This window comes from Mixophyes fleayi, chromosome 3, assembly GCF_038048845.1.
Source record: "Mixophyes fleayi isolate aMixFle1 chromosome 3, aMixFle1.hap1, whole genome shotgun sequence".
NCBI classification, from domain to species: domain Eukaryota; kingdom Metazoa; phylum Chordata; class Amphibia; order Anura; family Limnodynastidae; genus Mixophyes; species Mixophyes fleayi.
Window position 1 is genome coordinate 220,194,044 of NC_134404.1, and position 72,089 is coordinate 220,266,132.

A 72,089-nucleotide genomic window follows, 5' to 3' on the forward strand; every position below is an offset into this window, starting at 1 on the left:
TTTAATTCTGCTTGAAGGGTTATACCGAAGGGCAAAATGTTTTGCCGCAAGCTGGACAGGGCAACCACTGGCTTCTCCCGGCCTCAATGTCATATTCCTCTGTCCCATGAGATTAGGGAATACTTGCAGGTGCGGAAACTGTTTCTCCAGGATTTCAACAGTATCCGTGTCTGGCTCGATCTCCCGAATTCCAGTCGGGAGTTACAGGTATTCACGGATTCCGCGGGCTCAGTTGGATTCAGGGCAAACTTCGCAGGTGACTGGTGCATATCGCGCTGGCTCACTGATTGGGTCCGTTCCGGTTGGATGGCTAATTTGGCTCTCAATGCTTCCCTGTCCTGTTTATGTATGGCAGATTGTGAGGCCGGAATAAGGAGCCTGGCAGAATGTTCGTTAGCTCCTGCTACGCTGTGTAGATATCAGGATGCCTGGAGGGAGTGGTTCATTTTTCCGAATGTGGTTTCCACTGGTAGTAGGGATAGGTACAATCGTATGCAGGGCTTTGTGTGGGCTGGCTATACCGCCGGTAAGTCAGAGTCAGCGATGTGCGCCACCCTGGCAGGCATATCATTTTTCTCTAAAATGTTTGGTTTAGTTGATGTGACAGAGAGTTTATAATTATTAGGGCGCTGCAGGGCTGGGCATTGAGACGTGCAGGTGGTCGCTAGCTTTTCTGCACTGGGGCCAAAGGATGCATTACCATGACTGGTGCATAATGATGGGTCCTCTTCACGCGGTACCAGTTTAGACGCCTTGGGTTTGAATAGCACGCAATTTGGCACACATTCGTTTAAAATAGGTGCATCCACGTCTGTAGCTGTAGATAGGAAGTCAGGCCCATATATTCAGGAGATAGGCAGATGGAAGTCCACTGCATATCAGCGATACGTGAGACCCTCTCTTCTCTCTTGCACTTTTCTTATCCTCCTCTTCAGGGGTTGACACAGGACTCTGTTGCTTGCTGCTCTTGGGTGCAGGGGCGCGAAGGGATTTCTCCGGATTTTCCCTCTAAAGTGGATCTGATTGGCTATTGGTCCACAAGGTTTTGACGGTTTTTACCTTCGCCTGTGTCGCCTGTCCTTTTCTTCTTCTTGTCATTCTTCTTCTCTTTCTCTTTTTGTATCCTCCTTAACTCCACCAATTTTCCTTCTTCTCCTTGGATTGAGTCTTGCTTGTCTTAATGTGCAGTGGCTTCTATAGATAATGGCCTATGGGATTGGTATGTTGTTGTGTGGTGCCATAACAGTGTTGTTTTTGATGCATTATAGTGGATGTATCTCGCTGAAGCTCTCGGTCCTGGGTCACTCGTTTGTGCATTGGGCTGCTTTGCAAGTAGCGGTATCTTGGTTAGGCTTGAGGGGAATGAGGTGGCCGAGTTTTAAACTTTCCACAAAAATAGCGGAGAGTTTGGTTCCCCATATTTTGGTTATACATCTGGGTGGAAATGATTTCAGCAATGCCAAATCTATTGAGTTGTACCTAGCATGGGTGCATGGTTCCTGGCATGAATTGTTCCTGTGCTGGTCCGACATAGTTCCCCGGCTAGTGTGCAGATTTATCGCAGATGGAAGAATGGCGGACCGTGGCCGTAAAAAGGTGAATGTTGTCATGGCCAAGTATCTATGGTCAATTGGTGGTCTACGAATTGAGCATGCAGGAATTAGGTTTCTGAACCCGGGCCTCTACAGGCCTGATGAGGTGCACCTTAGAGATGAGGGGTTAGGTATCTTTATAGCAGAGATTTATAGGGCGCTAGGCAAATTGGATAAGGGATAGTATGGTGGCAGGCCTAGTTTCCGGTGGGAACCTGGCATGGCAGCAGAACACTGTACATGGTAAACAAAGTGGGTGAAGCACACATTCATGGTAGTCAGTCATTTGGAACCCATGCCCTTCGAAGAGTCAGCTTAGGTTTGTACAGCACAGCTCATCTGGGCTGACTTGCGGAGCGTTACGATTAGCCCAGAGGGGTGCCGATTCCAGGGATGTCCCATTAAGTTTAAGAAACAGTGTGTGCTTATGGATGGACAAAGTCGAGTACAGTGTTCTCCTGTCACCATATCAGTTACAGTTTAATTTAAATAAATAAGAGTTATTTGCCAACAAATCGGTGTGGTTTCTTTATTATATTACTTAGGAGTTAAGGTTAAGACTAAGGTCTATTATTTACAATATCAACCCTGAGCATTTTACTAGAACTGAGGGATGGATTAAGGAGTTGGGTACCAAATGATGAATGTGATGGCACCGACTACAACAAGCGCGACGCAAAAAATCAGATTTCTACAATGACTATAAAAACCAAATGCAGACTTAGCATAAAACTGACAATAGAGATCACCGACCTGCTTTTCTTACATACCGAACCCTGGCAAAGACGGCACTTTGTATGCAAGTCAGTTTGCATAGCGACTTCAACTTTACTCTATTTAAAGTGGAAAAGCGAGTCCTGTTCCCAGGCACAGATACATTCCTGTTGCCTGTTGTCAGGAAGAGAGAGAAAGGTAACTGGCCCAGGAAGCTTATATGCCGTTTTAGTTAACAAAAAACAGTGACGATTTCACAATGTACACAAAGATAAACTAAGTCACTTCTTCATTGGTCCAGGGGTTTGGTCAGTCCAGTATAATGCAAATCATAGGTCAGTTCAAAGGACTCCTACGATAAATTGGAGGTCAGATCACTCCAACAGCTGAGCACAAGTGCCTAAGGGAACCGACCTAATCTAGTTTAAACCAACCTATTTGCATTCCAAACACAATATAATTTTGAGTATTAATCCATTATCTTCCATAACTAGTGATCGCAGGAAGCGATTGCTTCACTGATGGTAGCGGATTCCTGATGGTAATGTGTGGATCAAAATTACACTAAACATGATACATTTCCTATATCCTGAGCCTTAGATACCTTTAATATAATATCATTTATGTATAAATACTTTCTCATACATTTTACTAATAAATAAATGTGGATTGGAACCTTAATAAATGTGTACTTTTTACAAGTGTAAGTGCGAATGTAAATGTGTGTGTTATTAATCCGTGCAATTGCGTCACTACATGTGGCATACCAATCGAATGGAAAACAATTTTTAATCAATTTAGTTTATTTCATCCAATTATTTGACTCCCACAACCCGGAGATATGTTGGTCCGCAGGGAGTTACGGCCATGGTATGGTACGAGTGCTGTGGTTCAGCCTCGCAGGTCAGGTCATTGCCCCCTCCCAAGATTCATGACTTATGGTCCTCCTGATTGAAGGACCCCTTGGAAGGCTTTGAGCGGGCACCATTGTCGAGTCTAGGAGGGGTGCATCCGCCTCGTTAGCCCAAATTAACTCCAGGTCAATCGTAAAGGAGTTTACTCCTGGGACCAGTGGGCAAGGGCATTACCTTCCACTGTTTGGTTTCGCGTTTTGCCTGCTGACTGCTATGCTCTCGCCACCAACGTTAGGTCAGGATTAAAAATAAAAATAAAAATAAATATACAAGTTTATTTTTTTCCACTTACAAAGTTGTCGTGTGGTTATTTCTGATTAAAGTATTAAGTTGATTGTTGTCGATGTTTAAGTCCATGGTTAAAGACATATGCTATATATAGTTTATGGTTAATGATGGACTGAGGAAGCAAAAAAAGTAAACTGAACATAAGACTTATTTATAAATATTTTGTAGAATAAGGCAAAGGAGTGTTAAATTAAGAAATATTTACTAAAGACTGGTCAAAGCACTATGTGCAACCTTATAACATTGTATTATATTTTTATAAATGATTTGGATCTCTAGTGGAAAAAACACGTTATCTGTGTGTATATAGTATATAGCTAAAACATCTTTCATCAAAGGAATGAATGTGGGGAATTGAATGCCACCTTGTGGTGGTTTCAGAGTCTGACATTGGCTCCAAACTGATTAAAACCACTGCTAGAAGCAATAAAGGATGTGCATTGAGTTTCATGAATTGCTTTTATCAAAGAGTGGGGGTAGAGCATAAAAGCATATACCTATCTACTAGAAATATAATGATCCCTTGTTATGTATTATTTTTTTTCCTTATTAATTTAAAGCTATAGTGAATCTGTCGGTAAATATAAATATAAAATATAGTGTCCATCATTACAAAAAAAAAATAAAGTATGAATTTATAAAACTAATGCTTAACATCAGAAACAGTTTTTGTGTTACTCATTGTGATATGTGCACATTACAACACAGGCATCATATAAAGTACGATAAAACATGAGAAGGTAATCCTAACAAACTTTTACTGTAATCTAGGAATGTATGCATTCATACCTACATGTACCTATTGTACTGATGAAAACAGGTGTCTTCAGTATAACAAGGTGAGCTTAAGGGCAGTGTCAGTCTGGCATGTTCCAATGGAACATTCCGTTGTCACAGCAGCACTTCCGCTGTTAAAGTGTTCCCCATATTGTTACACTGATTGCCTCTATCCTTGCTTTGCTGTGGTTTCTTGGTCAACAAAATTGTGGCTCCAGCCTAACACTACCCTAAAACCAGTGGTACTATAATGAGTGGCTCTTTCTATAAAACACCACTTCCGAATGCTCAACAAGAAGAATCATTTTTTTATTTGTTTAACGGTGTTTACAAAAATATTTCTGAATAAAAAAATGCTTTTATTTTCCATATAAAATAAAATGTATTTATTTGTGTAAATTATACATTGTCATTCATTATTTGCAATCTTTTTCCTAAGATCAGGTTTGCTTTATTTGTATACATGGTTGCATTTATGATCTTAACTGGCTAGCAGCCATCCATAGCTGATCTGACTTATAACTCTAGGGGCTAGATTTACTAAGCTGCGGGTTTGAAAAAGTGGGGATATTGCCTATAGCAACCAATCAGATTCTAGCTTTCATTTATTTAGTGCTTTCTACAAAATGACAGCTAGAATCTGATTGGTTGCTATAGGCAACATTCCCACTTTTTCAAACCCGCAGCTTAGTAAATCTAGCCCTAGGTATTATCCTTCATAATGTTGTTTGGTTTCCTATTAGTAATATTGTAACAAGTTTTACAAGATTTGATGTTTTCTAGGTCCCTGGGCCCAATTGTTCCCTGTGACTTTATATTATCATTATATACATAATGTTTTGTGTGGTAGGTTTTGGGGATAACCTGAGCGGATGGGAGTATGCTTAGTCTAGCAACATCCTGATATCTCAGATTCTCCTCACTCGCTCCTCCCCGCCTCGGCAGGCCTGTCGACCTTTCCTTTAAATACCAGCACACCAGTTCTTCTCGCTGTTTTGTATAAGGTTTTTAGTCTGTACATGTTTACATTTGTTATATTTTGCTCTTTCTGGGATCCCTCTCTGCACTCCAGATGTCAGCACTTTCCCCAGCCCTTGGGTCATAATAAATGGTTATATATCTCTGATACAAGTCAAAGACACATCCCTCTTTCCTTTTTCTTTCTGTGTCCAGTTTGCCCCTGTTTGTCCATCTCCTGCCAAAGCCATGGGTGGGGGTTGCTTTCGATTTAGGATCCACGCCCCCATGTTACTCACTTTGCTGCTTCCTTCCCAAGACGGCAAATACGCTAACCCCATTTCTGGGTTACGTCAGGTTTTTTTTCTGTTTTGCTATCCCTTTCTCTTGCCCCTTCCCCTCATGTACCCCAATAGCAGACACTATCTCCACAACAGAAACCATGCACTTATCTTTTTCTCAACCCTATAACAGATTTTTCCAATGTCTTTTTTTTTAGGTCCCTCGGATCCATTCATCTCCCTTCCTATGGTTAAGCTACTATCCCTAAATGTAAGGGGTCTTAATTCCCCAAATAAAAGGCGATTAGCACTCAATACATTCCATAAATACAAAGCTGATGTAATGGTATTACAGGAAATCCATTTTTGTTCAAGTGCTCATCCTCACCTTTAGAGGCCTACATTACCCTATCTGTTGCACAGCCAATAGCCCACTTAAACGTAATGTCTGGTATGACATCTGGCGGGCGTTGACACCTGGAGAGAAAGACTTTACCTAACATTCACAGGTACATAATACTTATTCTAGAATCGACCTCATACTTACTGATAAATTGCCCCTTCAACACTCTAAAGCCATTTAGATACTCCAAATTACGTGGTCACACCATGCTGCATTACTATGGTCTTGCCCCCCTAGACCTTAGAGACTACCGGCCTACCTCCTCACTTCTTTTGAAGGTATGACAGCCCTTTAAGAATCACGAGACAACTACCTTGCCACCAACTCTATAGAGGATACATCAGTCTTCACACCAATGTGTGCCCTTAAGGCAGTCCTCAGGGGTGCTGCAATCCAAACGGGTGCTAGGCTTAAGAGTGCTAATGTTTTCATGCGGAGAGACTTAGAATCTAAAATTGTGGCGCTAGAGACCAGAAATAAAACCAATCCCTCTATTTTGCTAAAAAATTAATTGACTCCGCTTAGGCATCAACTTCAGCAGCTCCTCATGGCCCGCTCCCAGGCTGCCCTCTCACACCTTTGACATAAGTTCTACACAACAGGAAATAAAGCGGGGCGCAAGCTTTCGCGGAAACTTCGAGGCCAACAAGCTAGAAACTGTATACGACACCTCCCTGGCCCCTGGGCACTAAAATTGTCAAATCCTCGAGATATTGCCAATTTGTTTGCAAAATATTATGCTAGCCTTTATAATCTCAAAGATGATTCTAATACCCCACAGCCCTCCTCAACCCACAAACAGGACTTCTTCCAACATCTTCATCTTTCCTCCCTAGATATAGACACACTTCAGACTTTAAATAGCCCTTGGACCTCTAGCGAGGTGACCAATGTTTTCCTAAAACTCTTCCGAAAGGTAAAGCCCCTGGCACAGACAGCTATAATAACGACTTTTACACCACTTTTCAGAAAGATCTTGTCCCCATACTAGTCTCCTTATTCAATAGAGGCACAGACTGTGGTGGGTTTTCTGAAGAGATGCTAGAGGCTCGGATTGTAACTATCCCAAAACAGGGGAAAGATGCGGGGACTGCCTCAACTATAGGCCAATTGCTCTTCTTAATACTGATCTAAAGATCTACACCAAATTGGTCACCAATAGGATCAGCCCCATTTTTCCATCCCTCATACAGCCTGATCAGGTTGGGTTTGTGTTGGGACGCCAAGAGTCAGACAACACGAGCTGAGTGCTAAACCTTGTAGCCTATACCTCGAGGAACTATGCCGAGCTGTTAATGCTTTCTCTGGACGCGGAGAAAGCATTTGACACATTACACTGGGACTATATGAATCTGTTCTTAATTATGTTCGGTTTTCAGGGGACCATCCTACAGGCGATCATGGCATTATACTGTGGTCCATCTGCCAAGGTCTTTAGTAACGGGTTTCTTTGACTCATTTCCCATTACTAAAGGGACAAGACTGGGGTGCTCTCTGTCGCCCCTCATTTATGTTAAGAAAATTGAGCCCCTGGCTAAACACTTGTGTAGATCAAATTTGTGCAAAGGCTTTGATCTCGGGGGGACCTGCCACAGCCTGTGCCTATTTTCGGATGATGTTTTACTATTCATCTCAGAGCCAGAGTTCTCGCTGGATCCGTTACATCTTATATTAAATAAACAGACCCGAGCTTCAAATTATTAACAAAATATTACAAAGACTGAAGCATAACCAATCCATGTACCCTCAGATTCCGTGGCCCGCTTGAAATCTAGATTCAAGTATGCATGGAAGGAAAAAACAATTTCATACTTAAGAATCCATGTCCTCGCTAATCTCTCAGAGATATTTGAAGTTAATTATCCTTCATTACTAAACCATATCCAAAAGCTTTCTATTTCATGGTTGACATTTGAGGCTTCTTGGCTGGGCCGAGTAGCTGCCTTTAAAATTATGCTTCTCCCCATAGTTATGTATTTATCATCATCACAATGGTGATGATGATGATGATGATGATCACCATTTATTTATATAGCGCCACTGATTCCACAGCGCTGTACACAGAACTCATTCATATCAGTCCCTGCCCCATTGGAGCTTACAGTCTAAATTCCCTAACATACACACACAGACAGACAGACTAGGGTCTATTTTGATAACAGCCAATTAACCTACTAGTATGTTTTTGGAGTGTGGGAGGAAACCGAAGCACCCGGAAGAAACCCACGCAAACACGGGGAGAACATACAAATTTAACACAGATAAAGCCATGGTCGGAAATTCACTCATGACCCCAGCGCTGTGAGGCAGAAGTGCTAACCACTTAGCCACCGTATTTATTCAGAACTATTCCAATTCTTCCAAAGAAATTCATGTCTCCATTCCATTCACTGATGCTTCGCTATATCTGGAAAGGGCAGCCACCTAGGTTGTCTTATGACTTTCTCTCTGGACCTCCCAAAAACACTGGGTGGACTTGGAACAGGCTCTATATACTGTGTGCCCAGTTGCAAACTTGATTTGGCTTCCCAAACACCTGAGACCTCACTCTCCTGACTCCCTAATGTGTAAGGTGGAGGTTTGGAAAATTTGGGATAGAACCATAGGGTCTTATACAGACCTCACCCTTCTGACTGATAACATCTCCCTCCACACAGTGTCTATGCTATTCCTGGATTTTGACATCTCTGGCTGGGTTCAAGCAGGAATCTCCTCCCTTGCCCATCTGTTTGGCCCTGTGGACCTCTGCTCTTTTGCACAGTTGCAGGACACATATGGGGGTAAATGTATCAATATGCGGGTTCTTCAACACCCGCGTGTTCAGCCTCTTCCGCGATTAAATTTCAAGCGGCGCTGCATTGTAAAGGGAAGTTAACCCTTTACAATGCAGCGCCGCTTGAAATTTAATCGCGGAAGAGGCTGAACACGCGGGTGTTGAAGAACCTGCATATTGATACATTTACCCCATGCTCTTCCTTTTAAAGACTTTTATAAATACCTGCGGCATTGGATCGGGGACCTTCATCGTCAAAACAGGCCACTTCGCCCCTTTTCTACACTAAACTGACTAACAGGGTAACAACAAGGGTGGAATCACCTTATGGTACCAATACCTTTCTTCCATCTCCCCCATCCATAAACACACCTCTCAATGTAAGTGGAAAACAGACCTCAACATTTCCTTCTCCCCAGCTCAGTGGGAAATCATATATGGCAATTTGTGTACGGTGTCTAAGTACACCAACCATGTAGCGATGTACTGTGTACACTTGAATGAAACGTATGACCTGTGTTTTTTGTACTTTATACAAATAAAGCTACTTTTTCTATCAAAAAACCATGTAGAGATGTTGTATAACTTGTTGTATCGTACTTAACTAACTCTGGCCCGCCTCCAGAAGATTTGGTCTAATCACTCAAATCTGTGTTGATGCAATTGTGGAGCTGTGGGTGGACCTTATTCATGTTTTCTGGTTGTGCCCCGTTGATCAGCCTCTTTGGCAAGAGGTCTTTGACCATGCTCGCAATGTTACCTCTATATCCTTAATGCCATCAACACTTGTAGCTCTTCTTCATTTATATGCTGAACAACTGGCAAAACACCACGGTATGTATGGGGCCATATCATGCTAGCCACTAGGGCAGCAATTACACAACTCCGGAAACAGCCTTCTCCCCCTCCCTTCCATAAGGTCATTGCGAAGATTCACTTTAGTTTTCGCATGGAAACATTAGACGTTATATACTCCATGTCACCATCCTCTCCAATTGTCAAGTGGATGTCATGGCACAAATTCACAACCGATGACGAGGGCTCTAAATTAATCCATCTTCTAGAAAGTGTACCCCTCTAACTCCTGATCCACCCAATCTACCTCAAGCCCCCTACCTAGATTTTCAATATTGTGAATATTTCATCCCCTTTGGAGACAATGCTGTTATATTTACACATTTGCTGTGTGGTTTGATATTCAATATTATGTCTGCACCCCACTATGTACCCACCTTCCCTATACTTTTAAAACCTTAATAAAAACTATTAATGTTAATAACAAACCTCTCCCTGTCTATCACACACACCCTTTTTTCTCTCGCCAATGGTCTTTGTTCAATAGCGTTCTAATACCAAGCTACGTCTGACACTTGAATGCGTAAGAACACAGGGACATGAAGTTATTAAGTGTTTTTTAATATATTGAAAATCAATTCACAATGCTTAAGATATGAAAACCATTAACAAAGATATTATACAATAGCTTCTTAAAAAGAAAAAAGGAAAAAAAAAAAAAAGAATTGAATAACAGAAAAATGGTACACTCATGAATGATAAGGTTTAGACTCCCAAAAGTGAACAAATCGTTTAGCTTTACAGGACATTTTAAGTCAGCTTCAGGTGCCCACAACCCCAGTTCTCCTGTGATGATAGCACCAAAAAGCTGGTGTAAATGCAAATTAGTTTTAATGATCTTGTTTTCAAAACATTTCTAGTCAGGAATTGTTCACACTGGCCTAACTTCTTACCAGAGTCCTAAAAGCTATCTCCACACAACAGGTCATACGCTTCCCTTCATTTACATATCAGACATGAATCCTCTAACTATGGTATTTGAGAAAGTTTGACCTTTTCCTGTGCAGTTATTTCCATTCATTGAAACTTAGCTCAGCTGTTGTCACCCAGTTGAGATGTCCTCAGAGATCACATAACCAGAAAGAATAAGGGGATATTTATTAGATATTATTGATGGGTATTTGTTATAAGCATAAAGAGATTCCAAGAACTTTTAGCTTTTTTGACCTGTGCCATAAAATAGTATTGGACAGTCATCTGCAGCTAAGAACAAACAGATGGATCTCTATACATCATGAGTAGAACACAAGACTTTAGAGACAACACGATAACAGAGTAATTTAGTTTCCCAATCTTATGGTTTAACCTATAGTAGGACACAGAGTTCCTGTGAGCCAAACCAAATTGTGAATTAAATCTCAAACATCTATTTGCAGGTTTAAGTGACTGTAAGTAGCTTGCATGTGACAATTAGCCATTGTAACAAAAACTTAATTTTGGTTGAATTTCATCTTTAGAAAAGTACCTGGTGATCTCCATATTGAAAAATTACTTTTCGTGTCTTGGCAGAGTAAAAGCAGTTTAGAATACCTTCTGGTTACTAAACAGAATACAAGAGTTTTAAATCTTATATTCTAACAGTGTAAACACAATCATTCCCATTATCAGCCTGTCACGGTATAGGAATTTGGATCCTAGGTTTGCCTAGATTAATACTACTCCAGTGAGGAGCGGAGTCTAGCGGGGAAACTGGTTTCACCAGAGGCCACCGCAAGGTGCTTTGGACTTAGCTGCATCTATCCCGCAGGTCCCGGCCCTCACTGAGAGGGCCAGGGGAAGCCCTAGAGGGGAATATACAAGAGAGGTCAGCGATAGCAGATAACAGGTTACTGCAGGAATGATGAAGAGTCAGCTCAGCGGACAACAGATTACCACTGGGATAGTGGTAGAGTTCATGGATGATAAAAGAGGGTACTGCAGGATACAATCCAAAGAAGAGAAAACACCCAGCAGGAGCAATGGAGCCACATCTAGTACCTTGCAGGTAAATTGAAGAATAGGCATCGCCAGGAGGAGGTGCCTTTTGAATTTGGAGCCAAAATGAGTCAGCCAATAGGAAGCAAGCAGAGATGAATAGAATGGATCTGCGCAGAAACGAAGATGGCGGCGGCAGGGACGGAGCGAGTGGTCAGCGGGGACCAGGTAAGTGCGCCGGGATTCGAGTAGGCAGCCCGACTGCCCAGCGTGTAACGGCCCTTTTTTTGAACCATATCTGTTCTCATTTACCGACCCATTCCTCAAACCAACTGGAGTGCCTTGTTTGCAATAGACTTACCTTTTACCTCACCTAACTCCTTATCGGTTCCTCTTCAATCCATGTCTTTATTGTAGGATGGTTATTCTGCTGAAGCTCAGGTATCACTTGCAAAATTATAATGAAAAACTTTTGATACATTCATAAAATGTATATTTTAATCCGCTTGTCTGCCTGCATCCGTTTAAGATTACTACTTTGTCCTATTTGATTTGTACGGTTATGAGAATATTAGATTGTTAGATTAGTTAAATGTTGGGCTAGTCGCTCCTATTTGAAACATTGTTACAGATTAACAACAAGGAGAAGTAGGCTAATCTAAAATACACCTGTGTTTATGTTAGCGGTGTAATACACAGATTGGCTACAGGTATGTTTTGAAGAATGATTGCAATAAGTGGTCTGACTCTAGATAAGGGCACATAATATGGTGGGCTATAATGGAAAGGTACAGCTTATCACACACCTGGATGGACCATTGTTTTATGCAGCAAGTATTACTATGAGAAGCACGTACTAATTTTAAAATGAAAAATAGTGTTTCAGAATACCTTTCCATTGCCTTCAATGCACTATTAATAGGATTCAAATTTTCATAAAAGGTCAAATTAGAAACTGTTTATTTAGAAATGCGGCTTTGAATTCATATTGGGATACATCGCACATCATGTTATGCAACAACATCTGTGATCATTTCCAAAGACACCCATTATTCTTTATCAATAATATTTTTTTAAGAAAGTGTGTGTGTGTATATATATATGAATTTCAAAATATTTAAGAACTAAGATTTACATATTGAACCTAATCACAATATATCTACTAAATGATCCTTATGATGGAACAGGTTTACAATGAGGTTTTGCTGTGGGTGTGACCTGGTTTTACAGCTGCAACACGCACAAGTCTGGACTGGACCTGTGGAGAAAAACCATACAAGTCTATGTAAGATGACTGATTGAATTATTAAATAATTGTCAAGAATCATAGAATAATAATAGAGTATTTCTTAACCAATTGTGTATTTGGAAGTTAGGTGTTCCTGCATCACAGACAGCGAACTCAGGTTAAAGTAGAGACAATTAAGATATCTACTTTTGTAGCTCAATTAATCAGAGGTCATTTAAAAAAAAACAAAAGAAATCTAAAAAAACAACACATGTCAAAACCACTTCTTCATATCTCTTTTTTAACTTTCCAAATAGAGAGAGAATTGCACCTACTACTGATATTTGTTTTTGGTACTGTTTTATAGAACTTAATTTAGATCAGATATTCCAAAAACACAGCTGGAATGGAATATGAAGGAAATTAACAAGTGACACGTGGGAATCATTTTGTTGGCATTTGAGAGTGGAGACACAAAAACACAAGATAATAGTAAGTGTATCCTGGGGAAGATATGAAGTTTTAGCCATAATGTTTCCATTCTAGTGAGAATAGTTGCACATTAATAGCCAATCTAAGACTTCTTACCTGATCAAAGCTTGTATTTAACTTTTCCAGTGTCATGTTGTACTCTCTAATTCGCTTATTATGTTCAGTCAGAACAGTGGCTTCCCTGGTTAGACTCTCTGCAAGTACAGAAGTAAATATCAATGCTTTTCATACAATTAGGTTTATGCTGACTGTAGTTACAAGTATTGTACACCTTTGTAAAAACCCCTGTGAATTAGGCCCACCTTCCCTCATGTATTCATTGGGTGCTGTGTTACCATATGGCAGAGTCTCACTGCCAGCACTAATAACCAGTAGAGAGTGGTCAGTGTTGGCTGCGAGAACTGGGCTCAGGATACAAACTCCTACAAACAGTGAATGAGAACCCTCAATGAAAAGCCTTCAGCTTCTAACCCAGGCAGGAGCCATGTTTACTAGAGGACTCATCCTAGTAGTTTAAGAAGGGAGCATGTCCCACAGCAGAGAGCAGCTGTATTATAGTCACTGTGTGAGTTCAGAAGGGACCCAAACCCAAACAATGGGTATATGGGGAGAGGATACACATTTATTTTTTTTGTAAATGTGGTGGTCCACAAATATAATCTAACACAGAAACATGATTGCAGGAAAAATTATATTAAAGACAAATTATCTGAACAGAAAGCTCTGGGTGTTAGACAACACTTGATAAGCCACCAAGTCAAACACCCTGTTGTAACCTAATAAGTCAAACTATGGAGAACATTACCAGTTATATTTATTTAAAATATGTAACCAGGAAGAGATAAATTGGGTGTCAGCTCTCATTTACAAGCATGTCCTGGAAGCATGAAATCCAATTTTAAATGTGGCACCATCCATGAAAGATGGTTTCCATTGGCACAGAGAATGGATAGAAATCTTGACATAATATGTACACACCAATTGCTTTCAGGCATGTATCACTAAGGTGTGCCCACTTACTGTTTTTATCATGATGCCCATGCCACTCGCCTCATTATAGGCCCAACCTTGGAGATATGGTACTCATCCGGTTGGTAGACCCTGGATTTGCCATCTCTGTGGGTGGCATCGCCCCCTGGGCTTAAATACACCTGCGCTGCAGTAATGTCCCCCCTTATTCTCCATTGCTGGGCAGCATTACCCAGTGCAGACAGCAGTGCAGAGTACACTCGTAGGGACTCGCTCTCCATTTCATATCAGCCGCCCAGACGGCAGTGACGTCACCGGGAAGTAACCATCTCGCTGCCGCCATAGACAGCACAGTAAATACCATCAGTCTTCCAGCACTAGCACACACATGACTGTGCACAGGGAGAGGAGGATGGAGAGGACTCGGGCACCTACTGATGACCAGATGCTGATTGATGAGCTGCAGGTGGAGAGAAAAATTGTGATGATACCAGGATGTTAGGGTAGGAACCCAGAAGAAAGTCCTGGTATCAAGGGGTTCAGGATCACACAGGCAAAGAAAAGGTGTGGATACAACGGTATCTTTATTACAGCTAACTGCAAACAATAGCTTATATATATATCAAACCATAATTCAAACAACACCCAGTGTTCACCAAACTTCAACCATCACCCAGTAACACCCCAGTGTTCAATAACCCCAAATTGTTTATAACGAAAATAGGTTTTCTTTACCAGTCCAAGTTATAGGGGAAGGATGATGTCCGTGATTAATAGAATAAGCCAGGCAGAGCAGACAAGTCTGCAAGTCCAGGAAAAGCTTGTAATCCAATAGCCACAATACTTCCAGGTAAATTCCTCCTCAGCACACGGGCAGCAGTCAAAACTCCAACGCCAGTAGCTTCTAGAAGCAAAAATCCCACACCCAGAAATCTCTCCTGCAGGCCTTCTTAAAGGGACAACATTTCCCATGTGTGGAATCCCTCCCTGCAGGGTTATCCACAGGTCACAGATACTGGGATTGGCTGGCAGGTATTAGGGGGGTGGAGATGGGAGTGGAGAGCTGTCCTTCCCTCATGGCTTTCCCTCCTGCTGTTTTGGAGACTAGGAGTCTGAAACAGATCCAGGGGAAACAATAGCTGCTCCAACCAGTTGCTGATTGACTTATTCCTGGTTAAGTAAGAGAGCCTCCCTGTTTTAACCCCTTCCAGTCATTTGTGATGTCAGAGGGGCTCCAGCTAATCTCAGCTTCCTGTCTGTAAGAGGGGGGGGATGCCTTAGTCAGGAAACAGTACATCCACCATGTTGTAATCCGATATAATGTTCAGATGAATACATGTAACCCACCTGGCTTTATTTAAGAATACTATGGTCAACTTAAGTCCATCTCATAGGTTTTTATACACACTTAGATTATGTAACAAATGAGGTTAATAAATTAATGCAACCCAATGTTCACCTAAGCACAAGCAACTTTCATTCTAAGTGTTTAAAATGACAGATGGGGAAAATGATGGCTGTCAGACCCATCGCGTCACAAAAATGAAGTGAGATAGAGTCTTTGATTATGCTTATTAACTGCATCTGTTTCGCTACCATAGAACTACAAGTCCCAGCATACCGGGTGGAGCGTGTCCTCCTACGACAGCTGGAGAGTTACAACTTGTGTCACTATGCTCCGGCTGCTGCTGGACTGCTAGTGGAAATAGTTATCAACACTGTTATTTATAAATAGAAGTAACTAACATGAAGTGTAAGAACAATGAAAGAAGGGTCACACATGAAGATGTGTATGTCCTACGCCTTGCACACAAACTGAATATGAGAGCTGGAAGAAACGTTCTATTGTTACTGGTGTCTTCTCGACATATTCGTTTTGCCTTATTGTTCATTTATATAGCACAAGCATATTATGCAGCACTGTATATAAAACGTAATAATTCACATTAGTCCCTGTGCCATTGGAACTGATAGTCTAAATTTTCTACCACAGAAGGGCAAAAACACTTGGGTGCATTTATGTCAGCAGCCAATTAGCCTGCCAGTATTATTATTATTATTGTTATTTATTTATAAAGTACTGAAATATTATTCAGCTCATGACACAGACTACATGTAATGACATGAAACAGAAGGTAAAAATTGCCCTGCCCAAATGAGCTTACAATGTAAGAGGTGTGGGGAACACTTGCTACATAAGATAGAGGAATAACAACTGCAGTGGCTGGTGGTGACTATTGTAAGGCAGACAATAATAAAACAGTCATTGATGACTGGCATTTCTCTGCAATTACTGGTGGTATGGTACTTTTGGAAGAAGGAGCTATAGCAGAAGGTGGAGGCACAAAACATGGACCAGTCACAGTAGAAATGATAAAACTATCTAACAATAACTGTCCTTCACCAATTATTTTAACTGACCCTCCCTTCTCGTCTGGTTCTAGAGAAGGGGTTTGTTTTCATACTGCATGGGCAGTCGTGTCGTCTGTCATTATTTCTGTGATGGCAATAACCATGACAGCATTGACAGTTAGACTCACTGGGTCCAGTGCTGATGGTAGTCAGTAGATCTTCTAAAGGACCTTGTGCTAGGTGTGATAACTTCATTGTACTCCACACTACCGAGTCATTTCCCACTGCCTTCACAAACTGTAACCTGTTTTTAGATGTGTGAGAAGAGGATTATGCATACTTACCAACTCTCCCGGAGACTCCCGAAATTCGGGTCAACTGGCATTTCTCCCGCATCCTGGGACTCCTTTGTCAAAATGACGTGATTCACCGAGAATCGCGTCATTTTGACCCCGCCCCCCGCGACAAAACATCATTTTACTCGTGGGGGCGGGGCCAAAATGACGCGATACGAGGCGCTCGCCCCCTCCTGCCTATTAGTCACGCCCCTCTCCCGGACGTTCCCTACTGAAAGTAGGTAAGTTTGTGATTATGTGGGAGACTGGTTACAGAGCTGATCTAAAGCACCACCATCACTAACTGTTATCTGCATGTCCCAGTGTTCCTCAAACTGTTTTAGTGTTCCATATAAATTGCATTCATTTACAAGTGTGTATTAAAACAATATATTTTTTGATGACCGATACAATACACTAACCTGCAAATAGTATAATCTTGCATTGTTCTCAAATTATTGTATGTATCTAAATACATATTTTAAAGAAAGTGTGTAAAAGGAAATGTGCTCTAATTGCACATATTTTCATTTATGTAAAGGCTTTTGGTGGCATGGTGACACAGTGGTTAGCATTGCTGCATCACAGTTATGGGGCCATGGTTTCAACTTGGACCATGTTAGCATCTATGCTGAGTGTCATGTGCAAGCTAATTTTTAGGCATAAATCTGCAAATATATGTTTGTGAATTACTTCCAAGAAATAGTGTGACATGGCTCTCTTAGAAGCTGTTAGATCAATGGGTTTTGTGTATGTTAAACTACCCAGAGGGGGCTGGTAGATAAGGGTAGCACCTTATATCATTTATGGCAGGACGCAAATGTGAAAGCCTTTGAGGATATCTCTTGCAAGACAATGTAATCTAACACGTGTTTGGGAGGCCCCAGACAGGCCGACTGCAGAGACTGGGTTGTATGTTAATGACAGATTCAAGCTGAATAGGGTTACAGGAAAATATCATCTCATTTTTTCCAATATCATACATACCAGAGGCATGTGTGGTATGCAGATGAAGGGAAACTTATGACCTGTTGTGTGGAGGTAAAATCATGTTTGTAAACCATACTGTTGAAAAGTTAGGAAGGTGTAAAGAAAACTTGATTTAAAGGTATTCCAACAGCAGAGTCATAAAACCCTAATTTGCATTCTACCATCCTGTTGGTTCTGACCTCACAGGAAAGGGGCCTGGGGGGTCCTGTAGCTGGGTTTTAAAACTATAGTGTAAATGTAAGTCTTGGTTCACTCTGAGGGAGTCATTTGATTGAAGAGGTCCCATTTTTTCTGCTTCTCCCAGCACCAGAAACTTGATTCTAAGTGAGGTATCAATTCTGTGTTTCATCCTTTTTATTTTATAAGAAACAATTGCACTATATTTGTATGTCTTTTATTATCTGTTTTAACTTAAGCATTGTGGATGTATTTTTCATATTAAATTACACTTAATAAGTTCTAGTCTCTATGTTCTTACGAATTCACGCGACAGTTTGGTCCAGACGCTACATAATTGAAACTGTGCAAACCTTGTGGTTTATGTGAACTCTGATTAAAGTAAATTGTGTTAGATTAATGCTAGGGAGAACCGAAGGCTTCCTAAATAAGAGTGTCAGCTCTTGTCCGAAAAAACCTTAGTGGTTGCATAATTAGTATCGCAAAGCTAGTGGGTGGCATAGATAGGAAAGGATTTAATCATTTTAGACAGACCAGGTGGTTGTATTTTTTTGTTAACCCTGTGTCACATATGCATCACGCAGACTCAGGTGAGTGCTGTTCGTGACAGTCTATGTTAGGGAATTAAGACTGTAAGCTCCAATGGGGCAGGGACTGATATGAGTGTGTTCTCTGTACAGCGCTGCGGAATTAGTGGCGCTATAGAAATAGATGATGATAGTGAAATATGATCTCAGTATCAACCTCCTGTAGCCATGGACAAATCATGCTATATGCCTCTGTTTCTGTTTGTAAATTGATTGTAATGTGTAGAAATGCAGTCCCTGAAAAGTCTGTGCTCCTTGCTGTGTAAATCAAAGTCCCTAAATCACAATCAAATTACTTTTTCAGCTCCTCTGTAAAGATCAAGACATGCGATTGGGAGTTCATGGAAACATCCGCCAGCATCCATTTTTTGAGCATATTGACTGGGTCTCGTTGAAAGCCCTTAAGGTTGAACCCCCATACATACCTGCACCAGTAAGTACACAGCAGAACTTGTACAAGCACTTGGAGAGCTAGTAAATAAATGCTGTTCAGCATATGGTACATAAGTATAAGGCACATAGACCTGCTGAGATGTAGACATGTGTACACATGTATCAGATGTCATGCAACCATTTGACGTTTGTTTTTTATGCAAAAAGCATCTCTACTTTAACACAATTATAACAGGGAAATTTAAAATGCATGTTCAAAGATTACAACAAGAAACATTTGGAAGAGATTAATTTCTACCACTGGAGCCATATAAGTAGAAAATACTTTATTATTACTTTAACCATACTTTCTGTTAGCTGAATTCACATGTGTGAATATATCCGCTGCCAATTTTTGAATAGTAAATGTTTGCATTGTACTTCATAATAAATTAATATGACAAAGTGCCTCAAGCTTCAGTGGTGTCATTAGTTGCTTACGAAATGATGGGCTTCATTCTTATGAATGTTGGTTCAGGGCACAAATATTTAATCTGGGCATCTATTGTGAAGCACAACATGTCCGCTGCCAGCACTAAGCCAGCTTTGAATGATCCATGCACCTTGAGTTCCATCAGTGTACCTAGATTTCCATCAAGGCGCATGGGCTTGTGAGCAAGATAGCAGTGTTAGTAGAAGACCACTAGTTTGCACAGATAGATGACTTGGGTAGAATAAGGAAGTTTCTTACAAAGCAGCAGTAGGCACACCAACACACCTACATTTCCAGATCATTGCAGAAACCAAGATTTCTTTTGCACCAACACAGCGCTGGTGATCTTTGGGTCTCATCTTAAACTTTTAATAGGACCCTTCTGTCCTTAAGTTGCATTTTGAACTACATATACACAAAGTTGTCATATATAATACAGTGTAAACCTGTAGTGTGCAAACCTGCGACTTGAAGGGTGGAATGGGAGAGGGAAAAGGCTGATGAATGTAAGCAATGTATAGCAAGGCCGTGCTGAAGGCGTGTCAATACAGATGTGGCTGATCCAAGTCCTGGGTTCCACTTAAGTATGTGTTCTTTAGCCATATCATTTGCACTAAATACAGGATAGGTGTAACTGCTGACTGATAGTGATGATTAATACGGTATAGTTTAGAGATGAGCGCACTCGGATTTCTGAAATCCGAGCCCACCCGAACGTTGCCGATCCGAGTCGGATCCGAGACAGATCCGGGTATTGGCGCCAAATTCAAATCTGAAACTGAGGCTCTGACTCATAATCCCGTTGTCGGATCTCGCGATACTCGGATCCTATAAATTCCCCGCTAGTCGCCGCCATCTTCACTCGGGCATTGATCAGGGTAGAGGGAGGGTGTGTTAGGTGGTCCTCTGTCCTGGTAGATCTCGTGCTGTGCTGTTTAGTTCTGTGCTGTGCTGTTTAGTTCTGTGCTGTGCTGTGCTGTGCTGTGTTCTGCAGTATCAGTCCAGTGGTGCTGTGTGCTGTGCTCTGTCCTTCTGAGGTCAGTGGTGCTGCTGGGTCCTGTGCTGTGTCCTGTTCAGTCCAGTGGTGCTGTGTCCTGTGCTCTGTGCTTCTAAGGGCATAGTTATTTCCCCAATATTCCCCTGTGTTTAAAAAAATAAAAAAAAGTTATTTAAAAAAATACCAAAAACTAATTTAATTTTTTTTAATTACCACAAAATTTGCACAACCAATCCTGCAGTATAAGCCCATTGGTACTGCAATATTACCAAGTTCACACATTCAGCAGTAAAAGTCCAGTGGTACTGCAATATTACAAAGTTCACACATTCTGCAGTATCAGTCCAGTGGTGCTGTGTCCTGTGCTCTGTCCTGCTGAGTTCCGTAGTGCTGCTGGGTCCTGTGCCGTGTCCTGTTCAGTCCAGTGGTGCTGTGTCCTGTGCTCTGTGCTTCTAAGGGCATAGTTATTTCCCCATTATTCCCAAGTTTTTAAAAAATAAAAAAAAAAGTAAAAAAAAATAAAAAATAAAAAATTAAAAAATAAATATATAATTATAACAAAATTTGCAAAACCAATCCAGCAGTATAAGTCCATTGGTACTGCAATATTACCAAGTTCACACATTCTGCAGTATCTTGTGCTACATATAATGGAGACCAAAAATTTGGAGGATAAAGTAGGGAAAGATCAAGACCCACTTCCTCCTAATGCTAAAACTTTTTTTTTTGCATTATATGACCAATCAACAGTCGTTTGCCATGTTCAAAAAGTAAAACCAAATTTAAACAAATTCAAGAAATTAAACCAAAAGTAAAATGCCCTGTCATAATTTAAAACAAGAGGTATTGACGTGCTCTAAAACTACTGTATTGTTGTTTATATTTTATAAACACTACACTTGAAAGCTTGAGTCTTTCAATAAAAAAGTAACTGTCCATTGCACGAATATTTGCAACAGGGACAATTTTAGGGTTAAGACAGTCAACTAATAACACTTCGACGCTGTCTGTCTTTATAAACACTACACTTGGAAGTTGGAGGAGGTATTGTGGCCCCGGCACCAAATTTACTACCGGGGCCACTCCACTGTGCAGTCCATATTTAGGTGTATCAGATATTAAACAACGGTGACAGTTGATGCCCAATTTTTTAATTATATTGTGGCCTCGGTACCAAATTGTGTACCGGGGCCACCACACTACGCAGTCCATACCCTTTTTTGGTGGAATTCTGACCCGTGGAGGGTTTTTTAATTATATTGTGGCCTCGGTACCAAATTGTGTACCGGGGCCACCACACTACGCAGTCAAGATAGATAGATGCGTATCATAGATAAAGTACATTCAGTGGTGTGGGGCAAATTGAAAAATATTCAAAATGCACTGACATTATCAAAAACAAGAGGTTGTCACACGCTAAAACTCCAACATGTATATGATGGAGAGGATGGAGGAGCAGCCGTATGTGCAGTGTAATGCAGACCTGTTGAAGGTTTTTTATATATTTTATTGTGGTGCCCAGTGCCCACTCCTCTATGCAGTCCAGATACATTTATTGGTGCGAATCATAAAAGTTCAGGGTTTTTAATATATATTGTGGTGACCCACTCCTCTACGCAGTCCAGGTACATTAATTGGTGCGAATCATACAAGTTGATGGTTTTCTTATTATATATATTGTGGTGACCCACTCCTCTACTCAGTCCAGATACATTTATTGGTGCGAATCATAAAAGTTCAGGGTTTTTAATATATATTGTGGTGACCCACTCCTCTACGCAGTCCAGGTACATTTATTGGTGCGAATCATACAAGTTCAGGGTTTTTAATATATATTGTGGTGACCCACTCCTCTACGCAGTCCAGATACATTTATTGGTGCGAATCATAAAAGTTCAGGGTTTTTAATATATATTGTGGTGACCCACTCCTCTACGCAGTCCAGGTACATTTATTGGTGCGAATCATAAAAGTTCAGGGTTTTTAATATATATTGTGGTGACCCACTCCTCTACGCAGTCCAGGTACATTTATTGGTGCGAATCATAAAAGTTCAGGGTTTTTAATATATATTGTGGTGACCCACTCCTCTACGCATTCCAGGTACATTTATTGGTGCGAATCATACAAGTTGATGGTTTTCTTATTATATATATTGTGGTGACCCACTCCTCTACGCAGTCCAGATACATTTATTGGTGCGAATCATAAAAGTTCAGGGTTTTTAATATATATTGTGGTGACCCACTCCTCTACGCAGTCCAGGTACATTTATTGGTGCGATTCATAAAAGTTCAGGGTTTTTAATATATATTGTTGTGACCCACTCCTCTACGCAGTCCAGGTACATTTATTGGTGCGAATCATAAAAGTTCAGGGTTTTTAATATATATTGTGGTGACCCACTCCTCTACGCAGTCCAGGTACATTTATTGGTGCGAATCATAAAAGTTCAGGGTTTTTAATATATATTGTGGTGACCCACTCCTCTACGCAGTCCAGGTACATTTATTGGTGCGAATCATACAAGTTGATGGTTTTCTTATTATATATATTGTGGTGACCCACTCCTCTACGCAGTCCAGATACATTTATTGGTGCGAATCATAAAAGTTCAGGGTTTTTAATATATATTGTGGTGACCCACTCCTCTATGCAGTCCAGGTACATTTATTGGTGCGATTCATAAAAGTTCAGGGTTTTTAATATATATTGTGGTTACCCACTCCTCTACGCAGTCCAGGTACATTTATTGGTGCGATTCATAAAAGTTCAGGGTTTTTAATATATATTGTGGTGACCCACTCCTCTACGCAGTCCAGGTACATTTATTGGTGCGAATCATAAAAGTTCAGGGTTTTTAATATATATTGTGGTGACCCACTCCTCTACGCAGTCCAGGTACATTTATTGGTGCGATTCATAAAAGTTCAGGGTTTTTAATATATATTGTGGTGACCCACTCCTCTACGCAGTCCAGGTACATTTATTGGTGCGAATCATAAAAGTTCAGGGTTTTTAATATATATTGTGGTGACCCACTCCTCTACGCAGTCCAGGTACATTAATTGGTGCAAATCATACAAGTTGATGGTTTTCTTATTATATATATTGTGGTGACCCACTCCTCTACTCAGTTCAGATACATTTATTGGTGCGAATCATAAAAGTTCAGGGTTTTTAATATATATTGTGGTTACCCACTCCTCTACGCAGTCCAGGTACATTTATTGGTGCGATTCATAAAAGTTCAGGGTTTTTAATATATATTGTGGTGACCCACTCCTCTACGCAGTCCAGGTACATTTATTGGTGCGATTCATAAAAGTTCAGGGTTTTTAATATATATTGTGGTTACCCACTCCTCTACGCAGTCCAGGTACATTTATTGGTGCGATTCATAAAAGTTCAGGGTTTTTAATATATATTGTGGTGACCCACTCCTCTACGCAGTCCAGGTACATTTATTGGTGCGAATCATAAAAATTCAGGGTTTTTAATATATATTGTGGTGACCCACTCCTCTACGCAGTCCAGGTACATTTATTGGTGCAAATCATACAAGTTGATGGTTTTCTTATTATATATATTGTGGTGATCCACTCCTCTACGCAGTCCAGATACATTTATTGGTGCGAATCATAAAAGTTCAGGGTTTTTAATATATATTGTGGTGACCCACTCCTCTACGCAGTCCAGGTACATTTATTGGTGCGAATCATACAAGTTCAGGGTTTTTAATATATATTGTGGTGACCCACTCCTCTACGCAGTCCAGAAAGATACCTCGTTGCAACGTTTTGGACTAATAACTATATTGTGAGGTGTTCAGAATACACTGTAAATTAGTGGAAATGCTTGTTATTGAATGTTATTGAGGTTACTAATAGCATAGGAGTGAAAATAAGCCCAAAAACTTGATTTTTAAACTTTTTATGTTTTTTCCAAAAAAAATCCGAATCCAAAACCTTAAATCCGAACCGAGACCTTTCGTCAAGTGTTTTGCGAGACAAATCCGAACCCCAAAATTAATGAAAATCCGGATCCAAAACACAAAACACGAGACCTCAAAAGTCGCCGGTGCACATCCCTAATTTAAACCCACAGAACAATACCAGGAAACCACACCTTAGAAAACAAAATCAGCAAGGTAGTATAGGCTTAGCTGGGTGCAGCATGCAGGTCGTGGCCCTTGGGGTGAGTATTAAGCATAGCCTGAGTGCAGAAAAACAGGGTCTGGTTGAATAAGCTTAGCCATACACCACTGCTAGAGGAGTGATAAGTTTCCGGGAAGCCAGGGAATTGATGCAGGAGCTAACTTGTGTTTCTAATATGAAGGGGTAAATTTCCTGGAGGAGTATAGTAGAAGGGTAATCCCTCAGATAGACTGTAAGGGGAATATACAAAGATATTAGGGAGACAAATATGTAATAGTTTGCTGTAGTCCACTGAAGCCCAGGGGATGCTACCAGAGATTCACCTTCTGGTTTCCTACTGGTACACAGAACGTATTTAAACAGAGTGCCAAGATGTCCAAGGGGCAGGGAGGAAGCATTAGTATGGCTGTATCAATATATATAGGGTATTAACAAGGTACAGGAGGGAAACATTCTTTAAATGAAGAGAAATATTAGAACACGAGGATATGCACTGAAACTGGAGGGATGTAGGTTCAGAGGAAATTTGAGGAAAAACTACTTCACAGAAAAGGTGGTGGATAAATGGAATAGTCTCCTACTAGAGGTGGTAGATATTAATACAATAGAGCAATTTAAACATACTTGGGACAAAATAAGGATATCCTTACACAGATTAAAAAACCAAATAGGGTTTGAGGTTACCGTAGGTTCATAAAAAAAAATGGCCAGACTAGATGGACCAAGCGGTTCTGTTCTGCCATCAAATTCTATGTTAAGAGCTGTACATATTTACTTAAGAGCTTTTTTAATACTATCTTTCCAACACACAGGCATTATGATTTTCTTCAAACCCCTCCTACTACCACAGCCACCCACTGCAACTATCCTGCTCCACACCAGCCTTTCTCCCACATCACTGTTGCCTCTCACCCTACCTCTACTTACTCTACACTGTTTCACCACAATCTGCGGGTAGTTCACCATCACTCATCCACTTCTCATCCCCTACCTTGCTACACCCATCCACATATAAACATCCCATATCCTCTTATACATACTTTCTACCCTCCTGCCACTTCCTACAACAATACTTTTCCCACCCCCTTCAATAACTTTTTCACCTCAGTCACTCAACCACCCCCACTCTCTTTTTTCTTGTTCCCTTACCAGGACTGCCTAGAAGGAATGCAGATGAAAGGAAATGTAAGGAAAGACTAAAAGATTGAAAGAACTTCAAGGATAACAGGTACATACTACAAGGAGAACTGATACACCCCTACAAGGAAAATAGATACACTCTTCATTTCTATACTAACTCTCACCAACAACCATAACTCACCAGGAATACGCTGGAGATTACTAAACTAGGAATTTACTGGAGATGACTGATACCAGGAAGACACTAGAAATGGCAGATACCAGGAATACACTGGAGATCACTTATTCCAGGAATACACTGGAGATGACAAATACCAGGAACACACTGGACATGGACTGATACTAGGAGTATGCTGAAGATGAGAGATACCAGGAATACACTGGAGATGGTTGATACCAGGAACACACTGGAGATGGTATATACCAGGAATACACTGGAGATGATTGATACAATAAGAATGCTGGAGAAGAGAGATACCAGCAATACACTGGAGATTATCGATACCAGGAGTATCATGGAGATGACTGAGGAATCAGACACTGAGAGAACTTCAAGGATAACAGTTACATACTACAAGGAGAACTGATACACCCCTACAAGGAAAATAGATACACTCTTCATTTCTATACTAACTCTCACCAACAACCATAACTCACCAGGAATACGCTGGAGATTACTAAACCAGGAATTTACTGGAGATGACTAATACCAGGAAGACACTAGATATGGCAGATACCAGGAATACACTGGAGATCGCTTATTCCAGGAATACACTAGAGAAGACAAATACCAGGAATACGCTGGAAGTGACTAATTTCAGGAAAATACTGGAGGTGAATGACACCAGCAATTTACTGGAGATGGAAAACACTGAATAAGACCGATACCAAGAATACACTGGACATGGACTGATAATAGGAGTATGCTGAAGATGAGAGATACCAGGAATACACTGGAGATGGTTGATACCAGGAACACACTGGAGATGGTATATACCAGTAATACAATGGACATGATTTATACAAGGAGAACGCTGGAGAAGAAAGATACCAGGAATACACTGGAGATGATCGATACCAGGAGTATCATGGAGATGACTGAGGAATCAGACACTGAGAGAACTTCAAGGATAACAGGTACATACTACAAGGAGAACTGATACACCCCTACAAGGAAAATAGATACACTCTTCATTTCTATACTAACTCTCACCGACAACCATAACTCACCAGGAATACGCTGGAGATTACTAAACCAGGAATACACTGGCAATGACAGATATCAGGAATACACTGGAGAAGACAGATACCAGGAATACACTGGAGAAGACAGATACCGGAAAGATACTGGACATGATTAATATCAGGAGAATGCTGGAGATAACAGATACTAGGAAAACCCTGGAAATATATACTGGGGTTTGTGCTTCAGGGAGGGATAGGAATCTCAAGGGGTGGAATATAGACATGTTCACCGTCACCGAGAAGGCCAAGAAAATTGCGGCTGCAGCTAAGGCAAAGGGCGGTGACGTTGAGGCTAGTTTTAAAACTTACAGAAATTGGTTGAGCGGAGTGTATCTGTGTATGGCCTTTTATCTTCAGTCTCGTCCCAGGGAGTACATGGAGGTGCCTTCGAATGATACATGGGATGTATGTATCATCTGGCATATGATGAAGAGTTTAGGTCAAAATACGATGGTCACCCAAATCTGTTATTCGGGTTCAAGTCAAGGCCTGGGAAAAGGTTATGGAGGAGGGGTGGGTTGACCCCTTCCCTGCGGTCATAAGGCATCCTCCGTGGCGAGGGAAGCCTGGCATGCCAGTACAGTGAAAAAGGCAATGTTATGCATTTAATAGGGGATAATGTGAACGGCGTGCTGCATGCAGGTTCGCACATACATGCTCTCTCTGTAGTGGGCCCCACATGGCCAGGGATTGTGACAAAACGGCAAGAGGGGGTGGGGCAGGAGTCTCCACACCCTCTGGAGCTATTTAAGGTGGTTTCCCCAATAGTTTTTTCAAGCCTCTCCCGTTGGATGGATAGATATCCACAGCAGGCATAGGTGAAGTTTTCTGTGTTCCAGGTTTCTTCAGGGTTTCCATTTGCTAATCAAGGGGTCTGTGGGGACCTCTCGGGTCCCTAATTTAAAGTTGACATTTATGATTCTGGAGGTCTTAGTCGAAAATGTGGGAAAAGAGGTGATTTTAGGACATATGTGCAGCCCCTGTTCAGAGCCCCCGCTGAAAGGCATGGTGATTTCCCAGATTGATGTGGTGCCTTATTCAGCATCTATCATTCCCGCCTGGGGCTTCAGTAAATGATGCAATCCCAAAGCATTATTGCACAATGACCTATCAGTCCTTTGAATCTGCACTGGATTGGGTATGTAGCTTTGGGAAAGGGGCATTATTGGCGAAGGTGGACTTTCAGTCCGCATTCCGCCGTCTCCTTTTGCACCCTGGCTCCTTTACCTTCATGGGATTTCAAATGGAGGACGGGTTCTATATGAACAAGTGCCTTCCCAAGCTCAATCTCTGCTGGGACTGTTTAATGTTGCTTGAAGGGTTATACCGATGGGCAAAATGATTTTCCGCAAGCTGGACAGGGCAACCACTGGCTTCTCCCGGCCTCAATGTCATATTCCTCTGTCCCATGAGATTAGGGAATACTTGCGGGTGTGGAAACTGTTTCACCAGAATTTCAACAGTGTCTGTGTCTGGCTCGATCTCCCAAATTCCAGTCAGGAGTTACAGGTATTCTCGGATTCCGCGGGCTCAGTTGGATTCAGGGCATACTTCGCAGGTGACTGGTGCATGTCGCACTGGCCCACTGATTGGGTCCATTTCGGTTGTATGGCTAATTTGGCTCTCAATGCTTCCCTGTCCTGGCAGATTGTGAGGCCGGAATAAGGAGCCTGGCAGAATACTCGTTAGCTCCTGCTACGCTGTGTAGATATCAGGATGCCTCGCAGGAATGGCTCATTTTTCAGAATGTGGTTCCCACTGGTAGTAGGGATGGGTATGATCGTATGCAGAACTTTGTGTGGGCTGGTTATAACGCCGGTAAGTCAGAGTCAGCGATGTGCGCCACCATGGCAGGCATATCCTTTTTATCTAAAATGTATGGTTTAGTTGATGTGACCAGGGGGTTCTTAATTATTAGGGCGCTGTATGGCTGGGCAAGGACACGTCCCGTTCATCCTGATGGTAGGAGATCTATTAGTCAGGTAATATTGAAAGACTTGCTAGGTGCGATCTCTGTTTTGGCCCGTGACCCATATGAAAGGGGCCCTTTTAGCTCGGTCTTTGCGATGCTCTTCTTGGCGCATTTCGGGTGAGAAAGTTGGTTGCCTCCAGGCGGTCCGCTGCACTCTCTGGGATGTTAGCAAAAGACGTTGTTCTATTCCCTCATTCACTATCTTGCAGTATGCGGTGGTCAAAGACAGATCAGCTGGGTAAGCAGCGATGGGTTACACTGTCCCCCCTGCACAGTTGGTCAGTTTGCCCAGTGCAGGTGGTCGCTGGCTTTTCTGGACTGGGGAAAAAGGATACATTACCATGACTGGTGCATAATGATGGGTCCCCTTCACGTGATACCAGTTTAGACGCCTTGGGATTGAATAGCACGCAATTTGGCACACATTCGTTTAAAATAGGTGCGTCCACGTCTGTAGCTGTAGATAGTGAGTCAGGTCCATATATTCAGGAGATGGGCAGATGGAAGTCCACTGCATATCAGCGATACGTGAGACCGTCTCTTCTCTCTTGCACTTTTCTTATCCTCCTCTTCAGGGTTTGACACGGGACTCTGTTGCTTGCTGCTCTTGGGTGCAGGGGCGCGAAGGGATTTATCCGGATTTTCCCTCTAAAGTGGACCTGATTGGCTATTGGTACCACAAGGTTTTGATGGTTTTTAGCTTCGCCTGTGTCGCCTGTCCTTTTCTTCTTCTTGTCATTCTTCTTCTCTTTCTCTTTTTGTTTCCTCCTTATCGCCATCAATTTTCCTTCTCCTTGGATTAAGTCTTGCTTGTCTCGATGTGCAGTGGCTTATATAGATAATGGCCTATGGGATTGGTATGTTGTTGTGTGGTGCTATAACAGTGTTGTTTTTGCTGCAATATAGTGGATGGAACTCGCTAAAGCTCCCGGTCCTAGGTCACTCGTTTGTGCATTGGGCTGCTTTGCACCAAGCAGCTGGTAATACAGCTGCGTTCCCCTGCCAAGTAGCTGTATCTTGGTTAGGTTGGAGGGGAATAAGGTGGCTGAGTTTTAAACTGTCCACAAAAATTTTGGTTACACATCTGGGTGGAAATGATTTCTGTCACCATATCAGTTACAGTTTAATTTAAATAAATTAGTTATTTGCCAACAAGGCAGTGTGGTGTCTTTATTATATTACTTAGGAGTTAAGGTTAAGACTAAGGTCTATTGTTTATGATAGCAACCCTATGCATTTTACTAGAACTGAGGGATGGATTAAGGAGTTGGGTATGAAATGATGAATGTGATGGCACCGATGATGACAAGCGCGACGCAAAAATCTACAATGACTATAAAAACCAAATGCAGACTTAGCATAAAACACAATAGAGATCACGACCTGCTTTTCTTACATTCCGAACCCTGGCAAAGATGGCACTTTTAGCAAAACAGTGGTATATCGCACCAGGATTATCCTTACAACTCTAGGCTATATTTATTGGACCATTATCTTCGTTAAATTTATATTCTCAGAAGGCCTATAGTCCTAGAGGTGGTGCACCCACACTATGTACTAATATTGGAATTAACAAGAGTTGGTGTGTTTGACTTGGGGCACTCATAGGATATATAGAATATAAAACGTATTGAAACTTTATTAGTATACATTAAAAATAATGATAGTAAAACTAAGTAGAGCAGTGAAATATTAAAAGATGTAGATGGATATGTAAACCAGACAAAAATCTTGCTGAACTGTTAAGACTAGCAATAACCGCTAGTACGCGCTGTCCTCTCAATTCCTATATAGATCGGAGTATAATTAGTAAAAGGAATCATAAGCTTATCTGATATAAAGATCAGGGGTAGGAGGGGTGAAATAGGGTATAAATATCTTGCTAGCACAACATACACTCAATAGTGTTAGTGATCTTTCATTTCCCTCTTTATGATAGAAGGACTCGATATATAGGAATTGAGAGGACAGCGCGTACTAGCGGTTATTGCTAGTCTTAACAGTTCAGCAAGATTTTTGTCTGGTTTACATATCCATCTACATCTTTTAATATTTCACTGCTCTACTTAGTTTTACTATCATTATTTTTAATGTATACTAATAAAGTTTCAATACGTTTTATATTCTATATATCCTATGAGTGCCTCAAGTCAAACACACCAACTCTTGTTAATTCCAAAGATGGCACTTTGTATGCACGTCAGTTTGCATAGCGACTTCAACTTTTCTCTATTTAAAGCAGCAATGCCAACAGACGTGTGTAATGTAAAACAGTATAGGTTGTTAAATGACCTAGTAAAGTGTTTGGCTGTTGGCATTGCCGCTTTAAATAGAGAAAAGTTGAAGTCACTGGAAACTGACGTGCATAGAAAGTGCTGTCTTTGCCAGGGTTCGGAATGTAAGAAAAGCAAGTTGGTGATCTCTATTGTCAGTTTTATGCTAAGTCTGCATTTGTTTTTTATAGTCATTGTGGAAATCAGATTTTTTTTGTCGGTGTTCTCGTTGTCGGTGGCATCAGCGTCATTCTGATGACTACCACCAGGATTAAGCCCAAGGAACATTAAAAGCTGTAGTTTGTGTACATAACTATTTGGATCACTGAGGGTTAACAAAGTGAGTAGGTGTGGTGATGTACAAACAAGAGTAATTAATGGGCAGAGACAAGGGATCAGTTTAAAAGAGTGGGGTGGAGTTAGCTCACTCTCTTGGCCCAGAAAAATCAATCTCTCCCTCCCATTCCTGAGTCCTGGTTCAAGTGTGGTGGTTGTCTGCTCAAGGTACAGCTTGTCCTGCTTCTGTCTTCTTTACAAATGGCCACATGATGCACGTGCCAGTTCTTACAGTGGAGTGTTGGTGCAGGCCGGAGGTATAAAAAGGCTAATTGGAACTCGGGCTCATGGTATTATACGGGTTTTGTGGTTCAGACCCTGTAATGTTCATTTTATTGTTACCAATAAACATTGCCCAATTCGATTATTGTGGTTCGAACGCACAAAGAGATTTAATAGCAGTAGATAGCAGGATTTACAGCAAGCCATGCTGAAGCATTAAATATATAACAATAAACAGGAAAGTATAAACTCAGATACATTAGATTTCGCAAAGCGAGTCCTGTATCCAGGCTCAGATACAGTCCTGTTGCCTGTTGTCAGGAAGAGAGAGAAAGTTAACTGGCCCAGGAAGCTTATATGCAGTTTCAGTTAACAAAAAACAGTGACGATTTCACAATGTACACAAAGATCAAAGTCACTTCTTCATTGGTCCAGGGGTTTGGTCAGTCCAGTAAAATGCAAATCATAGGTCAGTGGAGGTCAGATCACTCCAACAGCTGAGCATAAGTGCCTAAGGGAACCGACCTAATCTAGTTTAAACCAACCTATTTGCATTCTAAACACAATATCATTTTGAGCATTAATCCTTTATCTTCCATAACTAGCGATCCCAGGAAGCGATTGCTTCACTGATAGTAGCAGATTCCTGATGGCAATGTGTAGATCAAAATGACACTAAACATGATACTTTTCCTATATCCTGAGCCTTAGATACCTTCAATATAATATAATTTATGTATAAATACTTTCTCATACATTTTACTAATAAATAAATGTGGATTGGAACATTAATAAATGTGTACTTTTTACAAGTGTAAGTGCGAATGTAAATGTGTGTTTTATTAATCCGTGCAATTGCGTCACTACATGTGGCATACCAATCGAATGGAAAACAAATTTTAATCAATTTAGTTTATTTCATCCTATTAATTGACTCCCACAACCCGGAGATATGTTGGTCAGCAGGGAGCTACGGCCATGGTATGGTACGAGTGCTATGGTTCAGCCTCGCAGGTAAGTTGGGCCTGCAAGTAGATAAGGTCATGGTATAGTATAGATATAGATTGTACGCTCCTTTGAGCAGGGCTTTCTCTCCTCCTGTTTCCACCACTTTAAACTTTGCTTTCCAGCTACTCAGCCCACCTCCTCTTGGACCTTCTGCTCTCCGACTCCTCTCGCTTCTCTCTGTTCCTCTCAGTGGCTCTTAACCTGTCATCCGCGCCCACCCTTTTGTGCTCAAGTTACCATCTTGTACTGATTATACCTCACCCTTTCTCTCCAGCTGTGCTCTGAGCTCCCAGAGTTATAGTGCTTACTGTTACTTGTACTGTGCCATTTTTTGTCCTTGTGCGGCGCTCTGTACACTTTGTGACGAAGTATAAATAAAAATTAATAATAATAATAGGTGTTGTAGTTCAGCTCTGGAGATATGCTGGGTCAGTAAAAGAAAGCACAGCCCTGGATGTACTTGGTGCTACATGTTCGAGGACCGTGGTATGGCACCGGCTGTGGTTCAGCTCTGGATGTACCTGGTACAACGTGGGTGATGGCTGTGGTATGGTACTGGATGTGTTTTATTTCTGGATGTACTGGGTGCCACATGTTTGAAGGCCATGGTATGATACAGGTGTTGTGGTTCAGCCCTGGAGGTAACTGGAGATGCTTGGTGAGCGTGAAAACGGCATGGTCTGCCGTCCAGCGGCTGGTGCAGCCTTTAATCTGGCAGGAGAACACTGTACAGGATAAGCAAACTGGGTGAACTCTACATTCATGGTAGTCGCGCGTTTGGAATCTGTGCCCTTCGAAGAGTCGGTCTAGGTTCGGTGCAAGTACAGCTTATCTGGGCTGACTTGCGGTGTTCTACACCCAGTGGGGTGCGGGTTCTGGGATCAGATGTCCCTTTAAGTTTAAGAAACAGTGTGTGCTTATGGATGGACAAGGTCGAGTACATTGTGCTATACGGTTTGATTTAAATAGATAAGAGTTATTTGCCAACAAGTCGGTGTGGTGTTTTTATTACTTAAGGTTAAGGAGTTAAGGTTAAAACTAAGGTCTATTGGTTATGTTATCAACCGTAAGGATTTTATACACTGGAGAAAGTAGATACCAGGAATTCACTGGAGACAACTAATATAAAGATTACACTGTAGCTTACTGTTAATAGGATTACAGTGGAGAAAACAATATCAGGAACACACTGGAAATGGTTGATACCAGGAATACAGTGGAGTTGATTGATACCAGTATTACACTGCAGATGACTACCAGGAACTCACTATACATGATTGATTCCAGGAGTATGCAGGAGATGTCTGAGGACTCAGAGAGTGAGAGGACTTTAAGGATAACATGTACATAATACAAGGAGAACTGATACACCCCTGCAAGGAAAATTAATACATTCTTCATTGCTATCCTGACTCCCACCAACAACCCCAAATCCCCAGGAACATATTTAATATGGTATATACCAGGAATACAGTGGAGATTACTGAAACCAGAAAAGTGCTGGAGAGGACTGATACCAGGAATACACTGGAGATGGTGACTACCAGGAATACACTGGAGCGCATAATAATAATTATTAATAGCGAAATTAACAGAGAAGCCAAGGCTACACTGATATGAGCATCTGTCATGTACATTTGGACACAGCTGCCTTAAATAGCATAGGAAGAAGAGGATGGTGATTTCTGCAGCAAATGACTGGAGATTCTATGTTATAAATAGTGGATGTATGCTTGTGCATGCATGTCTGCAGATTGAAAAGGCAGGCAGTTGGGGAAGGAGATGAGGAAGTCTGTGGAGTAGAACCTGTCCGGTTGGGTATCTGCTTCACAGATCACGCCTTAATGAAGTAAGAGTTTCGGCGGGTTCAGCGGGTCATAGCACCTCAAGTTAATGGTTGACACTGAACACTCCAAAAAATGGTTTGTTTGGAAACTTCTTATGAAACTATCTTAGGAGTTTGGGAGCAAGGACCTCAGTGGCATCAACCCAGGTATGTTCATCTGGACCATAGACCTTCCAATCCACTAGAAACCATCCCCCATTCTCTTCTCTCTTTTTCCTTCACAGGACTCCCTAAAAGGAACAACAAGCAATAGGAAATAAAGGGAACGAATCAGAGACTGAGAGAACTTCAAGAATAACAGGTGCATTCTACAAGGAGAAATGATACACCCCTACAAGGAAAGTTGATGCACTCTTTATTTCTATTCTGACTCTCGCAAACAGCCCCATTAATATACTGGAGATGGCAGAAATCAGGAATACACTGGCGAGGACTGATACAAGCAATACAGCAGAGATGGTAAACAACAGGAAAGCACTGGAGAAAACAACTATTATCAACTGAAGCCAAACTGACAGAGAAGCCAAGGCTAAACTGGCATGAACATCTGAAACTTATGTATTGACACAGGTGCCTTAAATAGTATAGGAGGAAAAGAAGGGGGATCCATGCAACAAATGACTGGAGAGTGTCACAGTTGCATACAGGAATACAGCTGGGAGCCACGAATATGGTGAAAACACTCTGTGTTTATTTGCAGAAATGTACAAAGCAGGTAATCAAGTCTGTAGAAATAAATACCAGGTGCAAGCTGATGCAGGAAATGATATGATTGTTCAGAAACCAGCAGGTAAACAGTTAATGCAGGGAACCAGGATGTATGAACAGATTTCCAAGCAGGAGGAAGAGTCCACAGGCTGCAACAAGGATATGACTTCACAGGATGAAACAACAGGAAATGACATAAATAACCAGCAATGTGTGCTGGGAGTGACAGGTATATAAAGGGAAAAATGAGACCACACCCAGGTGCATAGGATAATTAGTGAAGCAGCACCTCTGGTGAATGAAGGTACTGCTGATTGAAATGGGACACAGCCGAGAGAGAAGATGAGGAAACCGCTCATGCAGGACACTGAGCGTGCCTTACTGAGGTAAGAGTGTCAGCAGGTCCAGAGTAGGATAGTAACCCCGGTCTTAATGGTTGATGCTAAACACCCATAAAGTGGTTTGTTGGGAAACGTCCTAAGAAACTTTCTTAGGAGTTTGGGAACAAGAACATCAGTGGCATCAAGACAGGTATGTTCTTTTGAACCATAGCCTTCCAATCCACCAGATACTGAGTCTTTCCCCAAGAACATCTGAAATTTAGAAGCCGTTCAAGGAGTCTTGATAGTAGAAGTAGCCAAGGCTAAGGATGAAAAAACAATAATAAACGGCAGTTTGAGTAGGGAAATATCATGGTGTAGGGAAATATGGAAAGAATTAGAAATACGGAAAAAAGGGGAAGCTTAAAGACTACCTGATTGATAAACTTTTTATTCTCAATGGACCAATGTACATAGGTGAAAGTTTCACACCAAAGTGCTCGTAAGTGAAGATTATGGGTTGACAACCAAACTATGCTTCCTACTTTCAAAGATGTAGCAGCGCAACGTTTCTTGTCAAAGAATTAAAAGCAAATGGATGCATTCTTTAGACTCTCCACCGCTTTAGTTCAGATGTAAAAGTGGTAACACAGAGAGCCCTTTTTACGCCACACGGTGGTATAATTTCATCGTGCACCGTCCTCCTGTCAGAATGCAGAATTCCAAATCCTGGGATAAAGCTATAAAAGTCCCCTCCTATTCTCAACAAATTGCCAGTGCAACACTTTCCTAGTTCCTGGCACTAGCGTACCACTGTTGTTGTTTATCTGCTGCTGCACAGACTTCAGCCATTACCATCTGTTGCTGCTCAAACAGTAGATATTTACCCCTCATGAGGATGAAGCTTTCTCCTACGTTTTCTTCTGATTCACCTTTGGCCATTAGGGGTAGTAGGTTACTGCTCTAAGTCTTCCAGGTTCTAGATACTTCTCTGTGTCTCTAGGTACGAGTTTCCAGTACCAGGTTTGACTAGGTTGTGGGTTCTGGGACGGCCTGATCCCTTTGGGTTTGCTCATCCCGAGTTCCTACTTTCTGATGCAAGTCCTGAGTCCTGAGTTGCCCGGGACCAGTTCCAGGTTTATTCTGTCCAGGAGGTAGCCTTTCCAGTCTTGGTACAATAATCCTCTGAGTTTCTGGACATTGGGGGGTACTAAGTCTCTGGCCGTTGGTTCTGTTTCTCTGTTCCCGCTTCCAGGTTCCAGTCCACCAGTTCTAGATTTCAGTTAGTTATTCAACTAGAGAGTCCAGTCCAGTATTGCTCCTCCTGTCATCTGGTAGTCACAAATAGAGTACACCTTCTCTCCATGAGAATCCGGCCTCCTAGTTTCCACTTTACCTCTGCTACAGCTAGTCCCAAGGGTCCCGAGACAGATCCCAGGAACCCTATTGCCATGACAACACTCACTTTATTACCCTACACCCACCACCCCAGGGGTGTAGGAAGAGCCTTAGTATTTTCAGCACAGGGCTGGTTCTTCCTAGCACAATTTTTTTGTGGACCTCACTTCCTACAGATTTCAGCCCCGTGCTGTATAGCTTGGGGTTGGGTTGCCATTATGGCAGGGGGACACTTGACAGGGGTCTATAGTGCCATCCACTCCAGCTGGTTGGCCTACTGCTGGTTTTGGTAAAATCAGATGGACTCCCTGGATTTTTTTTCTCCTAATTTCACCGCAACCAGCACTATCCTGGCAGCACTAGGATTAATAGCATTAGGAGGGGGGACTCCACGTATTTGTTTTAAAGCAAATTTTATTTTTCAACACCTTATAGAATTGGCGGTTCAGGCAGCTGTAATGCCACCTGCTCCGCTGGATCAGCAGGTTCTGACAGGTATGTATGTACCTGCAGCGCCTGAGTACTACAGAGGCCTGCACCCGAATTCAACAGGTCACGGATCTTGTGATCTGTGGCTTGATGAATTCAGCCTCACGGAAAGCCAAAATATGGGCGGGTTGCGCTCAGAATATGTACCCTAATCAATCAGGCCCGCTGAAACTGAAAGAAAGTCTCTAATGTCCTGCCAAAGGGATGACTACCAATAATCCTGATAAAAACATTACAGAGTTTTTCGAAACCCAGATTGATCAGAAACCGGGAGGAAGGAGCCCAATACATAGACTTTTTCTGAAGTTTCGAAGATACCAACATCTTGCTCTGCGAAGCAGTAGTAGAGGGAGTTGTAGATGTGACAAGCAGACACTTAAGATCTAAAGTAGTATGGTTCTCCAAAATGTAAGCATCATGGTCACTTTGAAAAGAGTGGGATAAGGTGTCAGCCTTACGATTTTTACTACTCGGTCTAAAGTTAATACGGAGGTCAAAATGGGAAAAAAAGGAGAAACCACTGGGCCTGTCATAGGTTTAGACACTGAGCAGTTTGAAGTATGCCAATTTTTTATGATCCATAAAGACTCTTACAAACAATAAGGAACTCTCGAGAAGATATCACCATTCTTTGAATGCTAATTTCATAGCCAATTTTTCTCCTCTGATATGAACTTAACAAGAGAATAAACTAAGTTTTACTAATAAAACTTCTTCTACTAATAAACAGAAGTTTTTCAGCAGAAGATCTTTGAGAGAGGATGGCACCCACTTAAAAGGAAGAGGTATCAACCTCTAGGGAAAAAGGCTGTGAAAATTCTGGTTGTTTGAGAACCAGCACCGTAGAGTATGCCTGCTTTAGAGAAAGGAATTCTTCTGTAGCTGCAGTAGTCCAAATCCTGACCCTTTTTGTGTGAGATCAATGATGGGAGCTGTCAAAGAGGAGTACCTGTGAATAAAAAACAATACTTCCTATTGCTTTGCTTATCTGCTATATTATATAATACTTGACAATTGATAAATAGCTACTCATAGGTACATATGAACATTAATAACTTATATGTCTATATGCCTATTGTCCACAGACTTTCCAATTCTGGGGTAATCAGTTCATAAAAATTAGCTCTGAGGCAATCAGATGGGGCTGAAAAGCAGTCTCTCAGGAGCAGGGCTATCACGCGCCGGGTGATCAGGCAGCGCACCCGACACCCGGCAGACTTACCTGTCTCCGCCACTCCGCTCCGTCCTGGGCGCCGCCATCTTGGATCCGGGTCTGCGCATGCGCAGACCCAAGGGCTGTGTTAATACTTCTCTCCTTCTCTCATTGGTGTATGGCTGTGGCGCCTAAATTAAAAGGCACCACCTCACTACCTACGGTGTCTGTTCTTTGAGTCACCTCCTGGTGGTAGAAGTGGCTTCCCTGCGTGTCCTGTCTACACTCTTGTCTGCAGAGCTGACGCTCACCTCCTGCATCTACCATACTGTTCTCTGCAGAGCTGACGCTCACCTGCTGCATCTACTATACTCTTGTCTGCAGAGCTGACGCTCACCTCCTACATCTACCATACTGTTGTCTGCAGAGCTGACGATCCACCGGCTACATTTACTACACCGTGGTCTGCAGAGCTGACGCTCACCTGCTGCATCTACCAGACTGTTGTCTGCAGAGCTGACGCTCCCCCTGCTACATTTACTACACCGTGGTCTACAGAGCTGATGCTCCATCCGCTGCATCTACTATAGCTTTGTCTGCAGAGCTGATGCTTCACAGGCTGTATTCTTATACGGTCGTCTGCAGAGCTGACGCTCCACCTGCTGTATTCATATTCTGTTGTCCACTGAGCTGACCCTCTACAGTTGTTCTAGGCTGATTCTCTCCACTCCTGCTTTGTGTGGTAACCGGCTAGACTACAGAGGTGACGCTCCATCCAGTGCACCTGTATTCTGTTATTGCAGAGTTGACGCTCCATATCCTGTTCCTGGGTGTCTACCTAGTGTTGGGACCGCTGGCTACTCCTCCTACGGTCCTTTCTCCTGTAGCCTTCCAAAGGGCTTCCATTCAGTACTCATAGTGGGGGCCGCGACCTGCGAGTCAGACGCAGCTAAGACCATACTGGTTCCTGGTGAACACCATCTCCTCGTTAGACTCCGCGCTTTGCTAGAGTAGTGCAAAACTGTACGAACCATAGGATTCGCTTCATTAACTTTCCTTGTGTGCTCCTTGTGTGCTCCTTCTACTATTCCATCGCCCTCTGTACCTCTTCTCCTGCTTCCCTAGCCCTATTTTCTTAAGCTTTGGCCTACTTCTTGCTGATTTCTACCATCACTTTTACTCATTGTCCCAGAAATAATTTGATTTGCATTACCATGTTACCTGTGTCTGTGTATATATATTGTGGCAAGAGCCCGCTACTGCAGAAGCACACACGAACAACAACTTCCTTTTTATGGTGCTTTATTGTCAGGATGGTAAATGTTTGACACCCTATACTTGTACAGTAATCATGGAGACCCTAAACACTAGCTATATATAGTCCAGTTCTCTCTCAGGACCAGCCAGCTCACCCAGCATTGGTCTCTCTAAACAAATGAAACAAACAAGCTTTTATACATGATGCTCCTCCCCCAGCCTTAGCTTGATGGACAGGTGACACACCCACCTTCTCTTTAAAAGAAAACACCGATCACTGCCTCTGTTTGCACAACCAGACATGCCCTGTCTGTTTGCTGAGAGGAAGGATTTCAGATCATGTAAGTTTAACCAAATTTAAACTATTGCTTTTCATACATAAGTCTTCACTCTAGGTGCCTTACTGCACAAATGTTTTACTCTACTTCCCTGCTTTCTCTGTATATTGCCAGCTAAATGACTCCTTTTGTTACTATATATATATATATATATATATATATATATATATATATATATATATATTTTGCTGTTTTTTGTTTGTTCCTGTATCATGTTCTGTTATGGCTTTCTGTTTCCTGTATATGTCATGTACGGCCCTGCGGACCCTTTGTGGTGCCTTATAAATTAAAGATAATAATAATAATAATGCTTCCCAATTTGAAAATAATAGTCCCAGCAGTACTTAACTCCTCTAATAATGAAGGGACAGATCCCCAGCACAACTGGAATGTGAATGTAAGTTTCTGCAGCATATTGTCTCGCTTCTATTAATACAGCTCCAGAAAAGCTGTATTAATAGAAGCAGTCAAATGGATTAGCAAAGCCCTAACTGTAAAGAATCTCAGGTGAATGTATGGGCAATATAACTACACTGGCGTCACTGGACAAGTTTCTCTGCCCCTTTCAGTAGGGGGTTTCTTCAGAGGTGTATAAAGCATGTATATTATTATTATTATTATTATTATTATTATTAATTTTTATTTATAGGGCACCACAAAGTATCCGTAGCGCCGTACAAGGACAAACAATGGCACAGTACAAGGTTAGACAGCACAGTACAAGTAACAGTAAGCACTAAAACTCTGGGGGCTCAGGCACAGCATGAAAGAGAGGGAGGGAGGGGAAAAGTGAGTACAAGCAGGTAACTATGGCCCAAGAGGGTGGGCACGGATGACAGGTTGAGAGTCACTGAGGGGAGCGGAGAGAAGCGAGAGGAGACAGAGGGCAGAGGGACTGAGAGGAGGTGAACTGAGTAGCTGGAGAGCGCAGTTAAAAGTGATGGAAACAGAAGGTAGGAGAGCCCTGCTCAAAGGAGCGAACAATCTAAAGGGAGGGGAAAACAGACAGACACATGGATGAGACGGAGAGACGGGAGGAAGGGGTAGAAGGGAGGAAGGGATGAGAAAGAGAGGTAGCCGACCGGTGGGAGTTTAGGCATGAGACTGGAAGGCTTTAAGGAAAAGGTGGGTTTTTAATGTTCGTTTGAAAGAGGACAGATTGGCTCTTTATTTATAAAAAAAAGGCACCTTTATTTATCTTATGGCTGTCCATAGTAGCCAATCATTCACATTTAGACAAGACTGTATCAAAACAACAGCCCGATCTGTCATTCATCACACGGGACAGATTGCACTAATCCTATTACTTGTTGACAAAATAGTAGGTATGCACAGGCTTGGTTTTCTGAAAACCGATCCCCCCTAAGCATCACAAATCTGAGTACTGAGTTGAGCCAGTTCGGTACTTTCGCGTCTCTCAGAACTGAAATCAAGGCAAAACGTCACTATTGCGTCATCTGATCTTGCAGATTTTGTATTCCATTAATACCACTCTCCACTACTACTCTGCAGTCTCCAGTGCCATTGCTCTGTGCCATGGGTATGAATCATGATCAGTCGACAGAAGAGAAGGAGCAGCTGTTGGCTTCAGTCATGATGATACTAGTCCCTCCACATCATCTACTAAAACCTATGCTTAAGTGCATAGTGGGTTTAAGTCAGAGCACTTATGTATGAGTACTAGTTCTGCAATTGTCAGTGAGGCATCTTCTTCTAAGGTCTGTAATGACAATGCAAGACCTTGTTATTCTGAGTCAAAAAGAGGTGCCAAAAAAATTTCTTGTTTAAAAGCCGTGCTGGAAAAAAACAGACAGTAGAACAAACTGTATGTTCGGAAATGTCATAAATCCCTGAGGAGAGTCTATCCACAAGTGCTATGTCTAAGCCTGACCTTTCTGATACTGTACTCATAAAGAAACCTCCTTTCTCCCATTTCTGCAAATGTGTGTATGAGCAGACCAAATCTAGCTGGTGATATAGAAACTGAGGATGCCACTTTGGATTTACAACAGGATGAGGGGGATATTTGTGTAACTGACGGCGCTAATGAGGATGTTGATGATGATGATGATGATGATGTTTGTGTAAATCCTGCACTAGTGGAAGCAGTTCTTGCCAGTGATAAAAAAAAGGTCATTGTCATGCCTGTGTATAAGACCATAAAATACATCTCTTCTGTGTGGAATTACTTTTACCTAAATCTTAACAACAGTTGTCTAGCCATTTGTAGCAATTGTAAATCCATGGTCGAGGTAGAGACCTTAACGATTGATGTTACGCCATTTGAAGAGAGTTAATGGCAAGTTTTTGGGAAAATCAGAAACTTATGCTAAGAAAATAACAACAAGCATTCCAGCATTAGTTAACTCCCTTCTCTCAGCTAGATCCCAACACCTGCAATCTACACCAACACCTTCCTTATCAATATCCTCACTAATGATCGAAACTAGTCTTGTATCCAAGTTGTTATGGCTAGATGGCAACTCCCCTATCCAGGACTCCTCTGAAGAATTCTTCAGTGTTAAGCCCGCTGCTGCTACTGCTGCTGCTGGGGGTGGCTATTCATCCCAGAAGCAGACCAAGAAGAAGACTACTAGTAGTTTACAACAATTGACTGTTAAACAATCCTTTGGAAGAGGAAACTAGTAGGACAGCTGTCACCCAGTCGCACAGTGGATCAAAGGCGCCATGGCAACTATGCTAGTATTAGATCTGCGCCCAATACCCACAATTAATGCAGCTTGTTTTAGACAGCTAATTGAGGTCCTGTGTCCCCGTTACCAAATTCCATCTCGACACTATTTTACTAGACAAGCAATTCCTCACCTGTACCAGAAGGTTTTAAAAAATGTAATTATTGGGCTACGGAATGCCATTCTATCCACTATACATTTAACCACAGATATGTAGACAAGCGGAACTGGGCAAACTTAACATTATATGACTGTGACAGCCCACTGGGTTGGTGAATCACCTTCAGCAGCAAGAATAGCAGCAGCATCTACCAAACAACGCTAGATCTTTCAGAGGCAGGCTATTCTGTGTATCACCAGTTTACTAAGAGGCATACCGCTGACAACCTGTTAGAAAAGCTAAGGGATGTCATTGCAATGTGGCTTATTCCGCTCTGACTCTCTTCAGGATATGTGAATTCTGATAACGCCACCAATATTGTGAGTGTATTACGGCTGGGTGAATTCCATCACATTCCCTGTTTTGCTCACACACTCACTCTGGGGGTACAGAGCTTTTTTGAAAAAGACAGGGACTACACTACATTTTGGCTACTGTACCTGATCCTAGGTTTAAGAGCTATATCTTTTCTTTCTTTCCAACTAACCCAGTTGAGCAAGTTGACAGCTGAACTGGTACATGATACGATGACATCTCCTTCTTCAGTTTCTCAAGCAACTGTTGCTAGAAAAAGAGACCCAGGGATGATACAGATGAGTCAGCACAACATTTTGATATCTGGTCTGGTCTAAAAGAATTGCCCAAAAATCGTGACTCCTCTGCCGTATCTCCAGCTGATCCTACTATTAACATCCAAAGACGGAATGGAGGATTGTTTTAATGACAGCATACAAATAGACATGTCAGTCTGTCCCTTTACATACTGGGAAGAAAGAAAGGCAATTTGGAGACCCAAGTACAAACTCGCTTTGCAAATACCCAAGCTGCCCACCATCCAGTGTGTACACTGAAAGAGTTTTCAGCACAGCCGGGAATCTTGTCAGCAATCGCCGTAGGAGGCTACTTCCTAAAAATGTGGAAAAGATGATGTTCATCAAAATGAACTATAAATTGCATGAGGAAGGCCTTTACCGGCAATTACATCAAAGTACTGACACTTCTGTAATGGTGGATGTTGGTTAAACATTTTGATGTTAATAAAGGTGTTCAGCGGTGTTAATGTGGATGTTAAGCCACAATACTGTTGTTTCTTGAACAGATTTCTGTATATTAAAGATGATAACAACAGATGAATGCAGATACTCACAGTTGTTTGTAGTACAGCAGGCAATATACACTTTAAGCAGTACAGGTCCCTGTACCCAGATATTTATGCAGGCTTATGCACTTTTATATATGTAGATACAGATATACATATGATACAGGATTAACACATTGCACTACTGTGCAGGTACTTCTGGCGGACTCCTCTAATATATATGTAGGCACAGTAGGGAGACTCCGGTCACATTTAGAGTAGCATTGCGGGCTTTATAATGAGCAACAGTACGCAGGTTTTAACAGTGCGTCCATCTCTCTCAAGCGCTATGGAAGAATGGCCCGAAAAAGTCGAACTTCCGGTTTGAAGGGCCTGGGCATGTATAGTAGCGCAAATCGGACATACTCATCCTGACCCACTTCCTGTTTCCTCCTAGACCACCGGGGATTACATCAGTTGCCATACCAACGGTAGGAGATGGAGCAAAGCGCTCCTATATGCCAATTTATGGATTCTACTGAGGATGAATTAATATTGTGTGAGGATGATGTACACACTGATGAGGGTGAGGATGAGGGTGAGGATGAGGGTGAGGATGATAAAGAAAACAATATCTTGTCACTGTAGAGTTCATTGACTGCACTGTTAGCTTAGCTGCCTTAAACCCATTGTTAGTTTGTTTTGTGGGGGCCCAAGCAAACCAAGCACTTCAGTCACAAAAGGCCCTCTTTGTTGCTGAAGTGCTTGGTTTATTAAACGGTATATGTCCTTTTTAACATATTTCCAAGGACAATTCCATCTTGCACTATTTGGCATTTTGTCCTTGGTCTATCAGCTTGTGTAACAGTCGACAATTCAGGTGTCAACAGTATTATTAGGTCGCCAATTCACATGGTGGACAGTATGATTAGGTAGACTATTCAAATGTGGACAGTATTATTATAGGGCTAGGGATATGGTTAAGGACAGGCCTAGGGACAGGTCTAGGGATAGGGATAGAGACAGATAGAGGGACAGGGATAGGGACATGGACAGGTCCAGAGATAGGGACAGGGTTATAGTTCGGTATAATACTGTCTACATTTGAATTGCCAACCTAATACATACTATTTACATTTCAATTGTTGTCCTAATAATACTGTCAATGTTATCATATTGTCGACTTTATAGCCTTGTCGAATCTGCTGCCCATCAATCATATTATGTGAATCCAACATAAATGTGGGTGGGAGGGCCCAAGGACAATTCCATCTTGCACCACTTTTCTTTTCTGCCACTGCTATGTGTTTCCTACATGTGATATAAAATGCTGTGCGTTTTTGCCATTGCTCTGTTGCTTAGTAACCAGCCAGCTCACTGCAGTCTTAGAGTTCATTGACAGCACTGTTTGCTTAGCTGCCTTAAACTCATTGGTAGCTTGTTTTGTGGGGGGGGGCAAACAAACCAAGAACTTCAGCCACAAAAGTGGCACTCCTTGTTGCTGAAGTGATTGGTTTGTTAAATTGTACATGTGCTTTTTAAAATCCAACATATGGGTGGGTGGGAGAGTTCTAAGGAAAATTCCATCTTGCACCACTTTTCTTTTCTGCCACTGCTGTGTGGCAATATTTCCTAGATGTGCTATGAACTGCTGTGTGTTTGTGCCATTGCTTTGTGCTTAGTATCCAGCCAGCTTGCTGCAGTCTTTGACCGAAAGTGGATGAAAATAATATTGTGACCTGTGAGATGGTCATTTTTGGCTGGAAATGATTGGAAATTAGTGTTATTAAGGTCAGTAATAATGTAGGAATGTAAATGAGCCAAATTATGTGATTTTAGCATATTTTAGCAATTTTTTTTTAAAAAAAAAATACAGATCCAAAACCAAAACCAAAACACATGAGGGCAGTTTTGCCAAAACCAAAACCAAAACCAAAACCAAAACATGAAGTTAATACAGATCCAAAACCAGAATATCCCTACAAAATAATGTTTTTATGTCATTCATTCTTTACAATCATGGTGTTCTAATTCAGACATATCACATTACATTGAAACATTGAACCATAATAATGGATAATATAACTGAGCCATATTCAAGATTTTCAATGTTTATTATGCTAAAAATAATCAACTCACCATTAATCACAGTTTCATATATTTCTACTGCATTGCTATGTCTGGTGGACCTCAGTCTCTTTGAATAAATTATTATAGTACTAGAGGAAATCATTCTCTTATCTGCATTTCTTATCTTTATTATAAACTTTATACTACAGATTCACTTCTTCCACGCACAAAATCTCTCAAAAGTCATCATGAAAAACTCAACCTCTAATGAAATAAACACACTGATAACTTCTAGTTTGGCTAAACTAGGTCAGTTTATTTGTGATTTTATATAAACTTGGTGGCGGTGAGAGCACATGAGAGTCAACTAACAACTAGTAGCTGAACCAAACCGGCACTACCACTGGTACCAAGTAGTGCCGTAACTAGACATTTTAGTGCCCTGGGCGAGGAAGGGCAGCGGCGCCCCCCATGTAAGTGGGAGTGACACTTGCCAAGTGGGTGTGGCCCATCTAATGTGGGGGTGTGGCTAGCACTTTACTGAAAGAATTCTGTTACACATATTTGCAAATGCATGATATATATATATATATATATATATATATATATATATATATATACACAAGTTAACCTGTGCATGATACTCATGCATTCTATGCACTCATGCACTCTCCCGAGCTGCCCCCCTCCACTGGAATGACCTCCCACGCTCCATCCATTTGTCCCCTAACTTGTGCTCCTTCAAACGGGCACTCAAAACTCATCTCTTCCTTAAAGCCTACCAGCCTTCCACCTAACCCTCTCTCCTTGCTCGCTCCCATCCCCTTGCTCCTCCTCTGTTGGGGTGCACGCTTGCTCCCCTCCTCTGACTCCCTTTGTGCCGGCTGTCTGTTTCCCCTCCCTTTAGGATGTAAGCTCTTATGAGCAGGGCTCTTCTCCCTCCTGTCTCCCTACCTTCTCTTCTGCTCCTACTCCATTACATCTGCTTTGCCTGGAGCCTCTGAAGTTTTGGTACTAGTTGTTTATTGTTCTGTACTGTTATTCCCTGTACTGTCCATTGTTTGTACTGTGTTCGGCGCTACGGAAACCTTGTGGCGCCTTATAAATAAATAATAATAATAATAATAGTCAAATCAAGCTACTTAAGGTCTTAAAAAGGTTCTTGTCATGCATTTGGACCTAGCCCAGGCCTCCTCGGGGAAGAGCGTTAGTTCCCGACGCAAGCGGCCTTTTTAATGTGTGTTCATTAGGTAAAATTACCTCACGAAAATGAGTTTGACCCCTCAACTCTTAAATTTAGCCTTTACTACCCCTCCCACGGGGGGAAGGGGGGATGATGGAAGGTAACTGACATTTTTTGTCAAATAATGTCAGTATACCAAATTTCAGGTCAATTGGATGAGCCCTTTCTGAGAAAATAGTTTTTTACACACACACACACACACACACACACACACTAACGCACGCCTCTACACATGTGTGTTCATGAGGTAAAATTACCTCACGAAAATGAGTTTGAGCCCAACCAAAATTTCAGCCCTTTTTGAATTTTTTTTCCCACACACACTAAGAATTTAGTAGGTCAGTGTATAACACACACACACACACAGACAGACAGACGCCACTAAGCATTTATATATTAGATATATATATATATATATATATATATATATATATATATATATATATATACAGTGGTGGGTACAAGTAAATTAATAACCGGCTCTCTGCCCTAATGACCATTTAATGTATGCAAAAATATATGCCGAAAGGTGTTCTAATATTTCATGCACTTAATACTCAAATTACAACAGTAAAAGAGATACACAAAACTATATTGTTTTAAGAAACAGTTTTAAAATGTTAAAGAACCAATATTTTCATCCTTTCTTGTCACCAACTCCTGTCTGCGCCGCTCCTCACTGACATCACGCCCGACATTCAGTGTGGGGGCGGAGCAAGTGCCGATGCCGCAGAGAGGTGATTGGTTTTTTTTCAAGGAGGCTTGAAGGAACCAATGTAATAGAGGAGAGAGAGAGAGAGAGACTGTCAGATTTATACTGGGGCCATGGAGAGAGAGAGAGAGAGAGAGACTGTCAGATTTATACTGGGGCCATGGAGAGACAGAGAGAGAGAGAGAGAGAGAGAGAGAGAGAGACTGTCAGATTTATACTGGGGCCATGGAGAGAGAGAGACTGTCAGATTTTTATTTTTTTTTAAATGTTAAAACAAAAATATTTTTATTTTCTGGTTGCATGATTCACAGTACTGAACCATTCTTATTAACCAGCCAGTCTGAACTAAATAGGTTTCATTTTTACAAGTCACAGACAACGATTGGTAGATGAAGGTTTTAAGGTGGACCCATCTACACACTGAGCTGAGCCAATAATCGGCCTATCAATTTTAAAAGGAACTAGTGACATCATTGCATGAGGCACCAGATGCCTCACAAACATCACTAGCTATATGAGAATTTAAAGGATGCCTTCTTATTCGTGCAGACCATAAAGATGGCTGCCTGCTGAATGTGCAGGTGACAGGGGCCACTTTAAACTCACTGAAGAATTGAACCATATTCTCATACGCCTTACTACATACTGAAACCAGAATCATTAGCAAACAGAGGCCTAAAAGTGGTTCTACAAAAGAAAGACGTCATGCAATACGGACCAGCATCAGTGTTTGAAAGACCATAACAGTTATATATTAGCTTTATTCTGTCCCTAGCACGACTAAGAGCAAACAAATGAACAGGAAGGTGCCTTAGTAACTTTACAACCCATCAAGATTTCCAGAGACATTTACTTCCGAGTGCTCAATAGTTTAAAACAAGAAAATAAAAGTAAAGTTGTGTTTTAGTCTTCACACAATAACATCCATTCATGTGTATCAATTTACATAAACAAAAACATAGGGGGAAAAAAGAAGTAGTGATGGCTTGTGCCATATGTAATAAAGTAACTTACAACTAAAGACGAATTTTCCCTTCTCCCCCACTGCAATCTTTTTCTTTAAATAAAACTTAACACAGAACTGTGCATCAGGAAATGCTGGGGTTTTGCAACTACCACATTGACTGTGCATACTCCTGTAGGGGCTGCTGATGGTGCTGGAAGTAGAGATCCATTAAAATCCTGTGATAAAAACAAGCTGCTGTGTCAGTGGAACGCACGTGCGTTCTACTGCGAAAGTCAAAGGCTGAGGAAACAGGCAGGTAGCGGGCAGCTGCTGCACCCCCTTGACATGCCTAGTTACGGTTCTGGTACCAAGACATAGTCTCTTGCGGTTGGCCAGTGCTAAATCTGACATGATTGTGACTACTCCACCTCTGGGCTCATGATGAAGTGCCATACAGTGCAGGACAAAGGGTTCCCGCACAAGGTAACCAAGAACCAAGGTCTTCCAAAGGGGGCAGTGACATTCGAAGGGGGCAGTGACTGTATGCCTTAGTCGCCGACTGCAAGAGCTCTACCGCTTAACTGTGCCTCATATGTAACCGGGAAAAAGAAATGTTAACATAGCAAAACACATATAGGGAGGGTGGGTGGGGATTTCTGTGATTGAAGAGATCCAGCATCTTTTGCGTGAGAATGTATGCACACACAGCCCAACAACTACCCCAGGATTCTATAGGCTGAATAGATACAACAATTTAACCCTTAATAGGTAAGTGCTTGACTCCTGAACATGTAGATAAGTTTAAGACCGTTCGACTTTATGTGCCTCACACTTCATTAATTTTAATGGATTGGACCCTGGACCTGGATAGAGGAATCTCCCCCTTCACTCCTCCAGTGCACAGATCCTTGGGTGAGGAAGCGGCAATGGCATCAGCCCCTCCTTCCCCTCCCCCAGCCACTAGCACTCGGGTCATTTGCTCCACTCATGCTTTTCCCTTGACCAGAAGTACCTAGTTTGAGGCCACCACAGGGAGACGGTAGCCCCAGGGCACATGCCTCCTTTCCCCTCCCTTAATCTGGCTCTGTATAAAGGGGACTGAAATGAGACCATTAGAGGGTGGGGCTGCAATGAGACCTGTAGGAAGTGGGGCTGCAATCAGAGCAGGATTAAGGGGTGGGGCACCGGGGACAAGTGACCAGGCCCCCTCTGTCAGGGTGCCCCAGACCGGGTGCTCTAAGGACATGCCAGCAGGGGGACAATATAGCACTTGCCTTCCTTCTAGTTGCCATGGATCTAATGATCCATCCCTCCCTCTATGTGTGTCACACGGGATGTGCCCCACATGACAGGTGCCGTCTCATGTTTTTTGCAGAGCGGCAAGAGAGGTTTCTATACAGCGTGCCAGGAACAAGGTAAGTATGAAGGAAGGGGGGGGGGCATGTTAATATAATGTGGTAGGGAATGGGGGGAGAAAGTATGTTTATATAGTGTGTAAGAGAAGTGGATGGGGAAAGTATGTTAATATAATGTGTTAGGGAATGGGGGAACAAAGTATGTTGTTATAATGTAAGTATGTTGATATAGTGTGTGAGGGAATGGGGGGTATGTTGATACAATGTGTGAGGGCAGGGGGTCTCAATATGATGTGGGTGGGAGATAGGCTATTAATTTAATGGTGGAGTATATATGGGGGCTAATTATATAATGGGAGCTATTTTATGTGTGTGGTGATGGTGAGGCAATTTAATTTGTTGGTGCAGCTATTTAATTTAATAGTTCGGCCTATTAATTTAAAATGGGGTGATGGGACCTTTAATTTAATGCTGGGGGTAGTCTGGCCGCTTTTAACTGAATGTGGGCCTGTTTGGGGAAAATGAAGTCTATTTATTAAATGTGAATAGAAATGATTTAATGGCAGTGATGGTTTAAGGAAATATGTATATTTGTTAAATGTAAATAATATTAATTTATTGCCAGGGTGGGGGTGGGGAGTCTACTGCAATTTGGGTGGAAGGTAGGCTATTAATTTAATGGTAGACTGTACGTCAGAGCTAATTATTTAATGGTGGGTTCTATTAATTTATTTGTGGGGTGATGGTGGGCTATTTAATTTAATAGTAGGGACTATTCATTTAAGTTATCATCAACATTTATTTATATAGCACCAGCAAATTCCGTAGCGCTTTAGATAAGGTGACAGGACCTTTAATTTAATGCTGGGGTGGTTTAGGGTTATTTATTGAATGTGCGGCTGAGTTTGAGGAGGAGGGCTATTTATTAAATGTGTATGCTATTAACTTAATGTCAGGGCTGGTTTTAAGAAAATAGATCTATTTATCAAAAGTGAATACTATTATTTTAATGTCGGAGCTAGAGGGAGACCTAATTATTGAAATGGGGGCTATTGATTTAACGCTAGGGGTGGTTTGAGTTTTCTAAATTACATGTATCCATTTTTTTCCAAAAAGGCCCACTAACATTTCAGGATCCAGAAAAGCAGCAACTAAAGGTACCAGTGAACAAGTAGGAGAGAGCAGAACAGTCTACCAACTGTCCTGAAACTGGTGGGGCAGTCCCGGATTTGGGTGACTTTCTCACTTTGAAGGAAGATACACACAGTGAATACTTATTATAGTGTATAAATGAATTCATCCAAGGGAGTTACAAATATAAAGCATTTTATTACAATCCCATACAAAATACACACACAATAATAAAAACAATAATGGAGGTCAATAACCCCACAAGATATAAAGATTAGATATAAGTATATCAATAGCAGAAATATTTAATTTTGTTATTGTAACGGATTACTGGAAACACTACTAATCTTGATTAGTGCTGGCTTACCAGACGTGCGGAGTCTAACGATCTCCCCGGTATTCACCAAGAACCGCCGCAAGGCAGGATGGGCTTTGCTGCCAGGAGTCGCAGCTCGCGGTCCTCAGGTTTGCCTCAAGATGTAGTCCAGCGGAATAGGAGCAGGATGAGAATAGTCGGACAGGCCGGGTTGGTACACATTAGGCAATGCAGACAGAATCGGGAGAAAATCTCGGAGTCAATCAAACCGGGTCGGTACACGGGTCACCAGAACAGGTGCGAAGTCAGCTAGCCGGGTCGGTACACAGAAGATCAATACACACAGGAAACAGGAACCAGGAGCAGGTAAGTTGCTTTGAGCGCTGTTTAAATAGGAAATCCCAGATTTGAATTCCCTGTCCTAGGTCTGGCGGTCATGTGACCGCCGAACCCAGAACTGCTGCTTCCGGGTCCGACGGAGCAGCGGGGGAGCGAGGAGAGGTAAGTATCGTTACAGTACCCCCTACTTTAAAGGTGGACTCAGGACACCTACACAGGTTTGCAGGGAAATTTCTTATGAAAAAGTTTGAGTAGACGGGGGGCATGAAGGTTAGCCGCTCTTACCCAGGAGCGTTCCTCAGGGCCATATCTTTTCCAGTCTACCAAGATCTGTACGGAACCTCTGACTTTACGAGAGTCTAGGATTTGTTTCACCTCATATTCACCCTGATTCTGAATAATAACAGGAGGAGGAACTCTGGGAGGAGTGGAAAATTCGTTATTAACCACTGGTTTCAACAAGGAAACATGAAAAACATCTGGAATACGAAGAGAACGTCTTAATTTTAGTCTGAAGGCTACTGGATTGATGATCTCGGAAATGGAAAAAGGGCCAATGAACCTGGGAGCAAATTTTTTGCTGGGAACCTTTAAACGAATGTTCTGTGTACACAGACATACTTTGTCCCCGATGGAGAAATTAGGACCAGCTCTTCTCCTTTTGTTATAGGCTTGTTTAGAGCGAGTGATGGCTTTTCTAAGGCTTAATTTGGTTTGTTCCCAGATGTGGGAAAAATTGCGAAATAATACATCAACTGCTGGAACCTCGGAAGAAGAAATTTGGGAAAAGGTGGGTAATCTGGGATGACAGCCATAGAGAACAAAAAAAGGAGAGTTGGAGATAGCCTTGTGGAAATGGTTATTATAGGCAAACTCAGCCCATGGAAGGAGATCCACCCAGTTGTCTTGATTGGCAGAGATGAATATTATCAAGAATTTCTCCAGCTCCTGGTTAGTTTTCTCTGTCAGGCCTTTGGACTGGGGATGATATGCGGAGGACAAATCGAGTTTGATTCCAGACTTGTGACAAAAGGATCTCCAAAACTTGGATATAAACTGAGAACCACGGTCAGAGACAATGTGATGAGGACAACTATAAAGAAGGAATATCTCCTTAATAAAAATATCAGCCAAAGAGGAGGAAGAAGGAAGGCCTTTCAGTGGAATGAAATGAGCGGTTTTGGAAAAACGGTCCGTGACCACTAGGATTACAGTACAAGACTTGGAAGAAGGTAGGTCCGTAATGAAATCCATGGAGATTTGTGACCACGGATATTCAGGAACTGGTAATGGAAGCAAATGGCCATAAGGTCTCCTCCTAGGAGTCTTGTGTTTGGCACATAAGAAACAAGAAGACACAAACTTCCTTACATCCTCTTGTAAGGAAGGCCACCAGTAGTTGCGAGAAAGCAACGCCAAAGTCTTGCGAATGCCAGCGTGACCCGAGAAGAGGGAATGATGAGCCCATCATAAAAGTTTGATGCGGAGAGGGGCAGAAATGAAGGTCTTGTCTGGAGGACAGCTTCTCTTGAGATGTGTTGCTGCCAAAATTCGGCTAGGGTCCAGAATAAATTTATTCTCCTCCAATGGTTCCGAGTCAGCAGGATCAAATGAGCGAGGTAGAGCATCCGCCTTGATATTCTTAGATCCAGATAGGAAAGAGATGTTGAAATCAAATCGGGAGAAGAATAACGACCATCTTGCCTGCCGAGGATTTAGACAGCGAGCAGTACGCAAATATAGCAAGTTCTTGTGATCGGTGTATATAGTAATGGGAAACTGAGCTCCTTCTAGGAGATGCCTCCATTCAAAAAGAGCCAATTTAATGGCCAGGAGTTCCTTGTCACCAATACCGTAGTTCCTTTCAGCAGGTAGGAGGTGACGGGAAAAGAAACCACATGGACCTAGTTTACCCGTAGAATCTCGTTGGGAGAAAACTGCTCCAGTACCAACGGAGGATGCGTCCACTTCCAGAATAAAAGGACGAGAACAGTCAGGTTGTTGGAGGATGGGAGCAGAGGAAAAGAGAGATTTTAAGGTAGCAAAGGCCTGAGTAGCTTCCACAGACCATACTTTGGCATTCGCAGACTTTCGGGTCAGGGCGGTGATAGGTGCCACAAGAGTAGAATATCCTTTAATAAACTGGCGGTAATAATTGGAAAAGCCTAGGAACCGTTGTGTAGCCTTCAGGCCAGAGGGTTGAGGCCAATCTAGAATGGCCTTTAACTTGGTGGGATCCATTTGCAATCCTGTGCCAGAAATGATGTAGCCTAAGAAAGGAACTTGTCTCTGTTAAAAGGTAAATTTTTCTAGTTTACAGTATAAATGTTTTTTCCTGATCCGAGACAGAACTTCCAGGACATGTTTGCGATGCGAAACCAAATCTTGGGAGAAGATGAGGATATCATCTAGGTAAATGACCACAACAGGTCTTGAAAGAGTTCATTCATAAAACTTTGAAACACAGCGGGAGCATTGCACAACCCAAAGGGCATGACCAATTATTCAAAGTGACCGTCCCGGGTGTTGAAGGCAGTCTTCCACTCATCTCCCTCCTTAATACGCACCAGGTTATAGACTCCTCTGAGGTCCAATTTCGAGAAGATAGTAGCCCCCTTAATCCGATCAAACAATTCTGAGATTAATGGTAAAGGGTACTGATTCTTTACGGAGAGATGCAGAGTCTAACAATCTCAACGGTATTCACCAAGAACCGCCGCAAGGCAGGATGGGCTTTGCTGCCAGGAGTCGCAGGTCGCGGTCCTCAGGCTTGCCTCAAGATGTAGTACAGCGGAATAGGAGCAGGATGAGAATAGTCGGACAGGCCGGGTTGGTACACAGGTAGGCAATGCAGACAGAATCGGGAGACAATCTCGGAGTCAATCAAACCAGGTCGGTACACGGGTCACCAGAACAGATGTGAAGTCAGCTAGCCGGGCCGGTACACAGAAGATCAATACACACAGGAAGCAGGAACCAGGAGGACACAGGAATCAGGAGCCAGGAACAGGTAAGTTGCTCTGACACTCCTAGAGTGTCAGAGCACTGTTTAAATAGGAAGTCCCAGATTTGAATTCCGCGCCCTAGGTCTGGCGGTCATGTGACCGCTGAAACCGGAAGTGCGGCTTCCAGGTTCAACGGAGCGGCGGGGGAGCGAGGAGAGGTAAGTATCGTTACAGTTATCTTACAAGTGCTCTCAAAATATATTATTAGAAACTAATACTGCAAACTGAATAGCTCTCTGAAAATAATATAGGCATTAGGACTCCTTGAGTCCAAAAGATATTCAACGGTATTGCCGTATTTCAATAGTCCAGCCAAGTTAGAGTTCCTCATACAAATACCGCCTAATCAGGGGCTGGCTGGCAGACTTTTGCCCGGGGGGCGAGCACATAGCTTTGGCCAATAAGTAGCGGCCAATCCTTATAGGATGGTTTTCGGTAGAATATATATTTATCAATATAAAAAGAGACTATTTTAGTGTTACTTAATCCAGCGATACTTTATTATAAATGATAAATCTTAAATAATGGAAACAAATAATGCAACAAAAAACAAACCTCACTTTATATTGCATATTTATTTTATATGTACCTTCTCCCTTTTTTTTTTACACATACCTGGCTGATTATAATGGGGCATGAATCGTATTATAGCAATCGATCATATAGTATTGTTCTATCACAGTATTGAAAACAGGGACTGATTTATCAAAATGCAAAGAGCACTTTTGCTTTAAAAACCTGGGGGTAAATGTATCAAGGTCCGATTTTTTCAGCGTTTTAAAATCGCGGCAAATTGCAGGTGTTAACCTGCGATTTTAGTCCAAAAGTTATCAAATGTATGAAGCTGCGATTTTTACATGGAATTTCAAAATCACTGGTCATCTCTGGCGATTTGCTGCGATGTCAAACACTCCCGTGTTTAGGTAACTCTCCTGTGTTGTCCTTATGTAGCTGCTAGATTAGTAAACACATCACTGTTACACTGGCCCTGTCTATAGAGCCAGAGGTTCCGGCAGCTGTCAAAACTGATAAAAATAAATGTCTTCTCTTCTTCTCCAAGCAAAAGAGAAGACATTTCAAGCAGGGACTTTGGATTTACAAATTCTTTTTGGACATTTCAAGCAGGGACTTTGGATTTACAAATTCTATTTGGACTTTTCAAGCCGGACTATTGTATACAAATTTATTTGGGTCTTGGTTTACAGCCAATTTAGGATTAAAAGCTGCTGACAACAGATGAAAACATCAGTGGTGAGTATATGGGGCTCTATTATTTTTTAATAAAAACATGGTATAAATGAGGGTGTTTAGTGTCTTTATTGGGGTTTTACGATTTTTTATTAATTGTATGTGCTTTTAATGAGGGTGTGGTGGTTTATTTAACATTTTCTTTTGTGGAACTACAGGTCCCAGCCAGCCGTGGGTGTCAGGGCATGTTAGCACTTGTGGTTCTCCAAGTGTCAACATGCCCTGGCTGCCATGGGTATGCTGGTGCTTGTAGTTATACAAGTATCAGCATGCCCACACTATTTATGGCACCCTGGCTGGCTGGGACTTGCAGTTCCACAAAACAGAATGGTGTCCGTTTATGTTTTTCAACTTATATCGCCGTTATTACCCTACACCCACCGCCCAGTGGTGTAGGAAGAGCCCTAGTGCTTTCAGCACTGGGTTGGGTGTCCGTAGAGGGATGGCCCGCTCGTTTTTTTTGGTGGACCCCACTCCCTAGGGAATCCAACCCAGCACTGAACAGCCTGGTGTTGGTTGTCATTAGGGCAGGGGGACCCCTTCCGCGTGTCCCCCTGTTATAATGCCACCAACCCCGGCTGGTTTGCCTAGTGCTGGTAATGTGAAAATCGGGGGAACTCGACGCAAAATTTTTCCCCGATTTTCACATAACCAACAGTCGGCTGGCTGCACTAGGGCTAATAGTGAATAGAGGGGGGACCCCGCCCTTTTTTTTTTTTTTACTTTTATTTATTTTTATCAGTTTTGACTAGAGATGCTCACTGACCCCCGTGAAGTGGTTTTGGTTTTGGATCTGGATTAGTTTTGTGTTTTGGTTTTGGCAAAACCACCCTTGTGTGTTTTGGTTTTGGTTTTGGATCTGTATTTTTTTAGAAAAATTGCTAAAATATGCTAAAATCACATAAGTTTGCAAATTTTTTGATCCTACATTATTATTAACCTCAATAACACTAATTTCAAGTCATTTGCAGTCAATTTTGACCACCTCACAGGTCACAATATTATTTTCATACATTTTAAACCAAATACTGCAGCAATCTGGCTGGATGGTAAGCAACACAGCAATGACTCAAACACACGGCAGTTCTTACCACATCTAGGACACATTGGCACACAGCAGTGGCAGAAAAGGACAGTGGGGCAAGCTGGAATTGTCCTTGGATCATGAAACCAGTTATGGTTCAATCGTTCGCTCCAACTGTTTCTTGGATAAGTGAGGTAATTCTACAGCTAATACATGGCAACGAGCGATGATTTCCCCGGGATGCGTGCTTTTATCAGACACACACCAATCCAGGGTGCCAGACAATGCACTAAAAAGAGCCATTGTAATTCCAAGCAAAAGGCCAGTTCATCAGTGAGCTTCGAATCAGCCCTAATTCCTACAAAATTATAATCTAGTTAGGTACCTTTCATGTAAAGTGCAGATTACAAACACTTGATGGAGAAAGGCGAAGGCCTCATTCTTTCTTTGCCACTGCGTGTGTAGAATGGCATGTTGGCAATTTTAGCTTTTTCTGCAGATAACTTTGCCTGGATTACAGCTCTTTTTTTCTTGACCAAGGTAAAAGGTGTTTTTTTACATTTTTGTTTGCCTGACTTAAATACACTATGTACTTTTAAATAGGCTTTACCAGATGACGTACAGGGATTACTATCATCATGACTGGTGCCAGCAGCTGCTTGGTGCTCCTGCTCTTCTGTGTACTGCTGTGAATCCATTTTGATAACACCGTACACTTTTTTGTGCAAATTTAGAAGAAAAGCCTGCAAGGACTAGTATTTGTATTTCAGCAATGACAATTAGCAATGGAGCTCTTGTCTTTGGGTGTATATAACACCATACACTATTTGGTGCACATTCAGAAGAAAAGTCTGCAAGGACTAGTATTTGTATTTCAGCAATGACAATTAGCAATGGAGCAATGGAGCTCTTGTCTTTGGGTGTATATAACACCATACACTTTTTGGTACAAATTCAGAAGAAAAGTCTGCAAGGACTAGTATTTGTATTTCAGCAATGACAATTAGCAATGGAGCAATGGAGTTCTTGTCTTTGGGCGTACATAACATCGTACACTTTTTGGTGCAAATTCACAAGAAAAGCCTGCAAGGACTAGATTTGGGATAAAGATTTGGGAGTGCTCGTAGACAGTAGACTTAGCAGTAGTGCTCAATGTCAAGCAGCAGCTGCAAGGGCAAAAAAGGTATTGGCATGCATAAAAAGGGACATAGATGCAAGGGAAGAAAGTGTAATTTTGCCACTGTATAAGTCGTTGTTAAGACCTCATCTTGAATATGCAGTACAGTTCTGGGCACCACTCTATAAAAAAGATATTTTGGAACTAGAAAGGGTTCAGAGAAGGGCAACAAAATTGATAAAGGGTATGGAGTCATTAAGTTATGAGGAAAGGTTACCAGTTAGGCATGTTTACTTTAAAAAAGAAGCGTCTAAGAGGAGATATGATTACTATGTACAAATACATTAAGGGTCAATACAGAGAACTTTCATGGAAACTTTTTACCCCAAGGACTATACACAGGACACGCGGTAACCCCCTAAGGTTAGAGGAGAGGAAATTTCACAACCAGCAAAGGTAGGGGTTCTTTGCAGTAAGGGCAGTCAAGATAGGGAATTCATTGCCAGGGAAGGTTGTGATGGCAGATTTAATAGATATGTTTAAGAAAGGGTTAGACAAATTTTAAACGTTATAGTACAGTCTATAACGGCTGAATTTTTTACTATTTTCTACAAGTGAAGGGGGGGGCTATAGAGACAGAAACCAAACTGGCTTTGTCCATTTCAATTTATATTGTACAGTCTATAACGGCTGAATTTTTTACTATTTTCTACAAGTGGAGGGGGGCCTAGAGAGACAGAAACCAAACTGCATTTGTCCATTTCTTTATATATTTAACTATAAGTATAGGTTGTAATATACACCCAAAGACAATGGCTGCAATTGCCAATATGCATAGATGGAGAGGAAGACAATCTGGTTTGTGTGTAGAATTAATAACGGCCTACCAGGAATTAAACTGTTTTTTTCATAATTTATTAGCTTTACAATTACATTACTTATCCAAGAAACAGATGGAGCACTAAATTCGGTTATTTTATGCCCCAAAAAATTGATTTTTAAACAAAATTGCAAAACAAAACCAAACAAAACCAAAACCAAAACACGCAAGGGTGGTTTTGCCAAAACCAAAACCCGAAGGTAATCCAGATCCAAAACCAAAACCAAAACCAAAACATTGTGCAATAGGCTGACTAGGCTGCAGCCTAGGGCGTGAGGCTTTTGGAGGTGGTGTATAAACTGAAATTTATTTAAAAATATAAGAGAAAAGTTGTTCTCCAAAGTAAAACGAAAGAAATGTAGCATGGTATTAATCTTGACATATTCCCATAGTAAATGCTGAAGACAATGATTCATCGTTGGGCTGCCACTTGAGGATAAGCCAGTAGGAGAGACAAGGATGGCTACAGGTGCAGGAACGACAACCCCCTCCCCTCCCCTTTCAGCTCTTAACCCTCAGTAGCGTCTGTTCATGCATTTGTTCCACTCAATAGAGTTCTGTTTTTAATGAAAATGAAATGAGTGACAAAGATTGCTGTTACCCCTTAAAATGCCAAGTGGAGCTGAGTATCAGAAACATTAACTTTGTAGGGGAAGGGGGGTAATCAGCAATCAGGCATGTGGCAAAATTAGCCCAGAGGCAATGAAGCACAAGGCCGCATGGAGACGTCTGGCTTTTAGTAACTTTATACTTTTAAATAATTGTTTATTGTTAGGACATTTCAAACTGTGCTGAATAATGTTTAAAGTTATTAGTATTCATATTCTTCTCTGGTCATTATACAGCACATCGAAAACAATGAAGAAGCTAAAGATGGGGGAAGATCAGAGCCGAAAGATAAAATAAGAAGAATTTTTAATTTTTAGGATAAATGTTATTTTACATAGAAAAATATTTTACTTCCATGTTTTATACAATTTCTATTTATCTTTGAATATTTACATTTACTTAGTGTAGATTTAATATTGTAAGACAATAGCACAAAAAAAAGGTGTTTCCGACTATTCTTTGCGGTGGAAGCCGAAAAAAAGGAATTGAAAGAAAGTTGAATGGACATTAAAATACAATATGAAATATTTAAAAAACAAACACAATAAATGTTGCCAAGACCAAGCAGTGATCGAACCTGCTTTAACTGCACCTTACACTCACCCTAAAATGAGTCAATCACACCCCTTAACTTAGCCACTTTTACCATAGGAAGCCTACAACACCCCGCTCTAGTGTCAATTCCAATACTCAGGTATGTCAATTTCTCAGTCGCACCTTCCAACTTGTCCGCTGCCACTAGAACACCCTTGACTCTAAACCATGACTGTGTGGAAAACAACAAATCCTGGCATACCATGGAACTAATTAGCCCAATGAACAAGCAATCATCCAGGTAATGGGCCACACCCTGATGCCCCGACCAAGCAACAATACACCAATGAAGAAAACTGCTAAACACTCAAAGAATGCACAAGACACCGAACAACCCATAGGCAAACATTTATTCACATAATAACCAGCATACATTGTTCTGCTTACTGGGAATTTAACCCCATACATAGAACCATCACATAGAAATTCTAAGGCCGACCTATTGGGCTACCAACCCAACCATTTACTTAGCTCCGACATAACAATAGGTGAAAAGGCCTTAACGAGCAGGAGCTCCAGCGGTGGGTCTGTCAGTGGTAATTGGACCGCTCCTCCTAGGGCATTCTCTTCTGGGATGCTCTCCTCGACATGCGGCACAGGCATGCTTAAACCTACAGGCCGCACCTCTGTCACAATGACCTATGTTGTAGGCAAAACATTTACCACGAAAGGGCTGATCATATCTATTCAGGAGTTGTCTCTGCCCCTCACACTCACATCACTCACTCCCGATCTAGGCTGAGTAACCTCTAGCCACACCTCCATGTCCTTACAACCCAGATCCATCACCAACAGACCATCCTGATTTCTGCGAAATGCCTAATCATATCACCTCCACATTTTGCCTCTAGAGCGAGTATACGTCCCCTACATCAAGCATATATATTTGATAACATTCAACATTCTTCCGGCCTGCTCTCCAGGTAACAAACCGCAAACACCAGGAAGCCCTCCAACCCATTGGAAAAACTTCTATAAGCCACGCCTGCAAAAGCATCCTCTGCCTTGCTAGTGATGACAAACAAATCCACAAATCGTCCCGTGCGGATCTGACCACACAGCTTACCTCTAATGTCCCACAGGACGGCTGTATATCCTTACATTGCAAGTGATGGCACACATACCATCAATCCTCCCGTGCAGATCTGATCACGCACCTTACCTCTAATGTCCCTCAGGACAGCTGTATTAGAACAGCGCACCACATCATCACCCGGTACTCTGCCCAGGGAGCTGTCACTTGCAACCCCCGGCCCGGCGGCGGGTACCACCTAACTTCCTCTCCAGCAGCCTTAACAACCTTGCGCCCGCACTTCTGAATCTCACTCTCAGAGGAAGAAGAGCCTGAATCAAAGCTAACACCACTGGCTGCTCCATGTCCATCACCGGCCACCCGCGATGACAGCCCCGGAGCAGGCATGGATGTAGCTTTTGCAAAGAAGCGCGCCTGGCCCGTTTCCTGATGCCATGCGCCTTGCTGAACCTGCAGAGGGGGAAACTGAAAGAGAGCTCACTGGACCAGGAGCCGCGATCCCTGCAACCAAAGACAGTGCTGAATTATGTTCTAACGAACCGGGTTCAGTAACCGCAACTGGACATGCTTGCTGAACCGCATCAACTAAATATGGCGCAACCGTGCAGGAAGTGACTCGCGAACCCGCCAGGGAGGACACATTCCCTGCTCTGAAACCGGACCATCAGCCACTATCTGCACGTTGTGAGTACCCAATAGCACTGAAGGGGCTAATGCAGATGCCTGCGTGCACTCAGAGCCCGTGAAAATCAAAACAGCTGTACTGTGGAAGCAGAAACCTTGTGGTTAAGCATGAGAACTGGACAGGTAGAGATAGAAACATAGGGACCATACGCAGGGTGGGGGGGGTTTAGCAAGGAGGAAGCCCACAAGGTGGGCATGAAAATGGGTAAGGAAAAGGGTGGGCTTTGGCTATGTGGGAACCAGTCGAAACTAATGCACTCCACGGAAAAGAGGGATGAGAGAAGGGCTGGAGGAGTGTGTGAGTAGGAACCTGCCCCGCGGACCAAGGGGCAATGTTATCTCAAAAAATGGGGGGGGGGATTCCGTGACTGAGGGAGCAGGAGGAAAAATTTGGGGTATAAACTCATTGTAGACTCACTGCCTATTGCTGGTAGGAGACTCGGGAAAAAGGGATTGGACACCATCCCGTGGGAGGGGTCCAACTGAGAGGGGTCCAACTGAAAGTAGGGGGGTGGGACGAGACACTGAGGGATGGGGTGAAACAGGGAAGGAAGGGGGGGAGGAAATGGAGGGGAAGAAGGATGTTAATCTTGCAGTAATTAAAGGGGGCAGAAAAGAACTGCAGCTGTGAGGCTACAAGGAAGAATTAGGGTTAGAAGAGTTGGGAAAATTGGAAAGCGAAAAACATGGGTGGGGGTCTCTCAACCACTTGTGGGACAGAAATGGGGGGGGGCGGCTGGGGGGTGCCTTGTATATTTACCTCAACTGGCTTAGAGACCTAAAAGAGGGAGAGACTATTATTAAGGGGGGGGGGAACTGGTGGTCTGGAGAGCTGCAACAGGTGATGCATCACTCCACGCGCGCTGTAGCGCCTGACTGGCACTCCTGGAGGGGGGGGGGGGCGCTTGCTGCCAGCAACACATTGGTGACAGCGGGAGAAATCGCAGGCGCTCCAGGAGCGCCTGCACCTAAAATGGCCGCTGGGGACACTATGCGCATCCACGCATGCGTGTCCAAGCGCGGCCACGCCGGCACGCATGCGCGGACACCTTTTGAGCCGCCAAGCTCAGAAGAGCCTCTCCGCTTGTCCGGAACCCAGCAAGAGAGGGAGGCAGAGGACACCACTAGCGGCGAGTCCTGGATCTGAATTCGCAGCTTACGACTGGCAGGGGGGACTTGAGCAGCCTCTAAGAGGTGATGGGGCGGAACACGGACCATCTTAGCCCGGAGCATGTTTAGAGAAAAAAAAAGGGGGGGTGGATTATACAGGGGATTAAAAAGATGGGGGGAGAGGGGAATAAAAAGGAATGGGGAATGGAAGGAAAGAAAGGGGTAATAAGAGGATTGAAAAATGGAGGGGTGGATGGAAAGGAAGTGAAAACAAAGAAACAAAAACCTGAGAAAGGAGTTTAAATGAAAGACAAATTAAACAATAGAAAACACTTTACAATATATACTTACTAGAGCAGCAGAGCAGGATATACTCACCAGAAACTCTCCAGATGGCAATAGAAAGTTAATTGCTCTTCCTATACCTTATAATCCTTCCCAGATATAATCCTTCCCCCTTTGCTCACCACTGATTGGCTGATTGTCCCATTCCACCCAGCTAAATTAACTCTTGCTATACCCAATGCTTTTTCTCTTACATGCTCCCTCAGCGTTTATGTTACTTCGGGCTTTTTCCAGCCCTCTGTTGTCCTTGCTATAATATGATTTATACTCCATTATAATCAGCGAGGTATGTAAAAAAGCAAAAAAAACAAAACAAAACAAAAGTGCTGTAAGGAGAAGAAACATATACAATAAAATGCAATATAAAGTGAGGTTTGTTTTTTGCAGCAATTTTTGTTTTTATTATTTAAGATTTATAATTTATAATAATAAAGTATCGCTGCATTAAGGAACACTATCATTGCTTGTTTTTATATTGATAAATATATATTGTACCAAAGACCACCCTTTAAGGATGGGCCGCTGCTTATGGGCCAGTGCTATGTGCTTGCCCCCCGGGCTAAAGTCTGCCAGCCAGACCCTGGCATCCTCCTATCCCCCAATTGTACCCCGGTTATAACGATTCATGCAACCCCCTGTGGGAGATCTCAGCTGCTCAAGCTGGATTGCTATCAGTTTTACAAAGGAACAGTGGACTACAATTCCATCTCACACCGGGATATATAACAAGGGTCTCCAAGATCTTAGTATCAGGAGAAAGACAGAAAATTCACTAACTGAGGAGATTAATTATGCAGACGATCTCAGTATATATATATATATATATATATATATATATATATATATATATATCTTAGTACCTTTGAGCTCTCAGTGGTCTTTATGTTAGGAATCCTGACAGGAATCCTGACACAATGGAAGTTTAAACAGTTTAAAACCCTCTGGTCTATGAGTTTTTCTACCTATATCATGTTTCATTCTTCACATCTTGGGTACCAGGAATCATTTATACAACATCTCTACACATATTGGGTTTTTAACACCTCGCAATATTCCCTAATCGCCGCAGTCACATATTCAAGTACTAGTCATAAATAATAAACCTGAATATATTGTCATATATTTCAGTTATATTATTAAAGTGTTGTGGTTAGTTTGTTATAAAATTATAGTTAATGATATGTTGTTCATATACTGAAAGTATCCACCCAAACCTTTGCATGGGGTTTTGATAAATCCAGTATTTTGCTTTCTTATGGCTACTGGTGTCTCTCTGCATGTCTTTACTGTGATGTTCACTAATACCTGGAACTAAAGTACCAATAAAACACAAACCCCAAATAAAACATCTGGAGGTAGGGTGTAGGGTATATCCACCCACGCCTCATGAAAAATGGGCTGCACTGAACTTGGATTTGGTGTCCTTGTTGCACATTTTAATGTACAAGTTTCATTAATAGCAAAAAGCTTCTCTAACGAATCATGACAGTAGAAATTAAATCTCATCGCTTTTTCATTATAACCAGTAATCACTTACAGGTATAGGGGGAGATACCTGTGCAACATGGAACACCTGTGTGAGTAAACTGATAGGTACTTTGTTACCCAGATGTGGATCTATGTGATGTTTGGTGCACTCAGCTCTTCCTAGTTACTTTATGTTTCCCGGATCAGCCACAAGCACCCTTTGGTCAAAGTCTTATTTATACAATCAGTGGGTCTACTGGGAAACCAAGGAATCGAGGACTCTCAGTTTTAGGGGTATATTTACTAAACTGCGGGTTTCAAAAAGTGGGGATGTTGCCTATAGCAACCAATCAGATTTTAGCTTTCATTTATTTAGTACTTTCTACAAAATGACAGCTGGAATCATATTGGTTGCCATAGGCAACATCCCCACCTTTTCAAACCCACAGCTTAGTAAATCTAGCCCTTAGAGTCACTGAGTGTGGGGGTTGGACAGTGCAATGTTGTTATTCCTGGTATATTGAGGGGGAGAGCTAACCAGACCATACTTTTAGATAATATTGAGGGTGGAATACACACCCAACAATCTCTTACATCAAAATAGCTTCCTACTAGAGTATGATATTTTAACCAAAGCTTTATATACTTTAGATCAGAATGATGTTTTTATAATTCCTGCTACTTTCTCGCCCCCTGGTGGGTCACCTCAATTAGAAGAGTGCTCAGTTATGGCAACATTAGTTGTCTGTTGTATCAGAGAAGTGATTACTGCATCATACGTAGGTATCAAATCAATGACTATGTCAATAGTCATTACTATCAAACCAGAACACAGAATCAGTGTCCATAGGCCTATATCAGGATTTGAAACTGCCTGGTGATTTCATTTTAATTTCAATAACTCCCATAAATAGCTCTCACCTATAATGTTACGGTTGCACACTAGGAACCACACGTCTCCAACATATTAGTAGCACATTGTTCACTTTGTAACAATCTACACTCAGTTTGGATTCTTTTGTTGTTTATAGGTTTATGTTATAGGTCACTGTTCACATTAATATATCATTATATCTTCTTTTCTTCTCCATCATTTCTTCATCACATTAGCACACTCGGTGACAATAGATATAGCTACAGAAAAACACGAAGACTGAAATAACGACCTACTTAAAATGTACACTTACATTAAGCCCGATGACAGAGATTACCGAAAGAACTGCTTTACGACTGCTGATAAATGCGAAGATGCTGGCGCTTCATCCTGATGTCACCGAAGACAGCGACATCTACTTTTAAAGTGGTGGGTTAGGGTTAGGGTTAGGGGTTAGGTATTTGGGTTAGGGTGCGTTGGTAACTTAAGTAACATCAGAATGAAATGCTGCAATCCAGCATCTTCGCATTAAGAAGCAGTCGCATAGCAACACTTTCTGTAATCTCCACCGTTGGGCTTAAGGTAAGTGCACATTTTAATTAAGTCGTTATTTCACTCTTTCTTTTTTTTGTAGGTATATAGTGGGTGTCGGTATCCCAAGCGTAGGAATATTGTACTCATCCCAGCGTACTATTATACATTGTTACCCAAGCTCTCTAGCAACTATTCAAATAAGAATTAGCATTAATTATCCTGGTGTTATATCAAACCATTAATACTATCAGGTATACATATGAGACTTGTCATATGAGATCTATAAGTTCACTATATATACGTGACACTATTTTGTTAAGATGAATATATTATTTATGATTCTAGTTCAAGCTTTATTTGGGTGATTGTATATGCTTGCATTGTGGTTAGCTTATATAATTTTTAATTTAATTGCCAATATCTTATTCTGGACAATGCCACATCTCATTAGCTTGCTATTTTTATTATAAGTACATTTTACAGAATTACATATATATATATATATATATATATATATATATATATATATATATATATATATGTACATAGATATAGATATATGCACACCCACAATCAGCCAGTCAGTAGCAGTTAAACAGTGCTGGTGACCGCCATCACCATCACTGGGTATTTGTTCCAGCCATTGGGTATCCACAAGAGAAACAGCTATTCACAGATGTATCACATAATTTAGGAAAACCCTATTATTTCCAAAGTCAATATCACCCATACCTCCCAAATTATGTTAAATGCAGTTAAACACATACAGGATAACCATATATATCATGGTGATAGTGGCAGTTAGATGGTCACTCACAGCATGTGCAGTGACATCACAAGATTCTATGGTACATGTGACCATTTGAAGCTGTAGTCGGGGCAACCGAGCTGTTTACTTTCAGACCAGTGGTCTACCACAGCGACAGTTGGAAGCGACATACTTGGATTACCGTTGTCTCAGACAAAATGTTGGATCCAGAGCCGAGAAAAAGTGCCAAGGAGGAAGAGGAAAAAGAGGAGAAGGAGGAGGAAGAGAAGGAGGAGGAGAAAGAGGAGAAGGAGGATGAAGAGGAGGAAGAGAAGAAGGAGGAGGAAGAGAAGGAGGAGGAAGAGAAGGAAGAGGAGAAGAAGGAGGAAGAGAAGGAAAAGGAGAAAGAGGAGAAGGAGGATGAAGAGGAGGAAGAGAAGGAGGAGAAAGAGAAGGAAGAGGAGAAGGAGGAGAAAGAGGAGGAAGAGATTGTCCGGAGCAAGCCAGCCGTGAAGAAAAGAAGAATTTTAGACTCATCAGATGAAGGCCTGAAGAAAGTGTCCATGAAGAGAAAGCACAGGAAGAAAAGGAGAAAGGGATCATCTGGGTCAGAGATGGAGAAACATAATCAGGATGGAGCAGGTAGATAATGAATAATGTTATAATAATAATAATAATAATAATAATAATATTATTCATTTACACATAGAAACCTGTGGACTCATACATATAAATTATTTTCATACAACCACTTTGCATTGATCTTGGTGGGCTGTCCTATTGTATACAGGTGTTGAATAACATCCAAGCTCCAATCTAGATGTCTCATTTGACATTTGTGTGATTGAAAATAATCTCCATAGCAAAGACAAATGGCACAGTAAGAACAGATGATTTAAATGGTGATCTGTACATTACTGATATTTGTTGTACAGAAGATACAATATGTAAAATGTTGGTTTAGTATAAGGTATATTATTTCAGTCCAGATATAACTCAAACCTCATTCTAACAAAATAAAAATACTGTCATTTATAAGCGTTATTGAATCAACCAACAATCCAATGCCACAAATTTAGATTTTGCTGCAAATTAATTATCTTATTTTTTTATGAAATTATTATTTAATCTTATAAATTCTTATACATTACTTTGTAGCCCATATGTCCAGAGATATCTGTCTCAAATTGCCTCATTAAAGACGTGCCCATGTGCCTAAGTCTTTATCTTTCATTCTAAGGGGCATATTCAATTCCGATCCCGATTCACGGGATCGCGCCGGAACGGCTGCGAACGTAATCCGCGGTACCGCAATAACGTGGATTTTCGTTCGCAGCCCATAGTGCTGCGTACGAAAATCCGCGTTATTGCGATACCGTATTACCGGCAGTACTGCGCATTTTCCGCGGTAAGGATCGGATCGGAATTGAATATGCCCCTAAGAACTCATAACTGAGATTTAACATTGCACACTCTGAGGCTGATTTTTAAAGTATTTGTGCCCAAAGGTGCAGACTAAAATGCAGTCACTAAAAAAAGACAATTATTGGCAGCATATGCAAAGTTGGAGTTATCACAGGTTGTGCGTATGACTGCACCAGTAGCAGATGCAACATATGCACCATACACATCAGGTTTACATCAGATCAGGCCCAGTGCAACATTTCTCTATGCTCTAGGCAAAGCTTAAGTCAACTGCTCCTTCTTCCCACAATTTCCACTTCCTAGACCCTCACACACTTGACATTTGTAATATAAAAATATTAACTCTCACCTCCTCCTGGCAGTCTGGTAAGTCCAGATGTACTGATGTCTGACACAGAATCCTGTACAGGCTTCACTTCTGCCCAGGAGCAAACACAGGATATCTAGAAGCGTGGCACCAAATGTTAGATTTCAGAACAAAGTAAAAAAAATCATTCACCTGTTACACACTGACATGTCTCCCGCTGCCCACCAGCTTTTCTCACACATGTCACTCTTACTCTTGTTAGCAATGGTGTCCTGCCACCGTGCTGCTCTCCAGAGCCCAGCGCCCTAGGCAGCTGCCTAATGGTGACGCTGGCCCTGCATCAGCACATAACTATTTAAACTTTTGTTTTGATAGTGAAATATGCATTCTTTATTAGGTTTAAAGTCAATTATTTTTAAAAACGTATTGAATATGTCAGGTATAATTCTCCTTTTCCTGTGCAAATTTAAAACAAAATTGTTTCTAAAATACGCTCACAAAATCATATACTATATGCACGAGCAAAAAAGAAAGCACATAACAGCTTAAAAGGTGAATCCCCAAGCAGCCAATCAGTAGCAGTTAGTTAGAGTTGGTGACCATCGTCATCATCAGTTTCTATTTGCACCTGCTCTCTGGCACCGCAATTAACTTAATTGATACGGCTTTGACAAGCACATATGCATCTCTGTGCAGGTCAACATCTATTTGTAATTACGCAAACATACCTTACTGCACTCGGACTATATTAGCACCCCTTCCCTCCACTGATCCACATAACTCATAACTCACTCTACAAGGTAAATGTCACAGGACTAACATATTAACTCTTTACCAAGTGATATGTAAAGACTTATTCTTTTATTGTAATTATGTAAGCTACAGTAATCACTGTCTGTCAGTGTGAACCCTGTGCTCCAATTAAAATATATTTATTTGTAAAAGAGTAAAGTACATTATAGAATATAGAGATAATATTATTTCAATCATGAATGTGTCTACCATTAAATTGGAGTTGTGGAGCAAGATAAAAAGCATTTTATTTGTATTTCTACTTATGTTATCCCCAATACCTGCTTCCTAAGAGAAGGGCAATTCTGTACATTAGGTTGAAGCTAATTGTGTCCATCCCAATTCCTTGTCAAATGATGTGAGAATGTTTCCAGTCAACTCGACTATTTACTAATGTGTCTTCAAATGTTCTTCACCCAACTACATGATAAATCCCCTGACCCCTTAATGTGCCTAGTCACTTGTTATTTGTTTTCCCTCCAAACCCTAATCTGTCCATAACGAGCCCTCAACAGTCACAAACAATATCATATCAACATCCCAATCTATCTCCAGATCCAAACATAAATCCCTAAATACTATAGTATGTGTCCAAAACCCACTGCTACAACTAAATTTACCAAACCCACTTACAGATTATTGATTATATCTCCCAACTCATACATTAAATCAAAAAGAAGAAAAGAGATCTGATTTTGGAAGTACTTATTTACATGCTAATATGTGGACTCGTTTTTAATCTTATACCCTTGATATGAATATGTTAAAAGTTATACATTTTATTTCAAACAAATAAAACTTATGAAGCATGGTAATTATGGGTGTGCACCGGCCACTTTTGGTGTTTTGGGTTCTGATTAGCTTGAGGTTTTGGGTTCTGATTTGTTTTGCCAAAACACCCCACGAAAGGTTTTGGTTCTGATTTTGGGTTTTGGGTTCTGATTTTTTTTTTAAAAAGCATAAAAAGTGCTAAAATCCATATTTTGGGGGTTTTTTTTCACTCCTACACTATTATTAACTTCAATAACATTCATTTCCACTAATTTCCAGTCTATTCTGAACACCTCACACCTCACAATATTGTTTTTAGTCCAAAAGGTTGCACTGAGGTAGCTGGATGTCTAAGCTAAGCGACACAAGTGGGCGGCACAAACACGTGGCCCATCGTAGGGGGCTGTGTAGGCTTGAATGGCCTTTTGCTCCTCCTCCATCCTCTGCAGCATATAGAGGGTGGAGTTCAAGCGCGTCACTACCTCTTGTTTTTGTTGATGGCAGGGCATGTTCATGCTTTTTTGATGTAGCAGGAACAGTGAACGTACTTTAATATCTGATACTAATATTTCTGCACTGCAGGAACAGCGAACGTAGTTTAATATCTGATACTAATATTTCTGCACTGCAGGAACAGTGAACGAAGTTTAATATCTGATACTAATATTTCTGCACTGCAGGAACAGCGAACGTAGTTTAATATCTGATACTAATATTTCTGCACTGCAGGAACAGTGAACGTACTTTAATATCTGATACTAATATTTCTGCACTGCAGGAACAGCGAACGTAGTTTAATATCTGATACTAATATTTCTGCACTGCAAGAACAGTGAACGTAGGTATTGCAGTAGTAATATTTCTGGACTGCAAGAATATATTGCACTAGAATTTTTTTTATACTTTTTAAATAATTTTTTTATATATTTTTTTAATTATTTTTCTATAATTGTTTTTTTATTTTTTTTTATGATTTTTGGACACTTTTAAAATAACTATGGACTTAGCAGAACAAAGCACAGGACAAAAGCACCACTGGACTCAGCAGGACACTGAAAATCTGGAATTACTTTTTACCTTGTAGTGCTCTGTATAGTGATTGTAACATGGGCACTCCTGCTCCTGGGAGCTGCATCCTTTAAGTACACAAACACATT

At 41.6% G+C, this 72,089-nt stretch overlaps 1 long non-coding RNA gene across 1 annotated transcript; it reads right to left on the reverse strand.

The window, feature by feature from the left end:
- Window positions 1–12,647: 12,647 nt before the first annotated feature.
- On the reverse strand, window positions 12,648–14,521 carry LOC142142884 (uncharacterized). The gene is made up of 3 exons (XR_012689377.1): window positions 14,390–14,521; window positions 13,285–13,382; window positions 12,648–12,726 (listed from the first exon to the last, which is right to left on the reverse strand). It is a non-coding gene; the product is annotated as an uncharacterized LOC142142884 (long non-coding RNA).
- Between the last annotated feature and the right edge of the window lie 57,568 nt (window positions 14,522–72,089).